Source organism: Ixodes scapularis, unplaced genomic scaffold (genome assembly GCF_016920785.2).
Source record: "Ixodes scapularis isolate PalLabHiFi unplaced genomic scaffold, ASM1692078v2 PGA_scaffold1__304_contigs__length_218370807, whole genome shotgun sequence".
In the NCBI taxonomy this organism is placed as follows: domain Eukaryota; kingdom Metazoa; phylum Arthropoda; class Arachnida; order Ixodida; family Ixodidae; genus Ixodes; species Ixodes scapularis.
This window is the reverse complement of record NW_024609846.1, coordinates 183204057-183276145: the sequence shown is the minus strand read 5'-3', so window position 1 is coordinate 183276145 and position 72089 is coordinate 183204057.

Sequence of the window (72089 nt, the reverse complement as noted above, 5' to 3'; positions counted from 1 at the left end):
AATTTCCCGCTAAATTTAACGGAAAAATATTCCCGCTAAATTTAGTGGCAAACTTTCCCTGCTAAATTTAGCGCAAACATTTCTGCGATAAATCTTGCGAAAAAATGTCCCGCCATAATTAGCGGAATAATTTCACCGCTAAACTTAGAGGGAAAATTGACGTCACGTGACGTCAACACCAATTCAGTTTTCTCGGTAAATTTAGCGGGACACTTTTTCCCGCTAAATTTGGTGCGGAAATTTCGGCTAAATTTTCAGATAAATTCAGTGGAAGAATGTTGGTAAATTTCCCGCTAAATTTAGAGGGAATATATTTCCCCGCTAGATTTAGCGGAAATTTTTGCTTAATTGAGAAACAAATATTGCGAAACTTTCTCGCTAAATGGGATCGATGCCGGAGAGGAGCAGGGGAGGGGAGGAGAGGCATACCCTCCCCTTAGCACCCTCCCCTCCTCCTCAAGAGCTGCGCTCTAATTTTGCGTTACAGGGAATTGTAAACGTCTTTCATTCTTTTTTTCGCGAATCTTGTTGACATAGTTGTGGAGATCATGAGGCTGTACCAGTCACGGATATCACTCCTGCCAGAGTGACAGTCAAATATGTCACACGAGCTGTAGAAACTAACAGTTGAAGAGACGCAGGGCGCGGAGAATTCTAGGCGTTTTGTTATTGCCCCACAGTCAATGAGATCGCTGTGGTTACGGGATGGTGACTTGGGCTCGGTTACACGGCTTGGATTTGGTGCCCAGTCATGGCGGTGACGAGCGTGGCAAACCTATTGCACAGCACGGCATTGCCGACCCTACAGTGCCTACTGCGATGAACATCGGAGGCGTATATAAGAGGCACCGACATGACCGGTACTCCGGTTACCTGTTATGGAATTTTCTGCCTTCTCTTTATAACGCGCTTTTAGAAAACAATATTAAAAAAAAAACACTAAAGAGGCTATTTTACCGCTAATATGTGATACAAACGACAGTCTGCAGGCACCGTCAGAGGCACCCTGTCTAAGGTCCGGTTACTTTGATCATACAAAACGTGTCTTTAGAAATGTTTAAAGGATATGCATGAAACAAACTTGCTTTGAGCATACTTGTGGCATCGTGTTCGGATAATTTTGTGATTATGTCTCCAGCGAACACCTTGTTTTTGTATGATGTAGGAGCAGTCTGACTCCGGCTTCAAGGCTAGCTTCGGAAGTCAAGGGCGTCAGGAATGGACTATAGGGAGTATTCTAGAGAAAACAATTTTTTTTAACATAGCCCATATAACTTGTTTTTTTTTTTATATATAAAGTTTGTTCACAACAAAGCGCAATGTGTGTAATATAGAATTTGGAAGAAAAGCTGCCGCGCAAATGTATACAAGTAAAGCCGCACGGTGTCAAAATTTATTACTAAAATATTTTGCTAGTTCAGTCAATCTTGATCTTGGGGAAGCGACCTATTTTTGGCACCTATAATTTCTTCTGCTTGTTGAGAAACGCAATGAGGAACAGCCCGTTCCCGAGACACGTGACTGGACTGAACTTCCCTCGAATGCCACAGTGAATAGTATGGACATCTGCTTTTGTTTACCTATTCGTGGGTCGCGTCACTATTTTTTTTGTGCTGACAAGGCAGGTGAAGGCGAAGGATCCACTCTACCATGTATAATTCTTTATACAGGAAACACTTGGCACACTTCAACGTCAAGAAACCGGCAAATCATTCAGGCGAGGAATATATCTCAATCCAAGAAAATATGATCCTCTCGGAAAGGACAGGTTTTGCGTAGCTCGACCGATTGGATGCGCCGCAGCCTCGGGGTTTCCTCTTTGTATTGGGACCGGTGACTGGCGCCATCTATCGCCGTGAACTTCCTGAGTGCCAGTCGAGAGAGTCTCGTGTGGTGTATCTGCGAAACCAGTGTTCCAGTGTCTCGGTGCGCGAGCGAGGTAATCCTCTTTCTGCCAAGCCCGCGCGCAGCGCGAACAACACGATGCGCATGCGTTCTCGGACGCACGACTCCCACGACGCTAAAGAAGGATTCGGCGCTGTATGCGCACTCTATTATGCAGATGGGCGAAGCGGAATGTATTCTCCCTAATAAAGTACTTGACAACAGATTGCTCGCCAGCGTAAAAAAGGCAAAGAAGGCGCGCATAGCCGATTTTCATACAACGCCGTGCCCCGGAGGCAGACATTCTCCGAATCTTCACTGTCGCGATGTCTGTTTCGAAGGAAACAATATGTAGTTCCAAACGCGGCCGCTGCCGCGGCATGGCGTAGAGCGCCAAGATATTTAAGATATTTCGTTCTCTTTACCATTTTTGGAGACCTCTTTCGTTCATATGTCCAAGATTTTCCAAGCATAGAGAAGGCTATAACCCTACCGGTATAAAACACGGATGAGGCGTTCTTTAGTCTTGGCTGTTGTTTCCGTCGAACGGGCTACCATCTCGAATCAGCGTTTTTTTAAGGCCTTGAATGTGCTACAACAAATGGTAAAAATAAAGTGCAGTTCAGTTCCTTACAACTTTAAGCTTTTGAGAGTCAAATCTGAGAGCAACAGCTTCGGCCTTCCGCAAAGTCTCGGCTCAATTCTGCTATAAAAAAAAACACACACACACACAAAAAAAACGGAGCTCTCCTGTTTGTTTTCATACGTTATATAACTGCTGCGAAGCATAACTCTCTGCTCTAACGTGAGAAATGCGTGCAGGCAACGAAGAGACAGCTAAGGAACGCTCGCCTATCGGTGTGCGCTGCCTGGCGCGCTGTCAGAAACGATCCCGTGTCATATACCCTGCGCCAGGTTCTCGCGTGCTCCCGCTGTCAAGTATTTTCGGGAGAAACGCGCTTCGTGTTTTTTATCCCGAACGTGTGTACTTTTACTGTATCAGCAATAGAGATTTTAAACATTTTTTCCACATGGGCATTTTTGTTTATGCTGCTTCAGAGGTTTGGGGATTCCTGTCGTCTTTGTTAGAGTTTTAGACTGTGACGAATGATTCTGCTAGGTTCATATTTACCCCAAACTGGCACCCAGTTCGGTTACTATGAATATCATTCGCACATTTGCCCGTGGTTTTTTTCTTTCTTCAAAGTTTAATAGGCTTTTTTTCTAATGAATTGGGAACTGATTAAAATGGCGATGTTACAGGAGCAGTGCATCGATACTCAGTTGGAATGTTTTTGATATTACATGGCCTTACTGGCACTAGGGGAACCGAAGTATACTCGCACGCAACGCCATAAACAAGGACTGATATTTGTTGTGGTGTAATTTAAAGAATAAAATCGAGCGGTATTTTTTTTAAGCTTTCCTTCGCAAAACATGATGACGTCGTTTGGAGGTCACAGTGTTGGCATAGTCGCCCAGTGACGGTATTTCAATGCGGCTCATAGATTGACCCAAGCATTGCGCTTCCACTCGATTTTTGTCCGCGGTAATCAATAGAACTTTTGCTAAATTACCCAAGCACCAAGGAGCATACTGCGAGTATAGTTACACGCGCTGCATGTGCTGGCTTCTGCAGCAGAAACTTTCCAAAGAAAATGCCTAAAACAAATGACATCTTGCACGCGGGTTTGTCAAGCTTTATTTTCGTAATTTACCTCGAATCTTTTATAAAGGGAAGGCCAGCGCGTGTGGCGCATGTACATACCTTCCCAGCACTCTCCTGGATGCATGGGTAATTTAACAATAGGTCAATAGACTTGTCTCACTAAGCGTTCCACGCATGCATAACGCCGCCATAACTGTACATCACAAGCATAGCTTCCTCCATGCTCATAAAGCCTGGCATTTTGACGACGGAGCGATAGAGTGCACTGTCGCAGATTCGGAGCGCGAAAGTCTGGTAGCACAGCGCATCACACATCCATTTCTAGGAGAACCTGGACGTAAGCGCGCAGCTTTTGAAGCGGCGGTGACCCGAAACACACTTGTTCACTCGGGAGAAGTGTGTTTTGGCGTCACGCCGCAGCGGGGTGCGAGTCACGTGGCTCTCCTCTCATCCGTTGTCTGTCGCTCCACTGTTTCCATTTGTCAGTATATAGGAGGCTAATGGCGAATTCCACTGGTCGTTTTGAAGCGCGCCGGGATCGACTTTTCTCGAGCGAGCCTATTTCACAGGGCGATCAGGATCGAGACCGACGAGTGTCAGTAGTCGTTTTGGATTAGCTCCCGCTCCAGATCTCGATCTGGATCCGAGGAAAGTCGCTCCAACGATTTCGGGGGGTTCAACCGGAAGCCAGACGGGCCAGCCCTCGGCGCACACACGTGACTTCCTTTCTCGTGGGGCATCTCGCCTGATCTCGCCCATTTCGCCTCAGAAGAAGAAGCACGCCACGGGCTGGGCTCTTAGATTGTCTCGACATCCGAAGAATTCGTAATGGCCACTTGCTTACCCCTTGGCTCGGCAGCCGGTTCGTTTTCCAGGAAGGAGAAGACAAGGTATTTGCCGCGCTACGGGCATTCTGGCAATCTTTGCTAGAAGCGCCTGGGCCATTCCTGCAGCTCGAGCGTCGAGCACGTGTTAGCGCCGCGATTGTGAAAACGTCTTCGAAACGACCGCGGACGCCGCGGAAGGTTGATTCCCGGGCAGTCGAATGACGGGGCGGCATCAGCCGATCCCGGAGCAGTGGTCATGTTCCGCTTGGGATCCGTAGGCAGCTCGACCCCGTTCGGATCGCGTGCTCCAGTGCAGATCTGGGGGGCTAAGCTCGCCTCCGGCTGGAATCTCTCTTATGCCACGTCACGAGGGAGGGGAGGAGCTGCTTTTGACTCCGCCCCGGCGAGTTTCCCACTCCCCCTCTTACATTTCCGCCCCCCCCCCCCCCCCCGGCGGCGGCGAGTTCCCCAGCGTAGCTCCGATTTTTCCCTACGCTCCGCAGTGAAGGGTTTTTATTTTATTTAAATCGGGGGATCGGTGGCCGGCTGGGCTAGCGCACACCAGCTCGGAGCACGTCGAGCGAAAGGACCGTTGCAGAACCCAGGATGCTGGGTTCAATCCCCACCCCTGCCCGTTTCGATGTTGATGAGCATCGTACCGGCGTGCAGTCGTGTAACACTACTGCGGGATGGACGTTAAAGACCCCAGGCTCGCGGTTGTACGGCACTGCATGGCTGAATTTCGCATCTACAGCTGGGAGAATCTTCCCCGTTGAGGCAGACCACGTTTTAGGCAGTATCAACATATATACAGCCCATTTTTTTTTTAAATTTAAATCGTAAACGACAAAAAAGAATAGGTAACAGCAGGGATGCTAATTATACAAACATTGATTGGATGTGGGCTAGTTGACTAGACATTGTGATGGTTTGCTGCGCCACGTAGATGCAAGAAAAACTTTCTTGATAAAGATATAAACTAAAGCAGAGTATAGACGAAAAACAACATACAGGAATGGCGCAGACTAGCAACTGTGTAATTTCTTTCTCATCTTTCTCCCCCCACACAGCCACAATATATATATATATATATATATATATATATATATATATATATATATATATATATATATATATATATATATATATATCTTCCTGACGAAGGCCGGACACCGGCCGAAACGTCGAAGATTAAATCGTCCGTTGTTGCTGTTTTTCACTAAGGGTTTTTTCTTCTCAGTTATATATATATATATATATATATTTTTTTTTTTCAAAGTAGGGTGCACGTGGAGTGAAAGCTCGCGCTGCAGAACCCAGGATCGTGGATTCACCCCCACCCCTGCCCTTTTCGATGTTGATGAGCATCGTACCGGCATGCGGTCGTGTATCACTACTACGTGGTGCACGTTAAAGACCCTAGGCTAGCAGTCATACTGCACTGGCTAAATTGCTTATCTACAGTAGGTGACAATGTCGCAATGTTCTGGCATGTTCTCCTGCTGTATGAACAACTAACGGCCAATTTGTTTGTCAAAATACGGTGTGGAAGAAAGATGAGAAAGAAATTACACAATTGTTGGTCTGCGCCATTCATGTATATTGCTTTTCTTCTATCATCTGTTTTAGTTTAAATTTTATCAAGTGCGTTTATCTTGCATCTACGCAGCACAGCAACCCATCGAAATAATTGTAAAAGCCTGTAGGTAATGGTAAATTGCGATCCTGGTTGCAGACTGCCGTAAAAACACATTTGTTTCTAGGATTCACTTTGTAGGATTTGGACGTAGGATTCACGACGGGGGCGACGGTTCATTCACGGCTCCATCGCCTCAAGCCCGGTTCGCCACGCAGATCATCGCACAGCCACCTTACCACGTCTTTCGAGAGGCGATAGTGTTGCTGAAAATGAACGTCGTCCATGTCCAACACATTGGCGTGGTTTAAATACCTATGCCGACGGCAAAACACGAACGAAAACGCTGCCATTTTGGACGCTTCTCCCTGATCTCGCGCCCAACTCGCCCAAACTCGCCTAGGTTGGAGCCGGCAAGCTTTTCCCATCCGCGGCGGCTTCTGCCACGTCACAATGACGTCACCGCATCTCGCCGCGAGTTCCGAATATGCAACTCTCCGACTGCCTCAAACCCTCCGTTTAACGTCACGATCTAGGGAGTGGCGACGCGTGTCGTCATGCACGGCGCCGACCAATCGCGGCGGTCGGCGAGTTTGGCGGAGAACTCGCCTCGATCTCGCCGCGCCGAGCTTAGCCCCCCTGATCAACTGATCCCGGCGCCCTCCAAAACGCCCAGTGGAATTCGCAATATGTCACAAGGGGTACGCGCCCGTGCACGATACAGCTCGTGCCGGCTCGTGCTCTGCTCGGGCAGACGTCCAGCAGGATCGTCGCGTGTGCAGAAAGACTACAGATCCCGCGATGCATGGCGACAGCGGTGGCGTACTCGAACTGGCTGGTGAGATTGGTCTATACGGACTGCAAGTTTTTCTGTTTCTTCTCCAGGTGTACGGTGACGTGAAAACGCCGAGCTTTGATTGGCTGTGAATGAAGGATAGTGGGTAAACCTTGAAGCAAGCTGCCTTGAGGTCTACCCACTGTCCTTCCAATCGGAGTCAATCAGAGCTCGGCATTCTGACGTCACCGCCACCCCTGCGCAAGAAGCAGACGATCTTGCGCTCGGAATTGCTCGAAAAGCACCGCGGTAGTGACTCGTGCCCAGTCGCTTCAATTACGACAATAGCCGCAGCCTAACAATGTCTCGTACTCAGCGCGTGTCCTGGGCTTTGCCAACCCCAGCGCGTTGGTATGCTAAAAACTGGCGGCGTATAGTCGGCTCCAGACTACGCGGCCGCTTGTTCTATACTCCGTTTACCTTAAGCTGAGACTAGAAGCGCCGCCTTCAGCGCGAGCTCATGGATTCTACAGTGCTTTGGTTGCGCATGCGTGGGCGTTCACACTTGGTTTAGCAAGGGCAGAAAGCTCGCGCTAAAGGCAGAGCTTCTAGTCTCAGCTTAAGGGTGAACACATTAGGGAGTTTTAGAATAACGTACGCAATTTTAGCGCACGCTAGCGCTAAATTTAGCGCTTGCATTAGCGCCCGCGACGCGAGTGTGTTTTAGAATAGCGTTTCTCCGTCGCGACGCAAAAGCCCCAGCATCTCGCGCTTGCGACGCCACCAAGATACAGTCACAATTTTTATTTCACGAAATGCTGTAACCTTAGAGAGAAACAAGCTTTTTGGTCCAGAGTACGATTTTAGATTTGTTTAAACACGAGAATGCGACGCGAGCGGTTGACCGGTCGTGCCCGCTTGCGTCGCCTCGGCAAGAGAGGTCTCGTGTACTGACCTTCGCACATATTACCTTCGCCGAGAAGTGTTCGCGCGTCGCAAGCATCAAGTTGCCGGTGACCATTGCCAAACCGAGTACAATTTCGTCTCGTATTGAAAATCGCAGTCGCGAGGATGCCGCCGACGTCGCACTCACGACGCTGCCTCAGCAGCCGCCGACATAATCCTGGAAGCCGCCATTTTTGCTTAACTCCGCTCGTCTTGGCTTTAGCCAACTTCTCATCATGAATCGTCCTTGGAGAAGCGCAAAGGCTCTTTGCGTATGCACGCTATTTCCGAGAAATAGCGCACGCCGAAAATTGCGCACGCAAAGCGCAAAACCTGGTTTGCGTTCGGACCATGCGCAGTGGCGACGATGCTATTCTTTGCGTGCGCAAAGCTTTAGCGTGCGCTATTCTAAAACTCCCTATTATACCTGCGTGTTTCATTCTAAGTTGTATTTACGCATAATACAAAAATAATTGCACCGACCTTTTATTGTCCGACCGTATGCGAATAATTTCTGGCACTCTGAGAGACATTTCTCACACTTTGAGAAAGCACGCGTCTTCTATTTTGCCAACCCCTCCGCGTGGCTATGATTAACGTTTGTGGTTTATGTTAAGCACCTGGCCACATGGCCGCTTGTTCTGGATCCGAGTTGTGGGAATGAACGATGGTCATATTTCTCGAATGTTTTTGGCGACTGCCTTGGCCTGGTAAAAAAAACGAAGGCAAGCTCATTCTGTAATTAACGTTAGGGAGTGATTCTAAGTAGTATTTAGGAAAAGTAAAAAAACTCGTTTCATGGCTCCTTTAAAAATGAAAAATCTGTTTTTCTATAGTAGGGAACCGTTTTATGGGCACGGATTAACGCTGTGTATTTGCTGGGCTCAGCATACATGAAGCAAGAGGGGAGCCGTCACAATCAGTAGGCTCATCATCAAGTGTATAAATGTAAAATATAACTTTCTAGGACAGCTGTAGGTAAAGGGTGCGCGTGCACAGCATTGTGCACAGTTCCAAGGCGCGCGGGGCCGAATATATATCTCTGCCTTTATTACCACTGGACGTTGTCCCAAAATATAGTTTAGTTTAGCTTTCAGTTATTGATTTGTGAGTCATACTGAAAGTAAAGTCATTAACACGGTCAGTCTTAGAAGCTTCAGAACATTTAGTTCAACTTGCGAAGAGACAACGGGCTTCAAGGCAATCATCAATTATTCTTTTTTCTCATTTTTCTTGCCTTATTTTCAAACTGATACAAAAGAACGCCATCATTCTCGCCCGAAACTTTGTGCGTAAGAGGGTGACGCACTTGTGACGAGCATTTTGAGCTCCATTAGTCTCGCCCGATACATTTTGCGTAACAAGTGACACATTTGTGACAGGTTTCTTGCCATGATATTGGCAGTATATATCGTCGGCGCTCCCACCAACGACACACCGCTTCTAGGCAACGACGAAGGGATCACCCCGAGTATAGTCGTTCTTCTACGCATCGCTTTAGGCAAAACAATTGAACGCTCCTTGGTGCGTCGGCTTGCCATCGTTACTGGACCCCCGACTTGCCCCCAAGCGGCAAACAGGCCGAAGCAGGCAGACGCGTGCGCGTCTTAGCGCCGCCGCGTTCTGTAGCGTCGCGCTCATTGAGACCGACTCTGCAAGATGGAGTGGCAGCGACGCTGACGCGAGCTTGGCGGCGCTATCTCTGAATCCACTTGTGGTGACGTTTGGACGAAAGGTCAAAGAGGGGGGGGGGGGGGGACAGAGAGCGGAAGGCGAAGGCCTCTCTCTATACCCGTTTTCACCTCAAGAACCAAGGTAAAAAAAGTCCGGCCCCTCGCAGAGCATAACTAATTTCTCCACTTATGTTGATAATTAAGATATACCTAGGTGCATTTGAGATAAGATATATATATATATATATATATATATATATATATATATGTGTGTGTGTTATCCTATTAAGATGTGCACATTTCAACCACCAAAAGCATCGCCTTTTCCTCTGAGAAGCAAATCTCGTAAGAACTACTTCGCGCCACGTATAAACAATGCGCAAAACTTCCTTTTTTCTTCGTGTGTAAACGGGTATAGTAGTAATGTCCCAGTCCTAGCGCAACCCTCCCTACCTCTCCCCACCCCCCCCCCCCCCCCCCATCTTTTACTTCCACAAAGCAAAACGTGGCATAACTCGTCGTGGCTACTATACCTTTTCTCGTGTTTGGTCCGTGGAACGAGTCGATGACGTGACTGGTATACGTGGTGGTGTGTATGTACTGTAAAGCCTTTAGCAATCAGTATTTATATATACATTATTTACATATCAAGTGCAGATTGCTGTCACTGCCTTCGGAACCTAGCCGCTCAACTTGCTCGCGAGCCTTTTTCTCCGTGTCGTCCTCTTCTTTCCTCTTTCAAGAGCTGGCGCGATGACCGCTACACTACCCCCCCTCTAGTCGATTTGACGATTGAAGGTAGAAAAATGAACTTTGCGGTGCGTTTTTTTTTAACACTTTAGTCTCTGGGGACTCCTGACGTGACGGTTGGATATGCGCGGGCTTAAGCCTGTCTATCGATACATTCTCTGTTTTCCCGTTTAACTGTATTTGGAAGTATTTCGGTGTCCTCTTCAAAACCGGAAATGGACCATCGTAGGGTGGTTGGAGACAGCGGCGTAGAGCGTCCTTTCTGACGAAAACGTGTGTGGTTGTTGACAGTTCGCGGCTGACAAAAACAGGGCGTGTCGATGACGGCCTCTTAGGTGTGGGGCGAAGTTGTGACATAGCATCCCTGAGACGGTGAACTTAGTCGGATGGATCGGGGGTGACTAGTATGTCAGGCGGGATGAAATATTCCTGTGGTAAGCGAAGCGTCGTTCCATAGACCAGTTCGGCGGCTGAGCATGAAAGTTGGTCTCTGAAGACCGTTCGAAGACCCGAAAGCACTAGAGGTAGCGATTCGGTCCAGTGGGTGTGAGCCTCGCGTGCGATGAGTGCGGTCTTCAGCTGACGAAGAAATCTTTCAATCATTCCGTTGGCTTCGGGGTGGTAAGCTGTGGTTCTCAGCCTGCTGATACCGAGGAGAGAAGTGAATGCCTTGAAGAGCGCAGATTCGAATTGTCTGCCCCTATCCGTGGTGACAATTGCTGGTACACCGAATCGCGAAATCCCCACGTGTAGAAATGATTGTGCGACTGTCTGAGCCGTGATGTCAGAAATTGGAAGCGCCTCAGGCCATCTCGTGAACCGATCAATGACCGTGAGAATATATCTGGAACCTTGTGATTCCGGCATGGGCCCGACGATGTCTAGATGTACATTTTCAAAGCGAGCTTCAGGAAGTTGGAAAGAGCCTGTGGGGCTTTGTGTGTGTCGCTGAATCTTCGCTCTTTGACATGCCAGGCAATTTTTGGCCCAGCTTCTCACATCAATGTTTATGTTCGGCCAGACATATCGAGAGGTTATGAGCTTCTGTGTTGCTCGTATGCCTGGATGGGATAACCCGTGTAGCGAGTCGAAAAGTTGCTGCCTTAACGAGTAGGGAACGAATGGGCGGGGAGAGCCGGCAGAGATGTCGCAAGTCAGGGTCCTTTCTAGCTCAGGGAGACTGATGTCTTTGAGGTGTAGTGCTCCCGGTGTAGTTCGAAGTTTATGAAGTTCTGAGTCGATATGTTGGGCATCGACCAGTGCGGCCGGAGTCAGAGGCGCGGCATTACCACCAGTGACTGGGGCTATGCTTGGTCGAGACAGTGTGTCTGCGACTACATTCTCCGTGCCCCTTATGTGTCGTATATCCGTTGTGAATTCCGAGATAAAAGACATTTGGCGTAGTTCTCTTGGAGAATGATGTCCGCTGTCTGGCGTGAGTGATTGTATGGCGCCCGCCAGAGGTTTATGATCAGTTAGGATGTGAAATGATCGAGCTTCCAAAAAGTGTCGAAAGTGGCGGATTGCCGAACAGACGGCGAGGAGCTCCCGACCTTAAGTGCTATAGCGTCGCTCTGTAGTTGTAAGTTTGCGGGAAAAGAATGAAATCGGTTTCCATTTGCCGTTGATAAACTGCTGGAGGACAGCGCCTACTGCGACATCTGAGGCATCAGTAAGCAGGCATGTCGGTGCGTCTGCTTTTGGATGTCGAAGCAAGGTGGCACGCGCGATGTGTGTCTTGATGCTGGTGAATGCCTGTGTAGCCGCATCAGTCCATTTGGGAAGGCCTGTTTTCGACGGTGGAAGAATATCTTGAAGAGGCTGAAGCAATGTAGCACAGTGAGGAACAAAACGTCGATAATAATTAACTAAGCCTAGAAAAGCTCTAAGAGCGCGCGCAGACTGAGGTTGCGGATACTCTCGTATGGCGTCCACTTTGCTGGGAAGTGGTCTTAGGCCATGACGGTCAATTTGATGGCCCAGAAAAGAGACGCTCGTTGCACCGAAATGACATTTGGAAGTATTAATCATGAGGCCATTTTCGTCGAGTCGTTGGAAGAGGCTGCGAAGGTGTTGCATGTGTTCGTCTTCGGATCTGCTCGCAACAAGGATGTCGTCTAGATAGGCGCACACAAAAGGTAATCCGCGGAGGACCTGATCTAAAAATGTTTGAAAAGTCTGGGCAGCATTTCGTAGTCCGAAAGGCATCCGAAGGAATTCGAAGAGTCCGAATGGTGTGGTGATTGCCGTTTTTGAGATATCTTCAGGTGCGACCGGTATCAGATGGTACGCGCGAACAAGATCTACTTTTGAAAATATGATTGCACCATCGAGAATTGACGCAGCATCGTGGATGTGGGGCACCGGATAGCGATCGGGGGTGGTCGCTTGATTGAGGGCGCGATAATCCCCGCAGGGGCGCCAGTCGCCAGGTGTCGATTTTGGAACCATATGTAGCGGTGAAGCCCACGAGCTGGAGGAGAGCCGTATTATGCCCAATTCGAGCATATGGTCGAAAGCTTGTTTGGCGGTCCGGTATTTTTCGGGAGGAAGCCTTCTGGGTCGTGAATAAACGGGGGGTCCTGTCGTCTCGATGTGATGTTGGACGTTGTGTTTGACTTGACTTGTGAAAGTGCAGGGACGTACTAGGGAAGGGGACTCTTGCATAACATCAATATAGGTAGAATCTGTCGGGACGAGCAGTGGAGCCAGTCCAATTGATTGCAGCTTCGTGCGTGTCCCTGATACAGAAAGGAGCGTAGTGGCATCAATGAGACGACGGTTGCGGATGTCCACAAGGAGGTTGTAGTGTTGTAGAAAATCTGCTCCGAGGATTGGATGTTGGATGTCTGCGATAGTGAAAATCCAACGCAAAACTCGACGCAATCCTAGGTTGATCGTGAGAGTGCGGACTCCGTAGGTGGGAATGACAGTGCCGTTAGCTGCCTTAAGTTGCGAGGGTTGCTGATTACGACGATCTTGAGCGGTTGGAGGCAATACTGACACCTCGGCGCCAGTGTCAACTAGGAAACATATTTTTGTGTCCTTATCTAGGAGAAAAAATAGGCAAGGACGACGTTGCAACCGGCCAGGCGTACTCGTCGTCGCTAGTAGCTGGCGTTGCTGTTTCCCGGCGCCATACAAGTGCATTTCTGGGCGCGGGAGCCGAATGTACGATGATACCAACATTGTTGGTTAGCAAGACTGTTGGACCTGCTACGTCGGCGGGCTGGCGAGTTACTTCGACGTTGTGATGGCGATCGTGAAGGGCGAAAAGCAGCCACCATTTCTGTCAACTGATCCATGCGTCGCTCCATGGCGGTGCAGAAATCTGAGGGCTGTTGTGGAGATCGAGTTGTTTCGTAAACTTCTGGACGGCGTGTGGTTGATACGTCGACAATGCGATCTGCCACCTTTGCGAGGTCATCCAGGGTTGCGCTGTCTGCTGACGCGAGCATCATACGGACGTCGTTGGGCAGACGCTGCAGGAACAATTGTCGCAGAAGTGAGTCCTCAATGGTGGCGTTTCCCAACAAGTGCCTCATCCGACGCAGTAACTGAGAGGGTGTTTTGTCTCCCAGCTCTTCTGTTGTCAGGAGCTGTTGTAGCCGTCGTTGTTCGGATAGGCTGGTGCGTCGAACTAGTTCTGCCTTGAGGGTGTCGTAGGGTGTTAGCGTGGGTGGTGCTAAGATAATATCGCGCACCTCCGCTGCATCTGCTGATGACAACGCGCTTACGACGTGATGGAACCGCGTCTGCTGGTCCGTGATACGCCGCAAGGCAATTGTGACTCTATTTGCGCAAACCACAACTGTGGATCCGCGGGCCAGAATGGCGGAAGGCGGACGGCGAGGGCCGCGACTTGGGGCTGCGGCGCTGCAGGAGAGCCGTCCGTTGCCATTGCTGCTCACCTTGGTGTTCTGTCGGGACGTCCGGGTCACCACTTTTAGCAATCAGTATTTATATATACGTTATTTACATATCAAGTGCAGATTGCTGTCACTGCCTTCGGAACCTAGCCGCTCAACTTGCTCGCGAGCCTTTTTCCCCGTGTCGTCCTTTTCTTTCCTCTTTCAAGAGCTGGCGCGATGAACGCTACAAGCCCTTTATTTTAGCGGCCCTAATTTTTATTATTTGTCGCATTACCCGAAAATCCGTCGGCGTTGTCCTCGAAAGATGGTCATAAAACTACGTCATCAAGCACACGCCGCAGAAATGAAACACAAAGAAAAGCATAGCAACGCAGATGCTTTGTCACAGAAGCCGTCGTGTGGCCGGTGGGTAATTCGCCGAGCCTGCGCAGTGGGGGAGTGTTATGTCACCGCCAGAGCGCCGTCTGCGAAAGGAAGACGGGGTGTGCTGCTTATAAGAATGTGCGGCGTGTAGGAATGCTTTCAAAATCCTACACGTAAGCGGTCTTAACTGCTTTCGGCGAGTTTTGTGAATTGAGCAGCGGGATCACATTCGCGACCGTTATATTTTGCGAGTTATAAAAGCTGGAATTCGCCTCTATACAGACAATAGAAATATTCCCGCCCAATAAAGTTCACGAATTTTACAATTCGCGAAAATTAGTGGGCATATAGCGGGAGAACTTTTGTTTCTATACCGGAGTAAAGGCCCAGTCGGCGAGCTGTTTCCAGCGGAATGAAGGAATCAATGTCGGGTACGCAGATGGACACCCCGTGCTTATCAAACGAAATGAAATTAAAAACGCCAAGGAACGTAAAACGTGTGAGCCAGAATCTGAACTCTTGTTTACCGATTACAAGTGAGGTGTGCACACCGCTGCACTATACTTCAATATCACTTTTGACGAGGTCCATCTTTGGCGTTCGAATGCAACGAAACGCACCAGGCCCTATTGTGGTTCCTTCACGTGATACGACATTTGATTACTTTTGGGCACCGCAGATGTGATGTCCACCATGTTCCCCTCTTTTACCACAGTCTCGGGTATTCTACATCACGATCAACATTCACCAGCTCGCCTGCGTACTCTCTGTTTTTTCGTTCGTTTATTTTTTATTTTTTTTATGTCAGCTAATATGTACTTATCGTTTCTGTGTGGTGTTTTTGCTGTCGACGAATAATCAGCTAGTTATAAAGCGCTGTTCTTGATATATCTTGCGGTAATTTGCCGCCGTAAAAATCGCAGTTGCAAGCTAAATATTTTACCACGCGTTTAAAATAACAAGTATATGTACATCGTGCTTTGTGCATAGCTTTTGTTTCTCGTTTATTTTTTTTTCATTTAACATATAAGATTATAAAAGGGAACGGAAGTATAGCGAATTCAACTGTACCTTTAAATTTGTTAGACAACGACGGCGCTTAATGGCGCATGGAAAACACACGAACAATAACAATAGGCCGTTTCATTTTCATTTTATGTCGTGCGCACTTATACACTTGCAGCCACTATTTCAACCGCAATTTTTATACTAAAGCTTGACAAAACAGCAGTAAATATGAAAACAATCTTACGCCGGCAGAATTCCCATTCCGATTATTCTTCGCGCTCCGTAACGATTGCTGACATTAAAGAGGCAGAACAAAAAGAAAAAAATCGTTCACCCATTTCGCTTTCGCCCCAGCAAGAAACAGAGGTTAACGGCTGGCTACACTTTCCGTGCAACGTTGTACGTCTCCTTATCAAACATGTCCTTCTACTTCCGCCTCAAAATACAAGCAGCCCTAATGTCGGCCATTCCGTCCTCACAAAACGATCGGAACAAAGTGGTTCCTCTTAGTTGTTTCCCATTTTTCACTGTTTCCGACTCCGCCAAAAAGCCCGCCCCCCACCCCCCTCTTTCTTCTTTTTTTTCTTACTTGGTTTTCAATTTTAAGCACGTCCCTTCCCCTTACAAATACAATCTTATTTACAGCTTCCGTTTGAGAACCGGTGGAACGTACACGCACATTGCGCAACCGTGTAGAGCTTCCTTCATCTCTATCTTTTTGCAGCCTTTAATTTCAACACCGTATTTCCCGTCCAATATACAGGCTCTTTCTGATTCCCTCATACTTTCTTTTTGTCCGTTCCCTTTTCTTTGATTACTCGGTTGTCGAGCCTGGGTGACGTTTTGTTCGTTTGTTTTCTTTGTGTATGCGTCGGTATTTTACGGCAACAAGCGCTCGTACATAAAACATTGAGACAGGTGGAAAAGCTGCCGCTGCCGCCTCTCGATTTGTTTGCTCTCTGAGGTAGCTCCATTGAAGGACGTCGCTTTCTTTTTTTCTTTTGTTTTTGCGAAGCCCTTGTTTTTTCGGCGCCTTTGCGCGTTTGACACAAGAAGAAAGCCAGCTTACTGCTGCCTCGCAACAGCGAAGTCATTCGCAAACTCTTTCATTTAAGCAGGAAGAGAAAGTTGCGGGGCGAAGTAACAGCTGCTAAGCTACCAGCGGATAACAACGCTCAATACAAAAACGTTAACTTTTCTAGACGCCAAGCCAATTAGAAGCAACTGTCAGTTTGAAACTCTGGAAGTCGTCGAAGTCAGGAAAGCGAAGTTCACGGCAGCGGAGTACAGATGAAGCTGTGTCTTCTGTTGCTCCGTGACGGGTGAGTTTTCTGCATTGCTTTTTGAAAGTTTGAAACTAAACAGCAAAGTCTTACTCTTATTTGCGAAACAAACATAGTGACCTTCGGATGACCCCTGAGTCATTGTTATCCGTCTCTTTTGTTTTATATTCTTCCCCTGACAGCGCATTTATTAACCTAACTCGGCTTCTTTGTTAGGTAACGGCTCCTGTTTTCCAGCGCTTCAGTACATTTCAGTGATTGATAAACTTACTTTGAAGACAATGGTCGTAAAAACGGCAAGTTAGCTAAACAAATTAGCCTGCCATTGCACGGCACCGCTATGTATGTTTTTAGTTTTTTCAGCATGCTAGTTTCTGTGGTAATAATCACGTTTATGCGTTTCAATAAAACCCCGAGAGGGGGCAGCCAGTTGGGGGCGCGTGCTTAACCCAGCTCGCTGGTGCTGTTCTGTCTCTCTCTGTGTGGTCAATCCGAATTATCACGACATGGTGTCAGAAGTGGGATGCGAGCGGCCACAGCAGTGAAAAGGGCAGGCGTGACGAGCGGCGGTCACAGCAGAAGAGGCGTCCGACCGGGAAGAAAGAAAACGGTCGGGTAGTCCGGGTACGCCAGAGGCAAAGAGCTAAGCCTAGCTGCGAACACTTAACCGCAACCGGTCAAGATGGCGGCGGGCGAGCATCGGGAAACCAGGCCAGCCTTCGGTTTCGTGCCACCGACGGCGTTCGATTTTCAACGCCCAGAGGAGTGGACGGCCTGGTCCAGTCGTTTCCTCAGGTACAGAAGGGTCTCGCGACTCATGGAGGAAGAAGGAGCAGCTCAAGTAGACGCTCTAATCTACTGCCTAGGGGGAGATGCCGAGGACATACTCGCCGCAGCAACGCTGACGGAAGAAGACAAAGTGGACTTCGAAAAGGTGCTGGAAGTATTCCAAAATCATTGCATCGGAAAAAGAAACGTTATTTACGAGCGAGCGAGGTTTCATCAACGCAAGCAAGAACCTGGCGAGACCGTCGAGGCCTTCGTAACGGCCCTACACAGACTGGTGGCCCACTGCGGGTACGGAGCACTCAAAGAAGAACTGGTGCGCGACCGCCTGGTGGTCGGCTTACAGGACGGGAAGCTGTCAGAAACGTTACAAACTGATCCCGAACTCACCCTGGAGAAGGCGTTACAAAAGGCGAGACAAAAGGAAGCTGTACGAAGGCAGCAGGCTGTCGTGCGCCAGGAGAACCCAGCAGAAGAACTGTCTGTCGACGCCCTCCGGAAAAAGTCGAGTAAAGGCCGCTCCAGTTCCGGAGACCAAACAAACGAGACTGCGGGGTGAAAGAGCCCGCTACACGGTTGCGGGAAGTGCGGCGGACAAAGCTTTCATGAAAAGAGCAACTGCCCGGCATCCACGTCCAAATGTCACTCATGTGGCAAGAAAGGCCACTGGCAAAAGATGTGCTACAAGAAAACTCTACGAGAAGTCACCAGAGAAAAGAATGAACCTTTACTGGAAAGATGGTCACTGGGCGCACTCAAGGAGGGTAGCAGTGCATCAGCATGGAGAAAAGAGCTCAGCGTCAATGGAAAGCCAATCACTTTCAAGATTGACACCGGGGCAGATGTAAATGCGGTGCCACTGAGGGCTGTTAGAGATGTGAGTGCAGTACGACCCACTGCAGTGAAACTCTACGGTGCCGGCGGACAGCCACTGGAGGTGTTGGGAAAGGTTCAAGCCACCCTAAGCTGTGGAAACAACAGCGTCCGAGATGAGATGTATGTTATCCAAAGGCTGGAAGAACCTCTGTTGGGCCGTCGGGCGAGTACGGGTCTAAAGATTGTACAGCTGCTGCAAGCGGTTACAGCAGACCCAGGTGCCAAGTACAAAGAAAAGTTCCCAGGAATGTTCAAGGGTCTCGGGGAAATGAAAGGTGACTACCACATCAAGCTCGAGGCAGGTGCAAGCCCAGTGTCAGTAACCACGTCACGGAGAGTGCCCTTGGCTTTGTTGGATAAGGTCAAGGCTCAGCTGATGGAGATGGAGAAAGACGGCATTATTAGGAAAGTCGTAGAGCCGACTCCCTGGTGCTCAGCTATGGTGGTGATCCCCAAATCAAGTGGGGAAGTCAGGATTTGTGTTGACCTGACAAACCTCAACAAGTGCATCGAAAGGGAGAAGCTTGTGCTCCCGTCGGTAGAAGAAACACTGGGGCGTCTCGCTGGCGCAAAGGTTTTTTCGAAGTTGGATGCCAAAGCGAGTTTCTGGCAAGTGAAATTGGCTGAAGACTCACAGCTGCTCACAACTTTTATAACCCCTTTTGGCAGGTTCTGTTTCCAAAGGCTCCCCTTTGGCATCTCCTCGGCGCCTGAGCACTTCCAAAGACGTATGAATCAAGTTCTTGAGGCGATACCTGAAGTGTTGTGTCACATGGATGACATTTTGATCACGGGAAGAGATCTCAAAGAACACGACGAGAGGCTGGAGGAGGTCCTTTCGAGACTGAATGCTGCGGGAATCACACTTAACAACAAGTGCGAGTTCGCAAAAACATCTTTGAAGTTCTTGGGACACATCCTGAGTGCGGAAGGGATCCAGCCAGACCCCGAAAGAGTGAAGGCAATCATGGACTTCCGGGCACCGGACACCGTTACTAAAGTTCGTCAGTTTATCGGCATGGCTAACCAGGTTGGACGGTTTATACCCAACTTGTCGGAGAAGCTAAAACCCATCCGAGATCTTCTCAGAAAGGACGCAGAATGGAACTGGGACGCCCAGCAGCAAGGAGCATTCGACCAGGTGAAGCGAGACATCACGGAAGCTACAACGCTGACACTCTATGATCCCCGACAGCAGCTGATAATGTCGGCAGACGCCTCGGCGTATGGGCTAGGCGCAGTGCTGTTGCAGAAGGATCGACAAGGACTGGTGAGCCCGGTCGCTTTTGCATCCAAAGGACTGAGTGAGACGGAAGGAAGGTACGCGCAAATAGAAAAGGAGGCTTATGCGGTCACTTGGGCATGCGAACGCTTTGAAAAGTTCCTGATAGGAACCAAGTTTCATGTGCAAACGGAGCACAAACCCCTAATTGCGTTATTGGGTAACCGAGAGTTGAATACCATTCCTGCAAGAATCCAGAGGTTCAAGCTCAGACTCATGCGTTTCAGCTACTCCATAGAACATGTACCCGGGAAGGATTTATGGACGGCAGATGCTCTCTCGAGATCCCCAGTAGAGCCCCCTGAGAAGATGGAAGAGGAGTTAGAGGCGTACGTCCAGCTTGTGACAAGCTTCCTGCCAGCTACGAGTCACTATCTGGACGAAATACGCACTGCTCAGACTCAAGATCCTGTATGTTGCAAGTTAAGAGAGTACTGTGCAAAGGGCTGGCCCCACAAGACGGACATCCCACCTGAGATCGCTCCTTACTTCAGGAATAAAGACAGCCTCACGGTACAGAGCGACCTCCTCGTGAAAGACAATCGGCTAGTAATCCCGAAGTTATTGAGAGAGAAAGTGCTGTGCCAATTACATGCAGGGCACCAAGGAGTGTCCAAGTGCAGAGAACGAGCAAGAATGTCAGTGTGGTGGCCAGGACTCAGCACTCAGTTGCAAGAAGTGGTTACCAACTGCACAAGCTGCATCCAAGAGCGCATCCCAAAAGTGGAACGTATGATAGCATCGGAGCTCCCCGACTATCCATGGCAACGTGTTGCAGCCGACCTCTTTGAATTGAACGGCAAGCACTACCTTGTAGTTGTAGATTACTACTCCAGATTTATAGAAGTGTGTCTGCTGAAGCAAACAACATCGGAAGCGATTGTGGCGGACCTAAAGTCTGTGTTTGCCCGCCATGGGATACCGGAGGTGTTCAGGTCAGACAACGGACCGCAGTTCGCGTCCAAGAGTTTTCACGAATTCACCAGAAAGTACCAGATTCGCCACATAAAAAGCAGCCCACACTATCCCAAGAGTAACGGGGAAGCAGAACGCATGGTAAAAGTTGCCAAAGACATCCTGAAAAAGGCAGAAGACCCAGAGCTGGCACTTCTGATCTACAGAACTACACCAGGCCCCTGCGGATATAGTCCAACTCAACTACTCATGGGACGGCAACTACGTACAGCTTTGCCTATGTTGCCATCCATGTTAACCCCTAAAATGCCAAACCACGCGGATTTCCGAAGAAAAGATAAGGAAGAGAAAAGAAGGCAGGCCCAAGGATACAATCAACGGCACGGAGTAAGCTGCCACAAGGAGCCGTCCATCGGTGGCTCTGTTTGGGTCAGAGACCCTGGCACGCCGGGGCAGATTGTGAGGAAAACGAACAACCCGAGATCCTTCGTGGTGGAGACACCGTCTAGACAACTCGTCCGGAATACCTATCATTTAGTCCCAGCAGAAACACCGAGAAAGAGTGCTCAAACCGGATACAATGGAGACGAAGAAACGATATGCGAACAAATGATCAATCCAGGCGAGAATGTCCGGACCCCGTGCGTTAAGGACAAAGAACCGACATCGGAACAGGTACTCGACCCAGAGGGAGGTCCACCTATGGCTCTCGGTCCCGAAGAATCTGTCATCGACTCCGGCACAAGGAAAGAGGAGCCCTACACTCTCACTAGAGCTGGGCGACGAATCATTCGGCCTCAGAGATTCAGAAACTAGTTTCAAGCCCATTGTAGAGAAAGGGGGATGTGGTAATAATCACGTTTATGCGTTTCAATAAAACCCCGAGAGGGGGCAGCCAGTTGGGGGCGCGTGCTTAACCCAGCTCGCTGGTGCTGTTCTGTCTCTCTCTGTGTGGTCAATCCGAATTATCACAACAGTTTCTACTACTGCTCCTGAAAAAACGCCACTTCCTTTTCTTCTAGCATTATTTGACTAAACTGTCATTCAGTTCGCTTTGCGTTTATCGTGTAATATTGCTTGTGCTCACGTTCTTATGTCACTTGAGTTTACGCGCTTTCAACCTTAAACCTAGCCTCGTACTAGCGACGCGCCATGAAGTTGTGGTATAGCGCCTTCCTAGACCCCAATAAAGAAATCCCAGTAAAAAAAACAAAAAAAACGTGGCGTCGACTTTACTTTGCTTACAGCTCTTCTTGAGAGTTATGTTTCCTTGTATTTTAATGGTCTGGAATATAACGCTCTCATTGCCACGCCTCGCTGTCTATAAGAGCCTAATAAACGAAACGAAACTCAGAAGCAGCAGCGCTTGCAACTCTCGAAAGGAGCCCACTCTGGAAGAGGGCGGAGGAAATTGTAAATTCGATTTTAAAGCTTCCGCTACCTTTATCTTATTAGAGGCACTATACACGGATTCCTCTTCTTGTCGAAAAGAGAGGTATAGCTGGATTCGATCGAGGCCGCCTTCTCGATGACAAAGACAAACCCAAAAGCCCACACGCTATTTAAACGAAAAGGGGACGATTCCGTCGACAGAGTGCGCCGTTCACGAATCATAACCACGGCTCCCTGAAATCGCCACGCGAAAAAAAAAAAAAAGCACTCCCCGTATTCTGGTATGGCGCACGCGTGAAGCATGCTCGTAATTCAGTTTGCAGGAAATAATAATACAAATAATAATAATACCAACAATAATAATATATCGTAGACAACTTAGTCCGGCAGACATGGGCGATTCCCATCACGTCCCTACGGTTCGCTCGTATTTTCCTCTTAACGCAGCCGCGTTTTCCCAGTTTATTTATTTTCACGGACCAAATGGGGCCCAAACGGGGCGCGGGGAGGATGGGGGGGGGGGGGGGGGGGTGTCACCCCTGCCGAATAAAATAATCAACTGAGACCACAGACATCGACATCGCAAGCCAGAGTGTCGCTACCTCTTCATGCTTTGCCATTTCGGCGTCTTCTCCCCACGTTCGTTTCTCAGTCTCCAAGTGTCCGGTAGTGATTTTGGCGATGTCTTTATTTACTCCTATATATATCTTTTCTTTTTTTTGCGCAGAAATTTTTATTCTACACGTCTGCGAAGAATTGACTCCGAATCATGGCCCTTGTTACACCAATTCCGATGGCCGACAAAAGGGAAAAAAAAATGCCACTAGCATAGCCCCGCTAAATGAAAGTGCAGACGGCGTGTCTTTTCGTAGCTGGTTCCAGCCAAAGTGGAAGGCTACGCCGCCATTCGGAGCACTCCAATGCATGCTTCAGTTTTTGTCTCGGGATTTCCTTGGTGCAATGTGCCCACGTCGGGGAAACCCACCAATGTGCAGGAAGAAAGACTCCGTCACATGGGGCACCGTAAGATAAGTGCACCGACACCGAGAGCTTGGTGAGATGCGCAGAGGACCCACTGGGAGTTCGTTGCAATTGTTTATTAGGGGTCTTCGGTGTAGTTACAGAGAATAAAAAAACAAATATATAATGCATTTACCAACATTTATTTATTGTAGGTAGCCCAATGAACGTTTTCGATGACTCGAAATTCATGCCTAAAAAGTCTTTTACCTAGCTTCGCAGCTTTCCACGTAATAATCACTTCAAAACGCTATGAAAACAGCCAATTATCTTGGAAATCCCAGAGTTGCCTGTTTTTATATTTTAATGATATAACTTCCAGTTTTCCAGTTCAATAGATGACTACTATTCCAAGCGCTCAGCAAAACTAAAAAGGCCACTGTTCATTGTGCACATGATAAGCACTATACAAGAGTGGAGTTCATGTTTCCTCTTGGCTTCATTTAGACTGGATCTGAGGCACAGTGACCAGGAAGGTCAGAAACCTCTTATAGGAGAAAATATTTTGGGGAGATCAAATATGGTTTCCAATGACTTGAAACCGGCATATTCGTATCACATGTAACGTTTTTTAGATACTGACACAGTAGCAAGATTAATTATTTTAAATGCGATACTCGATATTGTACACCGTAGATTATTTGAACATCCTTAAAATCACGTCTAAGCGTTCTGAAAATTACCCTCTTGGCATCGCGCGATCTTTCAATTTCTTCTCCATCTTTCTATGGTGCAAACCCAGACATCGGGCCACCGATCAACATTTGAAGCACCCTTTTCAACAAAAAACAAAAAAAAAAAAAAACAGAAGAAAAAACGTGCGAATAGATAAATGGTTATTGGGTTCAGGAAGCCACCTTATTCGGTTATTTTTGTTTTAATTTTTCTCTCCACTACTTCCTTTTTTCTCTCAATCTTTTCTTTAGCTCGTGGCCAAAACACCACCCGTAGGTTTTGTCACCTCTCCAGTACCACCGTCGACGACCCAACAGAACCAGCCAATGGTCACGAGTTCTTCTACCACCATAGATAATCGCCCTTTTATAAAGCTTTTTTTCGTAACGATCGAATCCAAGCGTATAGTCGCCGCCTTCGCGTGCGAGGTGGGGCATGGGATCAATGCAGGTCTCACCCTTTTTACCCGTCTTCATCGGTCATGTTTACCTTCTTTATCCTCCCTTTCTCCTTACCTATTTTTCGTGCTCCTTTCGTTTTCTTTTAGCCTTCAATGACGCGATATTACCGGGACCTCCTGAATTGACCTTCCTCCCGAAATTTCGATCTCGACGCAACCTCCGAGAAGCGCGAGCGAGCCGACGCTGTCGCCGTGGCAACCGCCGAGCGAGGAGCTCCGGGAACTTATTATGCCCGGATTTCCAAACGCACCGGCGCCAGTTTTCGCTGTTAGAGACGGAGCAACGGAAAAGCGCCAATAAGAACAGCGTCAGCGGGCGAGCGTCGTCGACACCCGCAAAAACGCGCGCCTCAAAAACAAAAAAAAAAAACAAAAAAGGAAAGAAATTGTGGCGTGCATGGCCCAGAAATCAGTGGCTGGATGCCAGAGTATTATAGTGAGGTATCCAGGACGGAGCTTCAGGATTCAGGCTGCTTTACCTGGGTGCGAGAGTAAAGCGATTAGGGGATAGACTCCGCTCACTCCTAAGCTGACAGTGCACTGGATACTTAATGATCGTTGCACCAATCACACGTCTATCCTTCGTGACGTGATCAGGCTCTCGCCCATACCCAGGCGCAGAGAGCGGAGTTAGGTGATGAGGGGGAGGCAGTAGATTGGTCTGGCGAGCGGGTAGCTCCCATCGCCCTTTCAGCGTGTGGGTGAAAAGAAATATTGGGCGTCGTGGGGAAAGACCAGGAGTGAGATGCGGAAAAAGCAATTGGGGGGGAAAGTGTTACGAGTTCCTGCTCTGGACCCGAATGCAACCCGAATCTGGGATCGGGGTTAGCCAGAGAAACTCGGTGAGGCGTTTAGGATGGCTGCGCCATCGGCCGCTGCTGCTTCGATAAAGCGTGTGCGGGAACGGACGGCACGGACGTGAGAAAGTCGTGGCTCGTAGGATCAGAAGGTCCGACGATTTTCGGCGTGAGTAAAAAAACGCGTTTCGAAATCTTCTGAAAAAAATAAGAAAAAGAAACCGAACCATATACTAGTTTTCTTGTCTAGGGTGGTTCCGTTTGCGATGAGGTTCTCTTCACTGAATTTCCGTGCGTTGTCTACTTCTTCGTCAAAAAAGTACTTACTCAGAGAATGTATTTAAGAAAAGCAAAGTTTTCTAAATCATTCTGAACTAGTGCTTTAAGAACACTGTACCTAAATACTCCCCCCATTTCTCTAGTTATTAACTGCTTCGATAAAGTATGTAGCAGCAACGCTTTGTTGGCCGTAATATTCGAGAATAGGACCTTGCTTCGAAATGTACCAGGTTTTATCCAGATTAAAAGTAAGATCTAGCGCGCACTTTGGGAGAGAGTATCCAATTCCGAAACTCATGTGACATCTTCTCTTTAACATTTAAAGATAGACGGAAGAATGGTCTTACGCTCGTAGAGTCATTGCTCCACTGCCTTTATTTCTCATTGATCAATAGATATAATCCTTTATATAATGCTGCCATGTTCTGGTGACGATTATTACGGGTGGAAGAAAAAAAGCAGCGGAAGGGAGCGAGTGCGTTCCAAGCAACGGCGAGCGCGAGACGAGAAGCAGCGGTGAAAGCCAGGTTCGGGCCGCGACACACGGTGACGGCCAGAGCTCTGAGGGAGGACCAGCCGCTACGGTCGGCGACGGCTGCTACGAACAACTCCAGAGAGAGTACGAGACACCGGCTTCTACATCATCACATCAAGCGGTAACGCTCCGTAAGATACCGAGGGGAAAGACTTGAACTTAATGAAAAGACGGTAGCGGGAACGGGCTATCAGTGTGATGGCGTCACTTTAACTGCCTTCAGTGTTTTGCTTTTCTTATTGCTAATTCTTTTCCTATGGTTTCGGTTCTGGCACGCTCCTATCTTCCTTCTTTTAAGTATATCATTTCTTTTTTCGATCCTCTCATAGATGTCGTTTCTCTCTTTTTTTGATTGACGATGACAACTTGGCGAGCCTGCCAGGATTCCATTAATACGCTGGCCTGATCTGTTGTTCCAGAAAAGAGTTCGCGACCATGACTGGGTACGGGGTTGTAGAGATTGATGAATTGATGGCGGCTGGGAGGGAACTAGGATACACTGGAGAGAAGCTTAAGGTCTGGGTTGAGAGGGAGAAAAATATTTGAAGAGAGGAAAGGCTGCAGGCACGGGAGGCAGCAAGAGAAGAGCACGCGGCGCAAGGACGCGCATGTGCGGCGCAAGAACGCGCATGTCAAGCGGAATGTGTCCGACTGGATAAGGAACGGGAAGTGCCAGAACTCAGAATCATGGTTCAGGAAAGAGGAAATTGGGAAACACGAGGCGAAGGAGGAGAAGGTGGTTCGACTGGATCAAGTCATAGGGCCAGTCAACACAAACTAAAACCGCAGTATAATGAGACGCGCGACGATCTCGACGCGTATTTGCAGAGGTTTGAGCGTACGGCCACAGGCCTTAGATGGTTACAGGACAAGTGGGCAACCACTTTAAGTCTTTGCCGCACAGGAGAAGTCCTGACTGTGGGCGGTCGCTTGACCCCTGCGGATGCGATAGATTATACAAAAATGAAACTGGCGCTGCTTCAAAGATTCCGGTATACAAAAGAAGGTTATCATGAAAGATTCTGTGAGACGAAGCCCGGGGACGGGAAACCAAGAAAACAATTTGCAGCCAGGTTGACGGGGTATTTCGATAGGTGAATCGAAGTAGCAGAAATCGAGAAGACTTTGGAGGCGGTCCGGGACAGAATGCTAATAGAGCAGTTCATGACAACTTGCGGTAGTAAGCTGATGGTCCTTCTCAAAGAAAGAGACTGCTCGACCCTAGATGACTTGGCTCATTTAGCCGACGTAGAGGGACAAGACCCGAAAACCAGTCCAAGGACAGTCCCTAACGCCGTCAGAGAAGACACAAGGAGGATCCTCCGATGCTTTTTATGCAATAATTTAGGACACAAAGCAGAGAATTCCAAGGGTCGCAATCAACAATACAAACCACCGACAAGTTGGCACTGTGCCCGGATGGGACGCAAGGCCGACAAATGTACTATGAGGGCTGGCGATAAACGACAAGGTTTTTGCCTGTGAACAACCTCCGACGAAACGGCAGGCGAACCAGACGAGACCTACCTCACGTAAAAAACGGCTACAAAATACCAGTGGTTAACGCAGCTGTAGGAAGGCCATTCAAGTTTCTGGTGAAGAATATGCCTATGGTCAAGGGCCGCATCGGCGAGAGAAAAGTTACGGTATTTCGGGACACCGGCTGCAATATAGTAGTCGTAAGAAAGAACTTGGTGCCCGTTGGGTGCTACACTGGAAACTGTAGCCCCGTATATTTACTGGACCGAACAGTGAAATACTTACCTGAGGCGGAAATTGTGATCAACACACCCTTTCTGGCAGGAAAAGTCGTGCCGAAGTTCATTGACAATCCCCTATACGACTTAGTGCTCGGCGATCTTCCGCAAGTGATAGATCCCAACGATTCGAACCCACATTGGGGATGCGATCAACAGCGAAGCGACGAGATGAAGACACCTAATGTCCAGAATGTTGGTCACCAGGTGGACAAGAAAGACGAGGTACCAGAGAGGAAGGACCACAAGGAAGCTTCTCCGGACGACTTGGAAAACACGTATTTGGGTTTGATAATTCCGCCTTCAAGTACCGTGGGACTGGGAGAGTCGACGAAGAATAAGAGTGGGAACAAAGCGGAACCTCCACTGAATGTGCCACAGGTTCCGATTCTCGAGACGACATTCGAGAAGCTTTCGACAGAGCAGAGGAACGATGCGTTCTTGAGGAAATGTTTTGACAAGGTCGAAAAGGTGGTAAAGAAACACAAGTGTCATACGAAGTATGAAATGGTGATCAAGAACAACCTGCTCTTTTGGAGCTATATATTTTCCACCGGGAGGAGTATAGAGCAGCTGGCTCTCCTAGGAAGATTCCGAACAAGTGTAATGGCATTGGCACACGATGGTGTCATGTCAGGCCACCAAGGCGTGAAGAACAGGCTCGCGCTAACGGCTGAAGAGTTCTCTTGGCAGGGCATGCAGAGTGACATCATGAGGTATGTGCATTCCTGCGATGTATGCTAGCGCACGGTGCCAAAAGGCAGAGTAGGCAAAGCGCCTCTTGGGACAATGCCTGTCATTGAGGCACCTATCAAGAGAGTGTCGATCGACATCATCGTCCGATCAACCCAACTGCGAATTCGGGCAACCGATATATTCTGACCATGGTGGAGGTTGCCACAAGGTATCCGGATGCTGTCCCATTGAGAACCATCGGCACGGAGAAAGTGGCAGGAGCCTTTGTAGAAATGTTCTCTAGGTATGGAATCCCAAATAAGGTCCTTAGCGATAGAGGTTCCTCCTTCACGTCAAACCTCGTGAAAGAGGTAAGCCGGCTGCTGTCCATGAAGCATCTCATGACTACACCCTATTGAACGATGGGGAACGGATTGATGGAAAGATTCAATGGGTCCATCAAACAGATGATTAGAAGAATGTGTCAAGAAAGGCCCAAGGACTGGGACAGGTACCTACCGGCACTACTGTTCGGCTACAGAGAAGTGTCACAGGCAAGCCTGAAGTTTTCGCCATTTGACCACTATACGTCCGAAGAGTTCAGGGACCTTTGGCCATCCTTAAGGAGATCTGGACCAACGAGGCGCTCGAAGACGACGTGAGGACGTCCTACGGTCACGTACTGGAGCTAAGAGAGAGACTACAAAGAACATGTGAGTTGGCTCACCGCTTCTTGGAAAAGACCAAGATCAAATACAAGGAGCACATTGGCAAAAAGAGCGTCAAGCGACAGTTGAAATAAGGGAACTTGGCCCTCATTCTCCTACCAAGCGACCACAACAAGGTAGTAATGTAGTGGAAAGGACCATTTGTAGTATCCTGCTGAAAGAACGAAGTGGACTACGAGCTCGATGTTGGAGGACACAAGAAGGTATTCCACGTGAATATGCTGAAAAGATATCAAGAGAGGTTCGAGGTCGACCGGAGGCAGCCAAGCTGTAGCGCGGCAACGCAGGGCTTTGCGGAGGCTACACTTGCTGGAGATGCCAACAAGGCATCAACGCTTGAGAAGGTGACTGTACATTACTGGAAAGAGGTCACGGTCAACGACAACCCGGATGATGAAGAGAAAGTTGAGGCGTGGAGGTTGATCGAACAGTATAAGAGAATATTTTCAGATCTTCCAGGTCAGACTAACTTGATCACGTGCGACCTGAAATTGACCACCGAGGAGCCTGTGCGGTTAAGGCAACATGCGTTGCCAATTTCCGCCCAAGAGACAGTCGAAAAGGAGGTCGCGGAAATGCTCCGACTGGGCGTTATTGAACGGTGCACATTATCGTATAATGCGCCGGTTGTAATTGTTAGAAAGAAAGTCGGTTCTAAGAGGTTTTGCGTTGATTACAGAAAATTAAACGACGTGCTTAAGGTAGACGCAGAGCCGATTCCAAGAGCGGACGTCACCTTCGCCAAGGTGGGCCGTAAGAAGTTTTTCTCTAAGCTGGATCTAGTTGTTCTATTTTACAGAACACTTGTTACCTTTGTTCTCTTTGTCAGCCACTGTGGGGCAATGTTACAACCTACTAGGCGCCGAAGAGACGACCGGCACGTCTTACCTGGCCGCTAGCATTTTCATATTGTGAGAATTTTTATGCTTATAAGGGGTCACTTGAGGTCTTTTGTTCGGGTCTTTCTTTGGGTTGATGGGGTCACATTTTTAACTTCCTTAGGAAATTCTCCGCCGCCCCCAGCAAAACAGACTCCTTTATAAAATTTAAAAGCGCTAACAAAGACGAGGACAAAAAGGGAGGCGAACAGGACGAGCTCTTACTCTCAACTGAACATTTATTTAAAACAGCTAAAGCATACAGCCTCCGACAAAAATACACTGAATCACTCAGTGGCGTCAGTCATCACCACATGTCAATAAAATCACTCTCTTTTTGGTGGAGAAAAATTGACGGCTGGCTAACGCAGCCTTCAGTGCCCTCCTTCTTCATAGCATGCGCTTCAAGCACTTCCCTCGCAGCTTTTTCACGAGCCCTCCCCACGATCGTGGTATTTTGAAAGTTGGGCTGGCACAGACAGTCTCTGCAATGAAGAGGCAAGTGTCCTCCAGGTGTTGAGCGCAAAGCCAGGTCATGCTCGCGCATCCTCTCATTTACGCACCGTCCTGTTTGGCCGATATACACCCTACCGCCTGTCAGCGGTATTCTGTACACCACGCCCACGTCACAATCTACAAATCTTTTGGCATGATTGACGGTGCATAAGCGCGCGTCGTTCTTTTTTCCCTGAATCTGTGGGCATAATTGGGCCAACTTACATGGTGCCGAAAACACAAGCGGCACATCAAATCTTTCTGCCACCTTTTTCAAGTTATGCGAAATTTTGTGCAAGTAGGGGATGACCTGAGGTCTCGTTTTTGTTTTTTGTTTTTTACCCTCAAACTTGCCCCTGATCTTTTTCTGCAGCGTCTCGGCAACTCCAAGCAAAAGTGATGTTGGATAGCCGGCATTTCTAAGTCGACTAACCTGCCGGCTGAAGCTGTCACGCATAACATGGTGGCATGACTTCTGAAGTGCCGCTTGGAAACAAGTCTCTGCAATACCCATTTTTACTAATTTAGAATGTGCCGAATCATAGGCGAGGATTCCCTTTTTGGAGCGCGGGGGGTAACTCCAACACACATGGTTTCCCGTGAATTGCAGTCTCAAGTCTAGAAATTGGAGGAACTGGCCGTCCGGGAGTTCGCGAGTGAAATTTAAGCCATTTGAGTGGTCATGAAACACTTCTAGCACACTCTTAACAACCTGGCGCGTCAAAAGGTTGCGAGAACGTTGCCATAGCACCAAATAGTCGTCGACATACCGGGCAACCTTACACACTTGTTTTCCTTCCAAGCCAATCTGAACATTTTGGTCGAACTTGGATAGGAAAATGTCACAAAGGACAGGGGCGACGCAAGATCCTATACAAATACCTGCTTTTTGCACATAATAACTGCCCTCAAAAAGAATGAAGGTGGACTGCAGGTAAAATTTTAAAAGTTCCATAAAACCGCCCAACCCTACACCATAAGCGATTTGGAAGCCGACAACACCATTTTCCTCGATGCTCTCACGTACAGCAACAAACAGCTCCTCGTGAGGTGCCGAGTAAAAAAGATCTGCTACGTCAACAGAAAAAGCTACAACGTCCCCCGTAGCGCCCCTCTCAAGAAACTCCACTATGGTCTGAGAGTTTTTTTACCAAAAAAAGATCGTTCAGCTCCAGAGTGCTCAGGTGTTTCTGCAAAAAGAGGCTTACTTGTTGGGCGGTTTTATGAAACTTTTGAAATTTTACCTGCAGTCTACCTTCATTCTTTTTGAGGGCAGTTATTATGTGCAAAAGGCAGGTATTTGTATAGGATCTTGCGTCGCCCCTGTCCTTTGTGACATTTTCTTAGCCAAGTTCGACCGAATTGTTCAGATTGGCTTGGAAGGAAAACAAGTGTGTAAGGTTGCCCGGTATGTGGACGACTATTTGGTGTTATGGCAACGTTCTAACAACCTTTTGACGCGCCAGGTTGTTAAGAGTGTGCTAGAAGTGTTTCATGACCACTCAAATGGCTTAAATTTCACTCACGAACTCCCGGAGGGCCAGTTTCTTCAATTTCTAGACTTGAGACTGCAGTTCACGGGAAACCATGTGTGTTGGAGTTACCCCCCGCGCTCCAAAAAGGGAATCCTCGCCTATGATTCGGCACATTCTAAAATAGTAAAAAGGGGTATTGCTGAGACTTGTTTCCAAGCTGCACTTCAGAAGTCATGCCACCATGTTATGCGTGACAGCTTCAGCCGGCAGGTTAGTTGACTTAGAGATGCCGGCTATCCAACATCACTTTTGCTAGGAGTTGCCGAGACGCTACTGAAGAAGGTCAAGGGCGAGTTTGAGGGTAAAAAAGAAAAAACAAAAACGAGACCTCAGGTCATCCCCTACTTGCACAAAATTTCGAATAACTTGAAAAAGGTGGCAGAAAGATTTGATGTGCCGCTTGTGTTTTCGGCGCCATGTAAATTGGCCCAATTATGCCCACGGATTCAGGAAAAAAAGAACGACGCGCGCTTATGCACCGTCAATCATGCCAAAAGATTTGTAGCTTGTGACGTGGGCGTGGTGTATAGAATACCGCTGACATGCGGTAGGGCGTATATCGGCCTGACAGGACGGTGCGTAAATGAGAGGATGCGGCAGCATGACCTGGCTTTGCGCTCAACACCTGGAGGACACTTGCCTCTTCATTGCAGAGACTGTCTGTGCCAGCCCAACTTTCAAAATACCACGATCGTGGGGAGGGCTCGTGAAAAAGCTGCGAGGGAAGTGCTTGAAGCGCATGCTATAAATAAGGAAAGCACTGAAGGCTGCGTTAGCCAGCCGTCAATTTTTCTGCACCAAAAAGAGAGTGATTTTATTGACATGTGGTGATGACTGACGCCACTGAGTGATTCAGTGTATTTTTGTCAGAGGTTGTTTGCTTTAGTTGTTTTTAAATAAATGTTCAGTTGAGAGTAAGCGCTCGTCCTGTTCGCCTCCCTTTTTGTCCTCGTCTTTGTTAGCGCTTTTAAATTTTATATCATGAACCAACTCGCCCGCTTCGCCACTTTAGACTCCTTTACACTGTACAACTTTCATGTGTGAGCCGAATTTTGAATATATTACGATTGTGGGGAAAGGGGGTGACAAAACTCCAAGAGAATTGCTCAAGGCGTGGTTGATAGGAAAGGAGGGAGATAATTGTGTTGCCAGACTTCGGCGTATATGCATAAAAAATAAATAGCTTATATTGAGCGGTGATGCGATAACGGTGTGGTTGTTTACTTGGGTATGTTCTTTTATTTAACGTTCAGTTGAAGTTCAGCGCTCGTCTTGTGAATTTCTCCCTTTGTTCTTGTGTTTTTGCGCACTGCTACTAGTTGTAATCATGACCCAACACGCCTGCATTGCCACATTGATTTATTTAACGCAATCAGGTCATAAGACACCTTTTTGTATCGGTATTATACCTGTCATTGCTTCACTCAGAGAAATTACCTGATGACGTTTCGAAAGACGATAGCGCGTTTTCACAAGTCGATACGCCATTCTTTTGTTGTTAGAGGTTGGTGAACCCTTACACTCGTCCTCAAAAGTTGTGTGTAGTACTGGGAAAACCAAAGACGCGAGCACGTAGTGCTAGAAAGAGCTTAATTTCACCGAGCTCAAGAAGACACTGTCCAGATCAACACGGTCGTCCCCCTGTGTTTACTATCGCTTTACACAGCGCATGGGGTATAGTTATTACCCACCAAATTTGAAGGTGTGCTTCGAAGTCGGGAGCTGTATGTTCCTAAACAAATACAAAAAAAATGCTTTAAGTAAACTACAAGTACATACTCAGAGAATCTACTTAGAGCGAAGCAAGGTTTTCTAAACCTTCTTGAAGTAGTGCTTTAAGTACACTATACTTAAAGTACTTCCCGTTGCTGGAAAGCAACATGCTTCTTCACTGAGGAACACCAAGTTCCTTCTGTGGCGTCGAGGGGAACGTCCCCTTGAGAGTCCACGCCTGCAATCAGGTCATCAAAAGATAATGCAGGTGGCTTCCAGGAGGAGATGAGGAACATAATGTCGACAAACCGGCATCGTTTTTTGCCGGACACGCCGCCGTTGTTAAGCCTAAACCGCACCGCTCGTGTTTTCGCAACTTTAGCAAACAAACGAGCACCCTATATTGAAACAAATGTGTCTTCGGACCCTGCGTGCTCTGTGTTTCTTTACGCTATCAGTGACAACAGAAACTGTCTCGGCAACGGCAAAAAGAAATAGTGTAACGTTTTTAATCACATTATTATTTTGCTTTCTTTTTTTATACTGCAAACCTATCGGCGTACTTTGTGTTACAGATAACATAACTGAAACACGGTATATCAAAATACAGGCAAACCAATTTATTGCATAATATATATATATATATATATATATATATATATATATATATATATATATATATATATATGAAAAGTGAAACGCACGAAAGAAAACGAAACAATTAAGTTTTTCTTTGTAGAATAGAGTCAGCCTTATGGAGACTAAGGCTAGCTGGAATTCGAAACAACTTCACAAGAAACGACGACGCTAACGGGTAGTGGCTGCCGAAATAAAATCCGTACCGCCGGCTTTCCTGCCGAACCATTTGCTGGGCGTGCTAATGACATTTTAATGCTTTACCGTAGTTACCACCGTGCGAACGGCAATTCCAGCATTGTTACTCCGCTGGTCGCCTTTTTCCCGTTCTTTTCAGCTGCTTGTGCCACAGACGAATCCGCTAGATTCACTTGTTTGCCTTTTTTCTTGACATTAGTTTTCTGTGTTTCTGAATCGAATGTCATACTTAGGACCAAGCCTACCTTTCTATGTAAATTTTTTGTGGATTACTTTTTTCATAAATTAAAAAGCAGCTCATTTAGAAAAAATAAAGACGGTTACAATTGCCTGTAATGCCGAATTAGAGCTCAGCTCTTGAACGGGGGGAGGGAGGGCACGGAAAGGGGAGTATCCTCTCGTCCTCCCCCTCCTCCATCCTCCTCCCTTGTAACGTCACTCGTAACCCTCGTGATGTCACTCGTGACCCTGGTGACGTCACTCGTGACAACACCATCTCCATAGCCTCCGCATGGCCTCCTCACCCTCTATGAAACGTCATCACAGTGGGATCGCGCTAACTCGGCTATTGGGCCCGAATCCAACCTTTGACGTACTGATTAAACACGAGCCCCGGCCGAACACTGATGCAGCAGACGTGCCCAATTTCAGGCCTCGATCGATTTGAGTGTGATGACGGTGCGGAGTCCCTCTACTTATCTAGAGTCTAAAAAAAAAAAAAAACGTGCGTCTACTTTCCCGCACAGCACTCCGAGAGCCAATCACCGAAACGTAGGGAAGCAGCTGAGCGAATGGCGATGCCGAAACATGTTTAGACCAAAAAACTCAGTCTGAGTTGTCACATTAAGCAATGCAAAACGTCACGCTTGGATTGCTTAATATCACAACTCGGACTGCGTTTTTTGGTCAAAACATATATTTCGGCATCGCCATTCGCTCAGCTGCTTCCGTAAGTTGCGGTGATTGGCTCTTCGAGTGTTGTGCGGGAAAGTAGACGCACGGGCTCTTTTAGAGTAGGTGGTGTTGCTCGTGACCCAAGGGACGTCACTCGTGACCCTCGCGACGTCACACGTAACATCACACGTGACGTCAAACGTGACATCACGTGTGACGTTATTATGGGAAACGTCCCATTCTGCAACGCGCGGTTACGCTAACGGTGACGGCGACGGCGACGCCGCTCAAGCCGGAAACGGGCGCCTGAGAGGCTTGTGAGAGCTATGCTTTAAAAAAAAGGAGACACTGAAAGAGAGCCGCTAAAGGCTAACTTTTCTATCTTTTCTTGCAAGACAAATTTTCCTATGATCATCTTGCAGTAATCAATAGCAGCAGAGGGTTCTATAAAATGAAGTCACTACAAAAGCCCAAATATTGAAGGGAAATCGTGGGACATAGAAATGCATACTAGCTAAAGTTTTGTCCACATCAAATCTTTCACAGCAGTTAAGATTGGGACCTGCTTCTAGTTGCGTCATGGGTTGTGTTTTCGTTCAGATGTTTCCATTTCGGCTGTTCAAATCAACAACCTGTTTCTAGTATAAAAAAAATAAAATGTTGCGTTAGAAATATATAATCAAGAATCCCCATAGCACCATCTAATTTCTTCTTCTGTAATCAAGAATGGTTATTTTAAAAGGATAAATATTTTTCATTTTAGTCGAAGTTTTAATAAACTGCGAAACATTTTCATTTTGCATATCTCTCTAAATAATGTTATTTCATTCTAAACAAAGGCTTGTTTACACTCTTGCAATCAAGTGCGACTGAGAGAGACGAGACCTGTTGAAACCTTTTAAAATTCCTATAAGAGGTATTCACTGGACGCCATATTTGTGGGTGATGTTTAGAGCGCATGCTCAGAACGAGCTCACATTAATAGCCTGCTAAGACCGGCAACCTTGATGGTGCTGAATGCACGCTCCAAAAGGGCTGCGGAAGCTCGCCGTCAGCACGCGCTCAGCAGCAGCGCACACGGATATGACCGCCAGTGAATACTCCCTATACACGAACTCATCTCTGTTACGTCATGGCGCGGTGGTGGCGCGTCGGTCGCACTTCCGGTCCGGAGCTGTGGGCAGAAGTCCTAAATGCCAGACGTGTATTCCTGCGTTGTTTTGAAAGGAACGAGACAAAAACTTTCCTTCTCGTCAAAACGCCGCGACTGGGGCCGTACCAAAAGTGTCGAGAAAGGTTTGAAGGTCAGTTTTCACGTGCTCGGTTCGTCCGAGAATATGCATATGTGCCGTGAAAAGGGAAAAGCAGACGCCGTCGGACAACGATTGCTTGGGCGGGAAGCACTTTGGGTTGAATTCACGGATACTTGTCGTCATCAGGTTTATTTGTTTTGTTCCAACATGAACGCCAGAAAACCGTCAAGTTGTGCGGACCACCTGCGGACTACGTTCAGTGCGTCTTCAAGTTCAAACGGCCACCTGATCGTTCGAATTGTCGGCTGCTCTTCAAATGTTTCTGCTTGTCGTCTGCTCTCTTAGACGACGCCGGCCCGTAGACAAAATCTTAGCCCGGTACTTGCGATAAGAAGAAGGTGCACGCCTCAAAAGACTTAAATTTGAAGGTTGGTAAGCAGGCTCGATGTAAACCGCAGATACAAGGAGATCTTGATCATTGTTACCAGTGACCATCACCGACTTGCTAGGCCTGATTCGCATGGCCCGATTCTGCTTTAGATTTTCAATATCGACGTCGACCATCTCAGCTACGGTTCACGCTTTTGCAGCCCGAGCGACGTTGCGACTGAAAATTGCGAGCGAAATCTCATCATGCGAATCAAGCTTTATTAGCGTACATTCTGCGGCGTCCACGTGGAATGAATCGCCTCATGTCACATTATTGACGCGAAGTTTTGCAATTTAGCAAGCCTTCTTAATTTCGCTGAGGCCGCTCAAGTAGTCAGACATTGCCAGGAAGACGTAGCATCAACAATTCGAACGCGAAAAAGGGCAGGGGGACTCACACAGACGCCGATAACATCGCATTTCAATGGTTTGTTTATGGGCGACGGCGAGCTGCTTGCCCACTCCCCCATCGCGCATGCGCCGCTAGGGGCGCTCAGGTTTGTTTGTAAACGTGAGTTGGTGTATAGACAAGAAAACACACTAGCACCCTGGCGCCATCGATGCGGTGATCCTGGAATTGCATTTCACAACAGCGAGGTCAAATGTTTGTAATACTTATGAGAAAGGCTCGTTCATAACGTTGACAAATGTTTTCCGAGCCAAGAAAGAAACGATAATGCGCGAGAGAAATAGAAAATATGCCGGACCGATAAGTTTACACTGCTACCCAATAGATGGCGCTAGTGTGTCTTCTCGTTGTAAAAGATATTAAGAGGTATCAAGGCACTCTGTTCTAAGAGGTCGCAAGTGTGTGAACGGGCCTTAACTCTCAGTCAAAAGTCTGTGTGATCATCAAACCAATAGGAATCAATACATTTTTACGAGAACAGAAAAATTATGTTTACTATTCTTCACATACTCTAAAAAAAGGCAATGCGTCTACTTTCCCGCACAACACTCGAAGAGCCAATCGCCTCAATGCCGAAACAAATGTTAGGCTAAAAAATTGCAGTCTGAGTTGCGACATTAGGCAATGCAAGCGTGACGTTTTCCATTGCTTAATTTCACAACTCAGAGTGCATTTTTTCGTCTAAACATATGTTTCGGCATCGTCATTCGCTGAGCTGCCTCCGTAAGTTAACGGTGATTGGCTCTCCGAGTGTTGTGCGGAAAGTAGACGGGCGGGCTTTTTTTTAGAGTGTAGGATAGCACATAAAAACGCTAAAACTGATATATTATTTTATAATGTTGATTTCCATGCGCCTTCTAGAGTTAGCCGTCATTTTCTCAAATTTTTCCTGACAGAGTTTGTTAAGCTCAGGTTTTTCACAATGCATACTCTTCCGATTAATATTGGACACTGTTAATTAGATACATTTATTAATTTTGTTGCTCTTAATTCACCTTCTGCAGGAGCGTCTTTCGTCTGCCAGAGGTTACTTGTATTTGTTGCATTTTGTTTTCTCATTTTGGAACAACAATTGTAGGAACCACGTGTTCCCTGTCTTCCTTTCTAGGCCTAGCACACGCAGGCCGTAAGGACCGCTACGGCAGCGGCTTCCCGGACACGGGGCAAGGCCGCATTCCTCGAAGAGGGCGATGTCTACCCTCGCCCTTTTGGGTGAAAGTTCCTCCGGTGCACCCTTGGGAATGATTGTGGACGCGGCTCGTCTGCAGAATAAGCCACACCACCTACCCTGGGCGCGTCCATTTCCCGTAGGCTAGATAAGCCGGCCGCGAGCGGCGGCCGAGTGGTCTCTCTCGTTGAGGGAGGCTCTGGCCTCGGAGCCCCTTTCTTTTTGAGCTTCCCCCTTCCCACGAAAGTGTCTAATAAGGGAGCGGTGGCCACCTTCAGGTAAATCTGTCTAATACAAAAGCGCCGATATCTTTCCGTTCCTTTCATTTATTAGTGTTTGGCCGACGGGCAACGAGTGGTGGCACAGAAGCTAATAAAACACGTCATTCTACGGACCTACAGACAACCTTTGTTTCTACATGGTACCCCCTCAAAGGGGAAACACACAGTATTTTGCTTGGAAGTTATGACTTAATTTGAAGATGTAAAATTGTGTTCTACTACACACAATTCTTAATAGCTGTTCGTGTGTAGTATTGAAAAATAAAGAATTATTAAGTTATTACCGTAAAGGCCCGGCTCGACCGTTTTGGTATATCTGTTACGACGGCGTGTGACATATTCATTAATGCTGGATTACTGGTAGACGGCCGTGTTTCGACGAAAATATTTAATCATTAATTTTGATTATCTTTGTAAGATTTCACGCAGCTTAGCCCTAATTTAACCATTCAGAACTCAGTGCCGAGTCCGTCTATTAAAGAGACACTGGATTTTCAACAAAATTTAAAAAGACGCATACTTTACAATAACAAAAAAATTACAGTAAAAAAAATGTCCGCGTTATATTTACAACAGGTGCCATGTGTGTGGAGTTCACCACCCGTTCTAGGCCCCCCCCACCCCAAAACGGTGTCCCCGCCCATTACTACCGGATTGGCTTGGCTGCTTGACTGAACACGTACGCAAACCAAAGCCCCTTGTCCCGACGTTCGGTGCGATTATTCTGCCGTCTGACGTCCTGATACCATCTGCTAGTCGTGCCGGTAGACGCACTGTCACAGGTTTGGATGTTAAAGATCCCATTTAAACAAACAAATTTGGAATTTGACTTGGACCGCTGTCCAGGTGCTAGGACCGCACCTTGGCGATAGACATCCTGAGAGGCGGGAGGAATTGAGAGCAAAGCATGCCGACGTTAAGAACAGTATTTTATAAAATAATTCAAAAGTAAGCGAAGGGCGCACAGGACGTACACACAGTCGAAAGAAGGAAAGAAAAAAATATCAAAAGTCAAATCGAGGTTGTCATACAGTTTTGGAGGGGGAGAGCCGAGTCAGCGTTCCAAGGTGCAGGTGGAGGTCCGGTTCGTTGCGCCGCCAGTCGGGGTCGAGGAGCCATGGTGGCTTGGGTGTTGTAGTGACGCACAACACTCACTCAGAAGCACTCACACCCCTGTCCGTCGAATACCTTCTCGGTGTTCGAACAACCATACCGACGCGGATCTGCTCAGCGCCGACCATCCACACCGTGGCAACCTTGCTCCGCGGTGTGTTCCACAAAACCTCGCGCGCACGGGCTAAGCTCGCGCTCCTGTCCTCGGCGCTCGCGCACCCCACTCACAAACACGGGAACGGACAACACCATAACCATTGAAGGGCAAAAATAGTTATTGAATTCTGTGACACGCACCGCCAGCGTACGTCATCGTCTGCTCTCACAACGCACACTAGTGACACCTGGTAGACCCGTTAGACGCGGCCGTGAAAGCGGCGCGTCCACGACCGCCATCGCTTGCCTCCGTCTTCTATTCCGCCGCCGTCTAAAACCGACTGCAACGCTCGCAAGACGCGACCACGAAAGCGGTGTTCTAGCATTCCATCATGCACGAACCACGATTCAATACAAGCCTTGTCAGCGCCTGTCAATGTAAAATAAAAATCGATCGAAATAACAAAAAAAAAAATTAGCAGAAAATGTGGAATCCCATTAGCTTTTCTGTTCTTCCTTTCTTGCATAGCGTCCGCGAGCAAGGTCGGTGAGCGCATAGCCTCCTCTATACTCACAAAGGCTGGCAGTTCAACGATGGAGACATAGAGTGCCCGGTCGCAGATTTGGAGCGCGAGGATATGGTAGCACAGAGCATTAACGAGTCATTTCTCGGGGAACCGGGACGTGAGCGCACAGCTTTTGCAACGGCGAAGACCCGAAACACACTTTCAGGTCCTCGCATCTCGCCGCAGCAATTCGCAACAGCGGCAAGGCGCAGCGTTTCGGCGTCTCGCCGCAGCGGGGCACCAGTCGCGTGGCTCTCCTCTCATCGGTTATCTGCCGCTCCACATAGAGTCACTAAATGAGCTACGCTTATAGTATCGGCACTCCGTTTCCCGATGGCGTTGAGGGTGCCGCCATTTTGGTGCTTGAGCACAGCAGACGCAACTGCCGATCGTCATGATTCACTTCTTCAGCATTAGATTCGGTGTTAAAAAGCTCATGTAATATTGCTTTGTGCTGTCGCGAACTGTTTCAACATTTGTGGAGAACGGAAAAGCGCTTCCTGTGATTTTTTTTTTGCTCTCATATAAAGTTTTAGATAACTGGTCACCATGATTTTAAGCCACAAAATGGTGTCACGGGGTTCTTTGTGGTTAATAATTGACAAAATGCAATGTCCTTCGTTTTTCTTAAAACATGTATTTACAAGAGAAATCAAAGAGTTCATATGGTTATACTAAAAGAAAAAAAAGGAAAACTTAGTAGAAAAAAAAATTGAAGCAAGGAAAACGCAACTGTCACCATTTCTTTGAATCACCATGCGCAGCAGCGGGTGTTGTGTCTGGGGCTGTCGTTGTCGGCCGACGGTTGTGGCAGGCAGTCAGGAGCGGGAGCGGTTGGCTTCCGTCGATGACCCAAGAGCGCACCAAGTGCTCGCGCAGTAGGGAGCCGGGCAACGCAGGTTTCTGTGCGCTGCCCTCGCTGGAACAGGCTGCCGGTCAGACAGTAGGAGCGAACCCCGATTGCCCTGGTCGATGGTGTCGTTCCGAGTCCCGACCCAGCACGTCCTCCCGGCCAGTCGTTTTCACGCGCTCCGTGCACGCACTCCAAATCTCTTCCCTTCTTCATCTTCCATCTCCCTCCGAGCCGATCAATGGATTCACTTGCACTTCTTTTCCACATTGAGTCACATCATCACAAGGAGCCCCCTTTAAGTTTTTTTTTTTAAGTACCAAAAGAAATTACATACACACAAAAAAAAACCAAGACCATGATGATGTGCGCAAGTTCATTGCAGCCTAATGAGATAACCCGCACCCACATTCTTTCTTCTTTAAATGTACTCCACGCGAAATGAGCACTTTTGAGGCATCAGACCCCAGCGTAACACTCGGCTGTTAAGTTGTTTCGCCTTGTTTCGATATTGTAAAGGATGGTGGGTCTTCTAAACAACAAAATGCGTTCCATACAAATGCACACGAACCTTCTCTATTACCCAGACCATGACCAATGAATGTTATTGTCCTCATACCGACTTCGCACTTCATGGGTTTACTGTAATACCGGCTTGTCGCATTCTCTCAAAAAAACTGCTTTAACGCCTCCACATGTTCTCAAATTTCCTTGCAAATACGCTCCCAAATATGCATAACCCGAGGTATATTACTAAAGCAAATTCTAACGATAAATTATTACAGTTCATTCTATTTTGCACTCCTCTCAATCGTAATGAATGAATCGTAACGAAGAATCATTTGAATCCACTACGCTTCTTCTATCGCTCTGTGATAATGCCCACCATCGTACCAAAGCACTTCATACGCGACGAAGAATTTCCTGGCAGTTCTCGATCACAGTGCCTTCCGGACCAGTTCGTCGAACGTCTTCTTCATAAGCTCCAGGTGCATCTTGACTGTGCCGTCGCGTATCCGGCGCTCCTTCTCCTCCATATCTAGCTTTCTGACCTTGACCGCCACCTCTGCTTCAAACTTGGTCCTCTCAAAGGCCAGCCGCTCTTCGTCGAGCTTGAGCCTTCGCTCCTCAAGCTGCAGTTCTTTTTCCTGGATAATTTGTTCCCGGTTCACTTGCCTTTCAAGGAACTCCTGCTGTCCATCCTGACACTTCCTCTTGGCCTTTCCATTTCCGTGCTCTATGGTGTCCTCTCCGGGCGAGACGGAAGGGTCGGCTCCTGCCAGGCTGTAGCCCTTGATGAACTCGGCCGGGACGCTGTCGTGAGGATCTACCTCCAGCACGGGGTAGTTATTGGTCGTGCCCAGTGGCGAAAGCACTGTTTGAACCTCAGGGTTCCTCTTTTGAAGGCACGGCCTCGGGTAGAGCACTCTGCGGGGATTGGGGTACGCCGGCTTCTTCATGTCGAAGACCCGCTGCAGCAGCTTTTCCTTCTCTAAGTACTGCTCGTGAGTGGTTGGCCTGCTTTTCAAGCGCTCTTCAGCGTCGGTGTCACTCCACTGCGAGAGCCGCAGGTCCTCCCGTTCCCTGGCACTCCCACCGTTACTAAGTTGGTTTAACCTACTCGGCATACTACCGTCGACGGCAGCGACGTATTCACCTTCCGCGTCAGGCACCTCCTTCAGGGTTTGTTCGGTCGAGTCTTTCGCTCCATGAATATTTCCCACAATCACGTCATACAGAGGATGGTCCATACACTTGACAGTTACCTGTCCCGTTAGGAACGGCGACGCAAGGCGAATGTTTGCCTCTGGCAACATCAGACACGTCCCGTCCACTAAAAATACGGGACTTACTTTGCCAGTAAAATCTTCAGATGCGACCAGTTTCCGGCGCACTATCACGGTGTTACTCCCGGTGTCTCTCAACACCTTTACTGCTTTGCCGTTCAAAATCCCATCTGTGATTGGCATAACGTCCGACAGAATTGGTCTCGCCTTTTCAGTCATATTCATGGTGGGCGTTCTGAAGGCGTTTCTTGTGATTTTCTTCCTTCCCCGTGAGAACGCGTCCGTCTTACCAACAAGATCATCATCGGGTTCTACGAAACATGAAACTTCTGTCTTTCCGTTCTTTCCTTGCGGACATGATTTGAACTCGTGGCCTGACCTCTGACACACTTGACAGAATACGCGTGTTTCTGGCTTTGATCCGCAATCTGCTGCCTTGTGGCCCAACTTACCACACAAGAAACATTTTATCTTTGGAGCGGGTTTTCTGCCTTGCACATCTTCCTTCCGGGAATCTAAGGCTTCCTTGGCCTCCTTCCTGAAGTTGGCCAGGTTAGGCTGGCCCCGCGCCTCCAGGAAGTGGTCCGCCATTTTAACCAGCGCCGATATGGTCTTACAGCTTCTTTCCTTTAAGAAGACAGCCAGCCTAGGATGACAATTCCGAAGGAATTGCTCCCCGATCATCTGGTCACGAACCCCTTCATACGTTTTTGGGCATTCGTTCATACTGACCCAGCGGTCGAAGAACCCCTCTAGTCTCGCAGCAAACTGGCTCCCTGTCTCTCCGTCCAACGGCTTGCTCTCTCTAAATTTCTCGCGGTACCCTTCTGCCGTGTACCGAAACCGCTGGAGCAAAGCCCTCTTCAACTTATCATAATTCAGAAAGTCTTCAGGTGACATCCTACCTATGACCTCCAGAGCTGGGCCAACCAGGCACATGCTTAGAGCAGTCGCCCACTTCTCTTGTGGCCAATCTTGCCCCTGAGCTACACGCTCAAATCTCCTCAAATACGAGTCGAGATCGTCCCTTTTGTCATCGAAGGGAGGCATAAGCTTATGAGGACTAGGAGATAGCGATATAGATGCGCGACATGACCCTTCACTGCCATCTCTTCGTCCTATCTCGGTTGCGCTAGCCTCTGCAAGACGAATCTTTAATTCGATAATGCGTTGCTCACTTTCTGCCTTGAGGCGCTGTGCTTCCCTCTCAGCAGCCCTCTCTTCTCGTTGGCGCGCTCGCTCCTCGTCCACCCAAGACCTCAACTCCGCTCCTGCCAGTCCCAACTCAGCGCCCAAAGACATTAACTCTTTAACCTCCATTCTGATTAATTATTGTTACGTAGAAAAACGAAGGAACAGAATATCTTGTCCTGTCGCGGACGCCAGTTAATTTCACGGGGTTCTTTGTGGTTAATAATTTACAAGATGCAATGTCCTTCGTTTTTCTTAAAACATGTATTTACAAGAGAAATCAAAGAGTTCATATGGTTATACTAAAAGAAAAAAAAGGAAAACTTAGTAGAAAAAAAAATTGAAGCGAGGAAAACGCAACTGTCACCATTTCTTTGAGTCACCATGCGCAGCAGCGGGTGTTGTGTCTGGGGCTGTCGTTGTCGGCCGACGGTTGTGGCAGGCAGTCAGGAGCGGGAGCGGTTGGCTTCCGTCGATGACCCAAGAGCGCACCAAGTGCTCGCGGAGTAGGGAGCCGGGCAACGCAGGTTTCTGTGCGCTGCCCTCGCTGGAACAGGCTGCCGGTCAGACAGTAGGAGCGAACCCCGATTGCCCTGGTCGATGGTGTCGTTCCGAGTCCCGACCCAGCACGTCCTCCCGGCCAGTCGTTTTCACGCGCTCCGTGCACGCACTCCAAATCTCTTCCCTTCTTCATCTTCCATCTCCCTCCGAGCCGATCCATGGATTCACTTGCACTTCTTTTCCACATTGAATCACATCATCACAAATGGGTAAGTGTAGGGTGCCTTCATGTGCGCTTTGCTTAGGGTGGTGGCAACTCGCCATTTTGTCACACACGTTTATTTTTATTTTTTGTTCAGAAGCGCGCGAAAGAGCATGTCCCTGCACGCGTCTGTGGCGCTGACTGTGCTATGGCGACATTTTGTTTTCGTCGATTTCTTTGTATTTTTCCTGCGAGCGCGTGCTGTCGGCATCGGGTACTACAAAGGGTGGCATCACCCTAAACAGAAGGACATTGAGGCACACTAGGTAAGTGTCGTTACTCTGAAGCGTAGCTTATTCAGTGGCACGAGCTCCACCGTTTCCATTTCGGCAGCCGCTTCCTGTGGCGATCTGCCAGGCTTTGCCAGTTATAGAAGGCTATGGTGAGTGTCAAGGCGCTGAATTAAAACGGTACTTAAAAATATTCGCCCAAGATAGCCAGGTGCATTGCCCAAAACTCGAAACCTAAGGGCCTTCTGAAGCGAAGTGACGGAAACATATCTGGACAAACCTCATGCGACGCAAACACCGGATTTCTTTCAGCCATATGTCTCGCCAATTCTTACCTGTGTAGTTAACCTTTCAGTATCGAAACCATGGTCGCAATAACGATGGTTGCACGACTATCGGAGTATAGGGGCCGCATTAACAGAAAATGGCACATTTATTTAGCATCAGAAAGCGCAAACGCACAAATCAAGCAAAAGAGTTGACGTGGGAAGCAAGGCTTACGCCAGTCTGCTACGAAAACAAACACACGCTCAGCGCTTTCAAAGGCGCGTATTTGCGAAAGATGTTAGCTGCAAAATAGGTTGGTTGAGATCTCAAAAAACCTTGGTGAACGTTAAACAACTCGCACTCATAAAAATAGCGGAGTTCAACAAGTTATGCGGTATATAAACCACTGATCTCCACTAGAGGTCTTTATGGCGCATTGAGCAAAAAGGTATGAAGTCACCGAAAAGAAGCGGCTCGTTCCGGAAGTGAGCGCTGGACAGGCTTTTCAGCTGTTCCTAGTGCTGGGGCCCTAAAATCGTCAAACACAAAGTTCGAGCCGAAATTTCGGAGAGCGCGCTGATTGGACGTTGGCGAAAAAAGCGCGAAGTCATCGTCGTGATAGACCAATCGGTGCGCTCCGTCAACTTCGGCCCCAACTTTGTGTTTGACGAGTTTAGGGGCCCTGGTTCCAAAAGCCTCCAGGGCGCTGGACAGCGCATGCAGAGCCGAGAGGTCTCCAGGGAAGCCATTCGATGTGAAAATTGTGAAACTCTAGGTGATCCAGTGTACGTATATCCAACCTTCAAATGCCTTATTCTCGGAGTTTGTTTCAAACGGGTTTATTAAAACCACTCAAATACAGACAAAAAATCATAGACGATAACATAAACTGAATGCACTTCGAAGCCCAGCAGACGCCCGACTTCCGGAACAAGCAACAAACTTCCTTCTGCTACACTTGCGCCAGGCTCGGGGGGCAACGGGCACGAGATCGGACTATAGGGGGCACTTTATCGAGCTTGTTGTCCCCACAACCCGGTGTTCACTAACACAACATAACAAAGTTGAACCTCGCCTAGCACGGTATGGGCACGAGAGCTTACGAGGATTGGCCTTCGAATCGTCGTCTTCGATTTCTTTAATCAAAAACAAACAATAAAATTCGGTTTGTCGTTCCCAGAGCTGAAGCGTACCGCTAGAGGCGTGACTGTTCGATCTCTTTCCCAATAGGGAGTATTCACTGGCGGTCATAGCTGTGTGCGCGGCTGCTGAGCGCGTGCTGACGGCGAGCTGGCGCAGTTCTTTTGCAACGAGCATTCCACAGCATCACGATTGCCGGTCTTAGCAGGCTACTAATGTGAGCATGTTCTGAGCCTGCGTGTTCTAAACATGCACTAGAATTATTGCCCCTCTAATATAACGTCCAGTGAATGCCCCCTATAGATAGAGATAAGTGGTATGAACCGCTCGCCGCAAGCGCTGGCCGCCATGTTTGTTATACTTTGAAACCGAAGCGGAAAGTTCGATCTCGTGATATTTACTAAAATGATAATCAGTCAATATCGTTTGTTTTTGAAACATCAAATATGTCGAATTTGGGAGAGGAAGCTTGTGGAGGCGACATGCCGATGTGGAGGGACACGCCCCCAACGATGACCAAAACCAGGAGACGCTATTGGACGAAAATTAGAGCTCACTTGTCGCCAAAAGCTACTTTGGTCACTCTCGGGAGGGTAACCAGAGGGTCACCAAAGCAGTTGTTTGCACCAAGTCAGTTCTCCACTTCGTACAATAGCGCATCTTGGTTTTGGTCATTGTTGGGGGTGGGAGCCCTTAGCGAAAACTAATACGTTTGAAATATACCACATTCTAATTTGAGTGTATTTGAAATACAATTCATAATTGTAAGTACACGAAAAATATACCGAAAATATAAACTTCTTTTTTTGTTACTTAGTACTAAAATATACTTCTAAAAATCCTTTTAAAATACCTTTACTTAAACTACATTTGAAGTTCCCTTCATGCGTTTTGAAATATGTAAATACTAAATTAATAGGCACAAAATACCTTTCACATATATTTCTTGAAATATTTATTTAATTCATGCAAAATATACTCCAACCCTAAAAAAATGGAGCAATCAAGAATACGTGCAGAATACTCTTAAAATACCTGAAAATCGTAAATACTGTTGTGTTATACTCTAAGTACTTTTTGACTGCAATACATTTGGTAGTTTGACTTAAACCACCAAGATATTTAAAAGCTCCCCTTCTGAAGTTCACTTCAAGCAGATATGGAGTACACTGAAGCGCCTAAATACATTTGATTAGTTTGGCAATTGAATTGCGCAACATCGCACTGATAAATCAGCCCAGTTTATGTTATTGTTTCCTTTTTTCTATCAAGAACACACCTGATCAGTTCCTTGCACACCAATCACAAACGGGGTTCGGGAACTACAACCACAACATTTGCTGATGCTGGAAAGCTTCAGCAGGTGCTGTGAACAGAGAGGTTTGGCGTGGTTTTGTTAGTACAATGCTAGTTCACTGAACGTGTATACTCACCATTGTACGTGATGTGAATAGTGACTTTAATACAGTGACATGCATTAACTACCATATTAAATAGTCAACTACTAAAAAGGAAAGGCAAAACAACTACTGTAAAATATTCATTTTTCGCGGGCTTAATATTTCGCGATTTAGGTCAAAGTTGGAGTTTTGGAATAATTCGCAAATTCTAATTTTCGCGACGCGCTGGGATCGCAATATAGATTTTAATGTTTTTACATTTTGCCGGAATTGTTCACGGGACCTACTTTCGGAATTGTAGGCGATTCGCCAACTTTGCGAGAATTAGGTCCTCACGAAAATAAAGTCGTTTACAGTATTTTAAAGTGAAGAAACTGCCTTGATTCGCTTCGCCCTGAGTGGTGCTACGCAGAGAAGCAATAACATGTATTTTATGAGCCGTTTGTGTGGATATTGTTTTAGGGACTGTGCCGAATTGTTATTAGTTGTACCAATGCCTTTTAGTAAGAGATATCGTCCACGAACTTCAAAACGCTGTTTCCCCCTTGACAGACTCCCGAGGAGAAGATCGAATACTTGTAACCTTAATAAGCGCAGAGGTGGCCACCGAAAAAATTATTACCTTCAATATGTAGGCTATATAAGGCTCTAGAGCAGTCAACCGGACTGTGAATGAGCTCTTCAGTGCGTCATGGTGTTTGTGTTTGTGTTCGTTTCTAATGTGGCTTTGTGAGATGTATTTAATAGTGCCTTCAAATACCACAGGGACACCATTTGCTGACAAAATAGAAAATAAAAAAAAATTGTGTAACCGGTTTTTATCCCCAAATGGCATCTTGAGTGTGAAGGAATAACATTTTTGGTATACGTAAAATATTTTTTGATTCATATTTATAATGTATTTTGAATACATTACGCGCGTATTTCGAATGCGGCCAAAATAATACAGAATAAATACAAAATGAATATTCGTACTAAATATATTTCAACTTCGTTTGAAGTACGGCCTCTTTTTGCTAAGGGAGGGGGGGGGGGGCGTGGCCCTCCACAGCGTCATGTCGCCTCCAGAAGCTTTATACCTCCATGAATAGAGGATTACCGAGGCTGAGAGGGCAGGGAAAAACAATTCTACAACCAGCATTTTGAACAGCAATCATCTCTTCCACCAATGATAGCCGAGACACGAAGCGCAGCCAGCTACACTTGATGGCAGGCAAAAGGTCTCTTCAAGCATACAGCGCAGCGCCGAATCTGCGCTGAAAAGGACCTTGATACGGCGCTGATGCTGTGCCGAGTTCAGCAACAATGCATCGGCGCTGCGTCGCCGCTCACCACCATGGAGCAACGCGTGAAATATGATGTGGGTTCTTGCCAGAGTGGAAGAAACACATTTAGGTGATGACTCTCTGTCCAACGCGGTGACCACATCATGTTCGGCGCACCGAGCGCTTTACTCGCACAGGGATAGATGGCGCCCAAGTATCGGGTCTCTCCCAAACTGACCGCTCCAGCTCTTTCTCTCAGCGGTGGTCCCGCATTCCCTCGCTCACGGCTTCTTGTTGTACCTCACCGCCGCCACGCCGTCATCAAGTCGCCAGAGTCCGTAAATATGTGTTCTCTTCCTTCTTCTCCTTCGGGTTAAAGCTCACCTTCGTGCACGATGGTGGCACCTGTGATCGACACAGCACCAAAGCAAAACACGAGGCCAGCCACTGGCCGCACAGTACCACCACCACACCACGAAAAAGGTGAGCACACTACGCCGCCGACACCGTAGCCGCCGAGGAAGGGCCTCATACCTCAGCGCCCTCCGCGGTGGAACGGAACTAACTACTCCTGGTTCGAGGCTAGCTCCAGACATGATCTGGTCGCTCGCTCGCCGCGGCAAGAGTGGCCAGAGTCATCACCTAAATGTGCTTCTTCCACCTTGGTTCTTGCGCTGTCCGAGCTGTAGATCATGTTCGTCAGTCCATCTTTTTGCTTCTTCTTTTACCACCACAATATTATATAGCACAAGAACTGAACCTCTTCCCACGCGCTCTTCCACGGCTCACGCGCTGTTCAGCGGTGGTGAGCACGCCACAAAGCTCACTGACACAATGCCGATGTAGCTTGTCCCTCTATCCTGAGAAAAGTGGCGCTATTCATTGCTGTGGAAATGCTCGAGGCACGTCCCGCGCGCCACTTCTGGGAAGAACATGGCGTCTGAAATCTAGCTCAGTGCTGCGCTGTGCCGCCATGATCTTCCCAAGGGCTGCACGTTGCAAGTGCCTCTTGTTCGAGGCACCTTGCGATACTCAGTATGGAATTTTCCCTGTCCCGTTTATGTTTCTTAAGATGCTTACACAATTCGTTGCACGTCATGATCAATTGAAGCATCACAAAGTTGAACGAAAAAGTTTATCATCATAAGCCGAATCTTTCCCCTAGAAGGAAAATTATTGGTAATAAACAAATCATTGTTAAACAATTACTGGAAAAAGAGCTTCTCAGAACGAGCAACTAATAGCATTTAAAATCACGTGATTTTTTCTCGCTCTCTTATGTTGCCCTTCGTTTTTCTTGTACACGAAGTCTACGAGCCAGAGGGGCATTACGGGAGATGTTCCGGAATAATTAACGCGTTGGCCCCCTTTTCTTTCTATGTGTTCTTTGTGTGTGTGCATCGGGTGAAAGCTTCGCCTCACGTTTGTGTTTGATCCAATTAAGAACCTAATTAGTTCATTAACTCGGCTAAGTAAACTTGAGGTCACTGCGGCGCCGCTCTTCTTCCCATCTGGTCGGTCCTCCTTTCGTATCGAACGATTATATTAGCGGTCTGGACTGATGGCAAGCGCCAAGCGGATTTAAGAAGAATCATCCAGTGGGCGTTACCGCTTACCAGAAGCACACGAAGTTAAGAAAATTAAACATTTGTACCTTAACTGACTAGGCGAAGCAGGCTTCACAGTGCAGCTGCTCTTTTGTTAGCGCAAATTGACGAAAGCGGATGTAACTGTGCGAAAATGTTTGACTTGTTTGAAAGAAAACTTGATACACTAGAGTATCAAATAAGAATGTTAGCCAGAATACTCGCTACAACGTTGTTACATTATTCATTTATTTGGCCAAAGTATTTAGTGGTCAGATTTATTATTCTGAATCTAGAAAATATCTTAATTTAAAATTGAGAATAAAATTAAACATAACGATGCAGAAAAAAAAATCATATTATAAAATGAAATATGGCGAGACACCCAAACAAAATAATAGAAGTAGTAATGTTTCATAACACCTTGTCACAACAAAAGAAAGAAATATTGAATAAACAAGCAATACATACACCACAATATTTATTCTTTGAAATCAATACTGTTTATTGTCAACGCAAATTGAAAACAAAATTTTAATAATGTTGAAGAGCAGAGATCGCATTATATTTTCTTAGTATAGTTGCATTGCTCTGATATGTATATTTATTTATTTTCAGGATACCGCCAGCCCACTTTTCAAGGCTAAGGCATGGCGTGTAGGTATAACAATAAAAGAAGTCAGCAAAGCAAATATATACACACAAAGATTCAGTAAAACGAGTAAGCAGTTTAGTGCTTTGGAGCCTTTGTGACAAAGAAAAGTTCTTCAATTGCACTAGAAAATGTAGCGAAAGAGACAATACCCGTCGCGCTGCGGGGCAACTCGTTCCACTCGCAAATGATTCCTGGAAAAAAGGTATATTTTTAATCGTCTTTCCTGCAACGGAATTTACGAATCAGTTTGTCATGTTTCTATCTTGTCTCGCGGCTCACGGCTCGCGACAGAAGATAGTCATCAAACTTTAAGCAAGTTTTGGTATGTATTATGCAATGTAGAAAGTTTAGGCACTTTACTTTCCTTCAACATGACAACTCAGGCAATCTACACGCAGTATATAACGGTGAAACGTGGTGTTTCTTGACATATGGAATATAAATTATCCTAAGAGGTGATTAAAATAAGAACACCGACTTCACATAACAAGAAAAACAACTTCATTAAACGTTTCGCCTCCCATGCGGGAGGCATCATCAGTACATACACATGACATCTACCGGCTTTTGGACTATTTTTGCATTTATCCTAAGAGATCTTTTTAACCTTTTTCAAAAAGTACATGCGGTTGTGAATGAGGGTCTCCTTAGATGTTGGCATATTCAAATAAGGGACTGATTAGAAATCTATGCACCATTCCTCTCGTTTCCGGATCTCAGTGTATCATAGTCGTTCTAAGCGACCACAGCTTTTTAGACGCTTTGGCAATAACCTGTCTAATGTGAAAATTCCAGATTAAGTTACAGAAATAAATTCGGTAGCCTAGATCATTGATAAAAAAGCAATGGTACGAGTATGGAGCCCTTGGGTACCCCAGACAGAGCGGGTAATTCAATAGATTCTACTTTACCCACAAACACGGCCTGTTCACCGTTACTTAGGTCAGAGTCTAACCATTTCAGGAGGAATCTGCAATCTCGGCGGTGGAGTGACGGCGAACGGAAACCGCGGCGGAGAGACGGTCCCGAAGAAGGCGACCGGCAGAGGTATTCGTCGATGTCCCGTGATCGCTCACCGTACCTCGGGCGTGGGTCGCTCGGCTGAAAACCTCAGAGCTCAAGCTGGTGGTAGTAGCAGAGGAGAAAGGCATTGCCGGCCTCTCCACAGTGGGGTGGCAAAAGTGCAAATTCCGAGGGTATGCCTTCAGTGCGACGCCTTAATCGGGCCTAGGTCTTCTCTTCGCTGGGTTTTCGTTAGCTTGAGATCGGACTTGCACTGCGGGCCCTCGGAGGGGGAAGCTGCACGAACATGCGTTCCCCACGCCTCCACTAAATTGTAAGGAATCACAAATGATGAACCGGCGAGTAACTCAAGGAACTAAAAGTTAAATGTGGCAAAATTGTGCCAAAATAAGATAAGAACAAATGTCGAATAACAGGCGTCACATGCGTCGATGACGGTGTAACGGCAAGATCGAGCATAGGGAAAGGAGTGACTCCGGGCCGCCACGCGGAGCTCCTTATGAACACGCGTCGGTTTCAGGAACAATCGTCGCGTAGGTAGAACATTCCGACTTCGAATAAGCAACAAAATTCTCGAATACACCAGAGCGCGACATTTACATAAATAACGAACATAGTTGTCCGCTTCTAGACATCAAACCTCGGCCTTTTGCGTGAGAACCAAGCACGATAACACCTTCATAATTGATATTTTTTTATCTAAACAAGCATCTCACATGCCATATAATACACGACGTGCAGAACCATGGTGGTTTGTGCCGATATATCGTACAACATATGGACATCAATCAACAAGACACAATCTACCGCACTTACTATACGAATTAATTCAATATCTCGTCATACCTAAAGTTGTTACCGACTCCCACATAATATCCCTGTTTATGACGTTCACTGCCACTTACTAACAAATTTGAACCTACACGTTTTGGTTGACCACTGCTTCATTTTTATTGTATAGGTGTAGTTTTGTATTTGTTGTTGCATTATCTTTGTAAATGAGTGATAATGAAACATGTCATCACTGCTCTCTCTGCCGTTTGTATCGGGGCAGGGACCTCGTCAAGTTGCTGAATGCAGCTTTTTGTCCTTATCCCTCCACTCCCTGGAGACAAAATAAAGCGCCATTGGCCATGGTACGCTGCCTACTTGGCTCTTTGTGCGCGCGACAATATAAGGGCATTACTTTGTCTAGTTTCCAATCTTGCGGCACCTGACCTTTTTCTAAAACCGCGAGAGTAAATTACGTAACGAAGCTTGGAACACCATTCGATATAGCTTTTAAGGGAAGCGTTAGGAATTCCATCCTGGCAACGAGACTTTCTAATGTCCAGCCGTAGAAGGCTGTCAAAGATCCCTTCTGTAGAGACTACTAGGTTACTGATCCCACGATTGTCGTAAGTGTATGATGACAAGACAGAGTTATCAATAGTGTACACAGACAAAAATAAATTATTAAACGCTCTAGCGATGCACTGTTCATCGACAAGCTCCTAAATTGTTACACTTTTATAAAATGAGAACCTAAAAATATATGACATTTAGTACATGTCGGGATTTCCACCATGTCCATAACAAAAGCCAGTGAAAACCTTGCCAGAACGAACGGTAGATGAGTTCTGGTACCTTACCGCGGGACCATGGAGTTTCACGTAGATCTCATTAATGTCCTAAGAGAGGTCATCAAACTCGGGAGAGGAGGGTCGTCCGATTCCCCATTGCGACCCAACATCTCGTGATCTCGTTTAATGCCCGAGCTCTTATCGTGTATAATTTGCCCGACTATAGTGTGTGAACTACACATGTCTAAAAGCTTAAATTTGACGCGGTGCGGTCTATCTATTCAGGTGCGGAATATGCAAATATTTTACAGCGGAGCTGTTAAGGGCTAGTTTCCCCAGTATTATGTCCGCGGGCAAACAAATGTTGACACAAAACTTCGGACAGCTACCGCCATCTATTAGCGACGGCAACAACCAGGCTTTCCGGTTTGGTTGCCGCCATCGCTCAAAGATGGCGGCAACCTTTCGAGCCTTTTCACTCTGGCTTGCCGACTTGCGGCTCACCATTACTTCATTCCCACCATAGTACAGCTTCGCTGGTGTTCCTTCTCCAAAAGAGTTGAAAAGACTGGAAGTTTTTTTTTTGTTTGCTTTTTTTCTAGATCGCTTTTTAAACCAACACGATGCATTCTGGGAATTGTTGGGTGGGTCAAGGATGATTTATGTATGATACAAGTTTCTTTGTGATCTAAAAGAGAAGGCATTTGTCAAGATATGCTGCATAGGATATTTTTATTTGTGCGTAATATACACTAGTTGCGAACAATCTAAAGCCGGAGTCACAGTGCTTATACATCATACGAAAGACAGTCTCTAAACACAAGTCACCACGAAATCCGTGGTTCGAATGCCGCGTGCCTAGTTTCCTTTTTGAACCTATTGTCGTACGGCATTCGAAGCACGTATCTCTTGGTGACTCGCGTTCAAATTTCTATGCAGACTGTCTTTTGTATGTTGTATAAGCAGTCTGACCCCGGCTTAAATAACAATCTTCTTGTTTTCAACTAAACGTTTACCCGGCGAACTAAACACCGGGTTCGACTACAGTGCGAAGACTACGGTCTCGCTATACACGACTCTGATGGCTAGCCCAAACATACCTTTAGAAAACCATCGTAAAAGACATGACTTCTTCGAAACGCATAATTGTCATTAGCGCATAATAAACTACGCACGTCTTGGGAGACACAGTAGGCAAAGGGGCAACGCGAGGGGCAAGAAGAAGAAACCTAAATGACAAAAAGCAACACCAAGAAAACAGATGTGCAAACTGACAGTGGGCTGATGCGAGCTAGCTCACACACAAAAAAAAAAGAACATCGAATTTGACCAGTATTTGCACCTGAACCCTCTAAGCAAACACACAGGGATGCCTGATGTCATTCCGTTCAGAAATAGGGTCAATGACACTAGAGATAGCCTCCTTTTGTACTCTTTCTGTCGTGATCTTCAAGAAGGTTGTGCCATCAATGCGAGATCGATATGACCAGCAATGATCTTTCTGCTCTGGATTGATGTATCTCTATAGTATATTCATAAAATACATTAGCGCCGTCTTGCGATGCAACAACCCGCAACATACAATTCGTTCCGTTATACGAGCAATAGTCCTCTTGCGTGGCATGCACGGGAGAAAGAGAGAGAGAGAGGTGACGTGAGAGGGAGCAGGGGAAGTTGTTCTAGCGGGAATGCTGAGCTGGTTCCCCTTAAAAGAAAGTAGAGAGAAAGGAAAGAAAGGGGGATCAAGGAATGGGGAAAGGAAAGTAGAGAAAAATAAAATAAAGATGTGGACGCGCTGAGAGTTAATGTCGAGTTATTTCACAGGCGGTTTGCGACACCGGATTCGTCGAAGAAGTTCAGTAGCAGGTGTTGTATTATTTGGCAGCGACGGGCTGAACCACTTTGATAGATGATGTCCTCGTCGTCTAGATCACGAAGTCCCATTCTGGCGAGCTCAGTGACAAACTGGTGACGTGGATCGCTATATTCTTCGCAGTTGAAGAGGATATGGTAAATGTTTTCTTCATTGTTAACGGGACGAGAGAGCAAATGTCCGCGGACAGGTTGTCTTAGGCTAGCCTTCATCTCCAATTAGTCTGTCATCTCAGGATGGTCTTTCTTTCTTTAGACTGCCTGCTTTCGACGCCGTGTAAGTAAATTCTGGAGTTTTAATCATTTATAAAAATTGGACCTTCGTGCTGACTTTGTTTCTCTGTACTGTAGTGCGAAAGAAAGGCGTTCATATCACCGAGGGTCTTGCCTTGAGCGTTGCAGGCTAGCATTTACACTCCTATGACTGCCTTTTCCTTTAATCCTAAAAAGAGGCATTCCTTCTTCGCAATACATGCATTCCAGCACAGATTAATGTTTTGGTGCCATCCCAGGGCATTAAAGCGCGATTCCCGTAGAAGTTTGGCGACTGTTGTATGACGAAGAAAAAAGCTGCAGCTATAAACTACTTGTGGACAAAAAAGAGAAAGTGCTCGTTTCCAGGTTTCTGAAATTATTTTTTTTTGTATATACGCTTGGGAAGCGTAATGAATTTTTTGTGGCAACGTTCCAAGCTGCGTGGTTTATGGACATACAAAAATATTTATTATAAAATTAACTTTTTCTGAACGTACCAGACTTTATAGTTTTGAACATTCCGCAATATATTTATATCTTATACTTTTTATAAAAAGAAGTGAATATAGCAAATTAATGGCAATAAAAAAGGTGTTTAGAGTCTCTCAAATTATACAAAAAACAAGCCAATTAATGCATTTTTATATTTTTTATGTTCGTTTTTTATCTCGAAGCTTTCCTCAGAGCAGTGTGAATTAAGTATTATTTTTCTAAATGATCCTAAGAAAAACAAAATATCAAGACCTGTGCTTTTAACAATATTTCACCTCTAATTGAATGATTTGTTTACTTAAACCATGAAGTTTTATTCAAACAACTAACCCCACTTCGCTAATATTATATATATTGAGACGAAGACCAAGGTCCGCCGACCGTCTTTATGTCCGCACTTTAATGCATTGAGCGCGCCTCTGCCCGCGCACCCAGTTCAAGCGCACTCGGGCCTCGTCCTCCTCGGCCACCATGCTGAAAGACGATCAAGGGGGACATCGTGAACTATACACGTCACAATTAACCCTCCCCCTGCCGCCCCCCCCCCCCCTCCCCCCGCTCCGGGGGCGAGAGGAAGAGGTGGTTAGGGGTTGGGGTGTTTACGGCGTGCATCCGTGTTAAGCAGGACGGAGCAGGAGTGTTCATAGACAGGAACCCTACCAAAAAAAACGGTTTAAAACTAAACCGGAATGAATCCGGAATTTTAATCCGTCATATGGGCCCCTAAGCAAACCGGATTTCTAGAAACCGTAAATGAACCGGAAATACCCAGTCCGGAAACCCAACCGTAATTGGTCGAAGCGGAAGCTGAACCGTATCTGGCCAATCCGTAGAGCTTCACCGGAGTGGGTCTAACCGTATATTAAACCGTATCAGGCAACACCTGAATATAATAGAAGTAGTTTAATAGAGTGACACACCTACTGTTCCACCTTCCGATGTACTGCAGCTGATACTACAAGCCATCCCTTACAAAAATGTCATATCTAGACTTATAATGAAAATACAGATATGGATATATAAGGAATAGGGCAGATATGACCACATATGCGTAATCAGGCCGTATATGGATAGATATAGCCATATCTGCCCAATTCGTTATGTACCATATATAGACTGCTTTACATGATCCCGTGTTTGGGCCTGGCAAATAGGGTACCCACTTCATATAAAGCAATTTTTATATGATGCTCCTTCTAGCATCACATTAAAATTATTGCCATGGGGCAGGTACCATACTTTAAGGTCCAGACATGGGATCATATAATGCATTTCTATGAATATCCACAAAATATACATTTTACTGCTATCCCACACTGCCAAACGCGTGTTTACGTAGATACATCGGCAGAATAGGCCAATGACCAATCTTTAGTGGCCTGGTTCGAAATTTGTAATTCCGACAAATATGTATGCTACAAGAATCAAATGCAGGCGATCGCTAGTTAGCAAACATTGTAACATATGATTCGACGTCTGAAAGTCACAGCCCTTTGGCAGGATTGGTTGTCGAGGGAGCAGACAGATATAGTTTGCAAAAAAAGTTTTATACATAAAAGCGCCAAAATTCCAAACAAGCACTTCCGCCGTTCAAGAAAAAATAATAGTAATATCACACGAACAACCATTAAATAAACTAGAAATGTAATAGCACACAGACTCCTATTAAAATAAAACAAAAGGAAGGCGACAATTAAGCTGCAAACTATACGAAAGTTCCAAAGTCGTTGATCCTTACTCACAGGGTAAAGTTCTGATTCAACTCTCCGGTCGAGCACAGCAGTTTTGACATGGGCTTGCTTGCTAGCCTCGTCGTTGAAGCCCTTCCTTGCACCGTGCGATGTTCAAAGTCCCCCAGTCGCTCCTCGCTGGCCTTGTTTTTCCGTTCAGTCCCGAAAACATCCCTTGTGACCAACACGTCGCACACACACACACGCACAGACACCATTGTTCGCCGTATCAAAAGTTCATTACTGCTCCTTGAACACGACGAGGTCACCACCGTTTCCCGGACTGGAAAATGACGAGGGCATCACATTTTTAACTAAAACTTAATAAAAGAAAAAAATAAATAAATAATGAACACAGAAGTAACAGAAACCCGGACTAAATCATAAGAAAAAAATGAAATAACGAACACACAAATAAAAAAAGAGTAAAAACACAAAGGACTTACACAGAAAGCCACATTTGTTCAATTAAAAATGACGTTTAAGCCTGATAAAAATATATTCCTGCTGCGCTAACCATAACAAATATGGTGTGTAAACTATGCGACTTTGAGAAATGCAGGAATATTTGTGATCATAATCAAATGTCATTGCGAATTCAAAACGTGTGGCTGCCTGCCTAGGTCCTTCATATTACTATTTTTCTGAATTCTGTGTTGATTATTGTGGCTGCTCAGGACCAGGCGGAACTTGGTGGTGGTTTTTCCATTCCGACTTTATTTCGGACAGCTTTGTACCCATAGAGAGAAGCACTAGCTTCTCTACATAATCCCACCCCTTCTCCTTGGAGATACCCTCCGTGTATGCGGTAATTGGAAGAAAAAAAACAATAATCAGCAGATATACACATTATTAGCTACATTGTTTTGTAATAATTTTTCTAAATAGGCCCCTGGCCTAGGACAACACAGTACCTTTTTTTGGGCGATGTAAAGTTTTGACACAAACAATTTGTTCCACATTTTGCAGAACATACCCTGTAAAACCTTAAAGTGCACCTTTACGATTTCGGCATACTTTACATCACCATTGTGCTTCCTATATGCATGACATTTAAAAGCCAAATCCGCAAACACTTCACAATAATTGATGCGTATTAAGCAGTGTGCTTTATGTGGGGCCTTTAAGTGCAAAGAATCCAAAGTGCGCGTCCGTCTGCATTTGCACAGTATACAGAAGAGGGGAGAATGCGGGCGGACTGCTGTTTTCACTCCTTGCAGCATATAGCTCAAGGATTCTCTAATTTTGCTTCTACAGGGCATTTCATCACACAGAACGTACAAACACAAGCTTGGAGATCGCACACGCAGTCTCAAAAAACGATTACATCGAGTTTTTTTTTTTTTTTTGCACCATAAAACGTTGCGTAATCATAATCATAACATCAATGGGAGTACAAAAGATTGCATTAAAGTTCCCAATTGGGTCTGTTTTATACTGCACAGCCACTGTCTATACACAAATCAACTAGCTCTACACATACCGCTCAGCAGACCACTGCTAGGCTGAATCAGATAAGTGTCACACTTGCCGAGCTTGAAGTACAGTCGTGATCTATACAAAGGTGAACAAGCAATCGTCAACTGCTCCGCACTGGGAGCATCATCCAGCAGCTGACTTGCTCTCTTTTTCAAATGCCTTGCGAACCAAGTGTGGTAAGTCGTCGGATAAGGAGAGAACGTCACCACACACGGAACTGAGCCGTTGATACTCGCCTGTTGACCTTCATATGGATCAAGTCTCTGTCTGGCCGAAGTAGCCAGTCTGTGTGCAGCACAAACGGCTGTATTGAAATCGCAAAAGGATGAAAGTTCAGAGCAGGCTTGGTAAGGTTTCACATTGCAAGTATGCCCATGCAAATTTCACTTTCTAGAACATAAAAATGCATTTCAAATTGTCACCCAAGACAAGCTGCTCTTACACAGCTGTATATATAAGGCAGCTTACCCATCAACAACTTTTGCACACTGCCATGGACTGAACCTCGGCTTGGTCGATGCTAGCTTCTGTTCGGCGAAGGTTGCACTGAGTAGAAAGGTGAAAAATGTGCCGTAGATTATGTGAAACAAACAAACAAAAGCAATCCTAGCATGCACAATTCGCTAGAGGCACGGAGAAATTAAAATCAGAGGTTGGGTCAATTATGTTAACGCAATATACTTCAAACGCGTACCATGAGTGCTGGCAAAATATTTGCTGCCTTCAATCTAGATAAGCTTGTAAATGTACATGCCAAATAACAAATAACTTAAAAGCTGAAATATATTTCGATGGAACTACAAAAACCGAAGACTAGCTCTGCAAATATGGTGCTGTCTAGTACACCATAGATGTGTAGAATTGGACTACAGCGTCCCCCTTACAAAGACTGAAGCAAAACAAGTATAGAGTCTGCAGTGTCACTACAACAGAAATGTTGGTATTGCGATCTCGTGGAGATAAAAGTTCGGAACAAGTGTGACAGGCTTTGGCATGACAAATATGCCAATGGCATTATTCATTTTTGTATATTCTACGGTGACAGTGCAGGGAAACAATCACACAACAGATACTCAGAAAGACAAACACACGCGCTAAACTTATAGCTCTTGTGTATTCGACTACTTCATTCTTCTCTTCAACGTCTGGATAGACTTTCCAGAACGTGATAAGCAGAAGAAATAGCACAAAATACAAGGAAAAAAGCGAAAGACAAGACAAAAGAAGAAAGAAAACCCTTACACATCATCATTCTCTCTACCGCTATTGTTTAGATAGAAATTGAAGCTCTTTGGTCGACAGCGCTATAGAAGGAATACTTACACACTTGTCTTTCAGATGCTCTATTCTTTGCGCTTTCATTATTTCTCTTGTCAATTGGTCTCAAATCATATCTATTATGGAATAATTTTCAAAATGTGCTATGCAACCACAATCTTGACAGCAGACTCCCAAATGCTCAGCGATGACTCGGTGGTTATTATAAAAATGTTCCCTTAAACGATCATTCAAACACCTGCCAGTCTGGCCTACATACGTCTTATCACACTACTCATGTAGACCAGACTGGCAGGTGTTTAAAGGATCGTTTAAAGGAGCATTTTTATAACACCCACCGAGTCGCCGTTGGACATTTGGGAACCCACTGTTCGGAGTGTGGTTGTGTAGCACATTTTGAAAATTGTTCCGTAATAGTTAAGAGTCGAGACCCATTGCCAAGAGAAATAATGGAAGCGCAAAGAATAGAGCATCTGAAGAACAAGTGTGTAAGTAGCCCTACTGTGTTGTTCACCAAAAGCTCCAATTTCTATCTTAAGGATAGTAGTGAGGGAGAGGGATGACTTGTAAGAGCTTCCTATTTTTGTTTTTCCCCCGTTTCTTTTATTTTTCTGTTCTTTGCTTCTTTCCTTGTATTTTGTGCTACTCTCCTTATCACACTCTGAAAAGTCAATCGACACGTTGAAGAGAAGAACAAAGTAGTTGAATACACGAGAGTTGTAAGTTCAGCGCGTGTGCTTGTCTTTCCGAGTATCTGGCGTGCAAATGTTTTTCTGAACTGTCACCATAGAATATGGTTCATCAACTCGCCCAAGCATCCATTCTATCATTTCTGCAACATTAAAATGACTCCGAAAGTGCGAGCACCTACAGGGTGTATTCACGCAAGTCTTGCAAGTGTTGAGTTGTAGGTGCAGTGCCCTTGTTGTGTCCATGTGCGATATATGACCAAATACCACAAGGACTAACACTGCAAACTTCTCCGAAAACCAATGGGCGCGGCGGCGAGCGGTAAAAGTGGTGGTGTTCACCACTCTCGCCGTTTGTTTGTGTTTGTGTGTTGCTACTAACAAGCACACCAATGGGAAGGCTTCAGCCATTATTGGGAACACTAAATAAACAAATACAAAATACAGATACAACACACAGCAATACTGGATGCAATTAGTGACGCACTTCTGTTGGGGTTCTGTGGATATTTTTACAGCGTGTAGTTGGTGAGCCATTTCAAAGTTGCGATGAGTTGCTCGCTGTAGGTGAGCAATTTAGCCAGTGCAGTATGACTGCTAGCCTGGAATCTACAACCTGCACGACGCAGTAGTGATACGCATGCCAGTACAATGCTTTCTAGATCGAAATGGGCAGGGGTTCGGACTGAACCCAGGATCCCAGGGTCCTGCAACGCAAGCTTTCGTTCCACGTGCTCCAAATGGTGTGCGCTTGCCCATTCGGCCACCGACCCCCAACGCAAGGCAACGCAATGCACTTCTGTTGTAAACTCAGCATTCCACTTACGAATGAAATGCGCAGTTTCCCTAAAGGCTTTCATTCCACGTGAGTGGCAACAGAATTGCTAAAGGCCAGCCCATAAATGCAGCCTGTGTCAAAAACAATCCTAGCAGCAATAAGTTGCTATTATATTGCTAACCTTATCATGAACAGCCTTGGCAGTCTTTCATGAAGCCAGGACTTCAGCAGGGGAGACTGTCATTTTGTGTCGTCTCAGGTCACTCACATCAGGATGGCGAAAGTGAATGCCATCATCTAATTAGGAAAGGCTGCAGTAAGTACAAAAATAAAAACACAGATTAGAATATATGATAAAAAATATCATGGACCAAATTGAAAAAGTGCACAAAAAGACAAGGACAAAAATACAGAAACACGTAGGACGCAGACTGGTGTACATTCGCAACTCAATTGATATTACACAAAAGAAAACAAGAGGATGAGAGAAATCAGAAATGCTTTACTAGGAGAATGTGAGCTTCAGGAACCGGGATGTGAGGCAAAGATGTCAGGTAGATTGTTTTACAGACACTCTAGAACTAGCAACAGCCTTTCCATGTAGTAAAGTGGTGAGTTCATTCTGATTGAACATCTTGAAAAATAGTACCCAAAAAACAAGGAATAAAGGCTAGGAATACATACACTACATACGAGTGCAGACACCCAACACACATACATTAGAAAAGAAAAAAAAGAGAATGCGTTAGGAGCTTTAACAAAAGTTCGAACAGGTCCAAGTGGGCCGTGCTAATTCACTCATATGCATAATACCGTAAAAACAATTTCCTGGGCAGCTCAGCTAACCGACGGATGTGCGGACACCATTGGTTGCCCCATACTACGAATAAGAAAGGCCCAAAAAAATTATCTTCTATGTTTTTATAGTATCTGCTAATTATTGACGTTTTTCCTAAGGATGACATACACGAGTAGTGTAAACAGTGCATGACAATCCATCCTAGATTTTAGAGAGAGATTGAGCTCTCTTTATTTACTAGCCATCTATCTGTTACCTTCACTAACATAAAAAATGACAATTTCTTTTTTTTTTTTTTTTTTTTAGTTGGCTTTTGCTAACAGATAAATCAGCGCGTTCCACTTGGGCCTGTGCTCGAGCCCTTCCGCTATTATATTTCTCCTTTCTCTGATTTATGCGAGTTCAGTTTGCGCTTGCATGAGGTCTATGTGTTACTTTCCCTGTCTCCTTGATTTTTTTGCAAACTATTTTTCAAGATGTTCCATTAGTACCAGCTCACCACCTTACTACAATCATGCAACAACTAAAAACAATTACAACTTGCACCATTCGCTAAAGGCGATACCAAACGAAAAAACAGGGATTTGGTGAGGTATGTCTAACACTATATACTTATACTGAAAAAAATAGATACCAAAAAATGGCGAGACACTACCTTAATTCAGGACATGCTTGCAAATTTCCCTAGAAGCTTGTAATTAATACTTGATAGCCTCTAAAAAAACAGCAGTAGGAAAAGAATAAATGCTTCACCATTTAAAGCAGCCTGAGTGTTTCTGGAGCTGTGAAATTCGTTGCACGTACGTTGGATCATACAAAACACGTGTACAGCAAATGATATTTAGAGCTCGACGTTTCGCGAGGAATAAGTGCCGGCGTCAAAAATTATTTCGCGAGCACAAAGTTTTGCGATCGGAAGTGGTATGCTATGCATTAATAACCATGGGGTGAATTCATTGCGGCACCAATTTTTGGCAATTCTTTTCTGATTACGAATCGCGAAAATGAAATCGTTTGGAGACGACTGGGCGGCGGAAGCTACGGGCTTGCTCGATCAATCAATCGCTGCTTTTTGTCGGGTCCAGCTCTCCGCATGCAATGGCGTCGGCGATGGAGGGGCACCGCACCGCGCGCTTCCAGACATTCTAGTTTACCAGTAAACAATACGGCAGAGGGAGGCCTTTGGGGAGGCAATCCTCCCCCATCCGCTTTGACCCCCACCCCCGCACCCCCCGTCTCCCAAAGAGTTCCGCCGCTACTGATGAACCTTGAGCGAGTAGTCTCTGCATCGGGGAAAAAAGAAGAAAAACAGCCTCGCATAACACCATTCGAGCACAATTAATAATACTGGTAAAAGCAAGCGATCTACAGACAATAACAAGCTTTCTGAACGCAGGAAATAAGATAGCCCTTACGAACAAAGAAACAAACTTACTTCGGTTCCCGTGCCATGATCTTGGCTGTTGAGCCGGTTTGACGAAGTTCCACTTCTCACAGTCGCTTCCGTCTTTTTCGGACACGTTTGAAACTAAGGCAAACTCCACGCATCACGACTAATCGGGAAATTTAACCGTTATCCGGTCGTGAACGCAGGCATTCAAACGCACACGGCCGATACGGCCGGCAAAACGTTCGAAACATAGGCTGTTGATTCGATGAGATTGTTTTCGTATCTTCAAAACGTTTCAAATAAAAGGATAAGCAAACCGCATTATAAAACTCATAAAAGACACAGCAATAATAAATTATTGCAGACGTCATTACTGCCATAATAATATGAATAAGTCCTGAACACGCAGCAAAATATTAAATACGAAACTAAGTGTACAACGGTTCGAAACGAATTCAGCAGACGTGTATCCTTCCAGAAAACACACCGGGATAACCGGGTGACTTTAGCCTAGTGTGGTAACGCGCTATCTTGCAGAGCGTGCGGACGTTGGTTCGAATCCCGGAAACACTCTTTTCTCATGTGTTTGTTTTTTGTATTAGTTTTTATTATTTTAAATATTTTTTTACCTTTTCTATTAGTTTTTATTACTTTAAATATTTTTTTTTCTCGCCTACTTGTGTTAGTTTTTATTATTTCTAATATTTTTTTTCTCGCCTTTTTGTATTAGTTTTTATTATTTAAAATATTTTTTTCTCACCTTCTTGTATTAGCTTTTATATTTTTAAATATTTTTTTCTCACCTTTCTGTATTAGATTTTATTATTTTAAATATTTTCTATGTTTTTGCTGTCGTCGGCACCGTTCTTTAGGGTAATAATCACAGAGAAGGTGAAAACAAAAAGTGCGAGCCTAAGTTCGAATCGTTGCAAAGCACAAACCGTGGCCCTCTTGTTTTGCCGGGATAATTCATAACCGTAGGAAAACAGTACAAGTCCTTTCAAAGAAGAAAGAAATGTAATAATAATGGGCATATTGGGAGCAAAATGGGAAAATGTGTAAGTGGTAAAACTGCCACAGTAATGCAGCTGAAGTTTGTCTGAAAGCGGCCATCTTCACCCACTGTCGAATCAAAAATACCGTCATTTTAAGGCAGTAATTTAGCTGAGCTCATAGCGCGCTACGTATTAAGCACATCTCTTAATATTCTGACTTCCGGAAAGTAGTATTTAATTTGTTCTCGTAGATCAGTGCTATCCCTCGCGTGCCGCCAGGTTTTATTTATACAGGTTGCGCTCCGCAGTTTTACTTTTTTAGTAGGCCTAGACACGTTTTTATTCCTGAGATTCAAGTGCAGCACTGATAATTAAACTAGCTTTCAGAAATGGTATCGTTCAACATTGTAACAATTATTTTTCGTAGCGTCAAGGGGTCACATTCACAAACCCGGCAGTGTGAACATCCACAATGCAGTGGTGTTTCTCGCTTTTTTGCGTTAAAAAAATACGTTTCTATATTCGCGTTCCTCTGGAACGGTATGTCGTATAACATAAGTTATCAAAGCGACAGATATCGTTTGGCTATGGGAACATTCGAAATATTTCTGTTAGATAATCGTAACTACCACAGAAAGCAGTTGATTCCTGTCTGAAATAGCATATTTTCGCACTCAATTTCGTAGCGTCATAAGCAATAAACACATCTCTTACTTTTCTAGTCTCTGGAAAGTAATGTTTATTATGGTTTTTGTAACTCAAAGCGCGTGCTCAATCATGCCACGTTTTTTTTTTTCTTCACTTTTAGGCTCCGTTATACCGTTTTTATTTTTTATCAGGGCCAAACACCTGCGTATACCACCGGACCTTAAGTATAGTACATCAAATTAAACTAGCTTCCTAAAAAAAGTAATGTTCGGCGTTGTAAAATTTATTTTTCGTGGCGTAGGCGGTCATATTCTCAAATCCTCTGCAGCTAATTTTCTTCACCGTATTGTTTTTTCTTGCGTTTTCGCGATAAAACACGTCAGCCTTGCCGTGCTGGGATAAAATACCCTAGCGTCGGCAGTCATTTAGGAAGGATTGATCAACGCAAACATTTCCACTCGCTATCCATGAGTTGCCACAGTTTGTCAGAATCTCAATGACTTGACTTCATAGTGAAAAAGGCAAAAAAAATAAAACGATGCCGGTCAGTAAACGGGTCTTCCATGACGGGGCTCGCCAGCTTGAACACCAAAGCGCCGATGCCGGTGCAGTCACTGAACTTCCATGTAAATACTGGCCATCAAAGGATATATTAGCTTTCACTTCACAAAATAATTTTATTTTTGTGATTGTTTTCTGTTCAGATAAATTCTGGATGACGGTTAATATGAAACATACACTTAACGCCAATGTCAAACCTGTCACATTGTTTTTTCGTTCTGTGTTGTCTCAAAATCGTCACTAGCGACGTTTCAGACTAAATGAATACCAGGTTTTCTTTTCCGCCAGCTCTGCATGACTGTCAATTTACCTCGTTTCTTCATACTGGCTACTGCATGTCAGGAACATTGGTGGTTTTGATAGAAGCGAATTGGATGGACATCTGAGAATTCTAACTTATTAGTTATTACACTGAAGGCGACACGTATTGACACATGTAGCGATGTAGGAGTGTGATAGATTTAGAAATGTACTTTTTTTATTATAAGCACGACTACTGATTCTAACCAAGTATCCTTAATCCTAAAGTTAGATTGAACGGAAATTGTATTACCAGATGCACCACTCGCTGAAAGTAACTCTGTCAAATTGCCACAATATTTCAAGATCCGTCCTCCAAGTCATACCTGAGAAAAACTTTTTTTGTATTTTTCGGCTAATATCTGTTAAAACCAGTTACTGGTAAATACTTTACGGTTACGCTTTCGGTTACGTTTTTTTTTTTTTTTTTTTTTTTAATTTCAAATAACAATTTTCTTCCTGTTACGGTTACTGTAAATTTTCGTTCCTAAATGGTTTTCGGTTTCGGTTACGGTTTAAATCCCTGCTTTGCGTACCTATATTGATAAAAGCCCCTGAAATTGCCTGCATATGCACCATAATAGAATGTTCAGCATGCAGGCATAAAGAAGGAGACCGCAGGAAAGCTGTCAAAGATACTGAAATGACACTTTTTGATTGTGTGTACATCTAGCTGTGGCATCGAATTAGTTCTTGTTTTTGTTTGTTTTTATCTGGAGAAAATTATATAAAAAAGGTTATTTGACAGCTATCAAGCAATTATTTAAAAAATAATTAAAAAATAACAAAACGTAGTTTAAGCTTAATAATGAACAAGTATTGCAGAGTGCATAAAAATGCTAGACGGAATCAGATGGCGATGACTTGCACAAAAATCGCCGTGATGTCGCCTTTTTGGCGCCGGATATCAGCTGACTGTCTTCTGCGGTCTGAGCTTTGATCGACGCAGCAGCCTGTACGTACAGTACCGGGATGGATTGTTTGCAACTCGATATTCCAACCATACGCTTGAAAGTCTTCGGCATCAGGCGGCTGATCCGATTTTCTTTGGAAAATATATGGCAAAGTATGGTTTGTGCAAAGCGGATATTTTCAGTCTAGACTTTGTCCAATTTGTTTTTTAACCGAATTTGACAAGGAATGGTTTGTTCGAACCGCATATTGTGTGTCTGGAATTCCTTCAATTGTACTTTGAACCGGACTCCAAAAATCACGGTTTGTTCGAACCAATTAGGAAAATCACGGTTTGTGTGAACCGGAATTTGACTGTCTGGAATTCCTCCAATTTGACTTTGAAGCGGATTGGGAAAATCGCGGTTTGTGCGAACTGGAATCTGTCTTTCCGGAATTCCTCCAATTTGACTTTGAACCGGATTAGGAAATTCACGGTTAGAGCGAACCGGAATTTGCTTGTCCGGAATTCCTCCAATTGGACTTTGAACCGGATTAGGAAAATCACGGTATGAGCGAACCGGAATTCGTCTCTCCGGAATTCCTCCAATTTGACTTTGAACCGGATTTGAAAATTCACGGTTTGTGCGAACCGGAAGCCGCCTCTCCGGTGTGACTCCGGTTTGATCTTAGTCTGGATTTCACTTTCCGGACTGATTTCAAACCGTTATTTTTGCTAGGGAAGGCGGTATTGGTGTTTGCAGTTGTACGGTGAGGAGCATCTCGGAGATTAGTGTTTGAGAGGGGTTGGCTGGGGTTGAACGTATTTATTTAGTCGATTTATATGAATAATGTCGTCGTGTCGGAAGCGGGCATCGGATGGTGGTGAGAGTGGTTCTACTTGGCATGTGACTGGTGTCGTTTGTTTGATGACGTGATATGGCCCGACAGACTTGCGCAGGAACTTATTCGCTAAGCCTTGTCGCTCGATGGGTGTCCACACCATGACGAGGTCTCCTGGTGCGTAAGTAGCGGCTGTATGCCGCAAATCATAGCGAGTTTTCGCGGTATGCGGTTACTGAGCAGTTCGAAGTCGAGCACGTTTGCGGCACTCCTCGGCACGGCATGTCAGCAGCATGAGAGGGGCGTCCTGATCGCTTGCTTAATAAGGGAAGATAGTGTCCATGTTGCACGATGCTTCTCGACCATAAAGAAAAAAGAAGGGAGAGAAACCAGTGGTGTTTTGCTGTCCGGTATTGTATGCGAATGTGACGAAGGGCAAAATACAGTCTCAATTGTTATGATCAGAAGGGATGTACGTGCCCCTCAAACTTAACGCCGCCACTCGGTTTCGCAAATATTGGTCTATTGCATACTACCCAAAGATAAATTGGTCGCTGCAGCTGCTGGAATACCTTCCCCTGGTTGGGTTTTCATCGGGGACACCAATATTCACCCACTAGTTTGACCGCTAGGTTCAGGAATAGCTAAAAGAGTGAAGAAACCGGACCATTTCGTGCGGCGTTAAGTTTGGGGCGCACTGTACATTGCTATCATATCCGCGAGGGTTCTATTAAAGCGTTCAGTCATTCCGTTGGTTTGAGGGTGATAGGGAGTGGTGGTGTGATGTCCGACGTTGCAAGCCTTTAGGGTGACCTCTACGGTTTGGGATAAGAATTGACGCCCTCTGTCGCTTAAAAGAAATTTCGATGCACCATGGCATAGCAGGATGTTCGCAATAAAAAAAAAGCTGGTCACAACTTCAGCAGATGCATTTGGGAGTGCAGCCGTTTCAGCGTACCTGGTAAAGTAGTCGACCGCGGTGACTATCCAACGATTCCCTTGGGAAGAAAGTGGGAAAGGTGCGAAGTGGTCAATGCCAACACGTTCAAACTGACGATCTCGGCAAACTAAGTGTTGGAGTAATCCTGTAGGATCACTTGTGGGGCGCTTGCGTTGCTGATATTGGAGACATGATTGTACGTATCTAAAGACAGTGTCATAACCTTTCGGCCAAAAACAACGATGTTTGATACGTATGTATATTTTTGCAAATCTCATATGGCCAGCCGTAGGGTCGCCATGAAAATCGCGAAGAAAGCCAGGCCGGAGGTGCGTTGGAGCTACGAGAAGCCATCGATTGCCATCTGGAGAAAAATTGTGGCGGTAAAGGATTGCATCACGCAATGAAAAGGACTGCATTTGTTTTCGAAGTGACTTATTTAAGAGATCGGTTGGTCGTTCTAAATGCCCAACAATGCCCCTAATCCAAGGATCTTTCTTTTGTTCGGTTGAAAATGAGGTTGTATGAATTGAAGCTAGGTCAAAAGCGTCATCTATACAATCTAGGCGTTCGTCTGGACCCTAAGCAGAACAGCGTGAGAGTCCCTCTGCGTCCGTATGCTTCTTACCAGATTTGTAAGCATTTGTGAAGGTGTATTCCTGTAATGCTAATATCCATCGACCGAGACGTCCCGTTACGTTCTTATGTGAAGAGAGATAACAAAGGGCATGATGGTCGGTGACGATAGTGAAATGGCGTCCATATGAGAACGGTCGAAATTTGTTAATGCCCTAAACGACGGCCAGGCACTTTTTCTGTTACTGTATAGTTACTCTCTGCTTTGGAGAGGGAACGGCTGGCGTAGGCGACAACGTATTCGTGCGGCGTTCCGGGGTAATGCCGACATGAGCCCGTAGCCACTGGCGTCGGTGTGTAGCTCTGTTCGTGCTGTCTCATTAAAGTGACCAAGTATTGGGTCGGACTTAAGGGCTGTCTTCAGGGCACTAAACGCGCGTCCACATTCGGGAGACCACACAAATCAGACATGACTTTGAAGAAGACGAGTAAGAGGAGCAGCTATGTGAGCAAATTGAGGAATAAAATTACGGAGGTAAGAGCACAGACCAAGAAAACTCCTGACCTGTTTGACATTGTGTGGTGTCGGAAATGCCGTAACAGCGAGAGTACCTTGTCTGGGTCAGGTCTGATGCCCTCTTTACTAACGAAGTGACCAATAATCTTAATTTGACGAGCAGCAAAATATCATTTTTTTGTGTTAAGCTGCAATTCTGCCGTTCTAAGGCACGTTAAAACCTCAACGAGGCGGTCTAAGCGTTCCTCAAAAGTGCATGAGAAAACAATTGCCATCCAAATAACAAAGACAAGTTCGCCATTTCAGTCTCCGTAGCACGTTATCGATCATACACCCGAACGTAGCAGGTGCATTGCATAGGCCAAACGGCATGACATTCAATTCAAATAGACCATCAGGTATGACGAAAGCCGTTTTCTTTTAATCTTCTTCGTTTAGAGGAATTTGCCAATAACCAGATCATAGATCAAGAGACGAGAAAATTCGGCACCCTGCAACGTGTCAGGTGCATCATCAATTCGGGGAAGTGGGTACATGTCTTTCTTTGCGATAGCGTTAAAACGCCTATTATCAACGCAAAAGTGAATGGTACCATCTTTTTAACTAAAATCACGGGAGAGGAAAAAGGACGGGATGACGGTCTAATGATGCCTTTGACCAACATAGCTGTCACCTCTCCGTCAATAGTAGGGATGTCGCGAACCACCCTAGGTTCGATTTCGAAAGGTTTCGATATTTTTCGACGCCAACTGAGGTCCGAGGTCGAAAATTTCGATATTTTCGTACCGACCGAAGTTCAAATTCGGAAATT